Source organism: Paramisgurnus dabryanus, chromosome 1 (assembly GCF_030506205.2).
Source record: "Paramisgurnus dabryanus chromosome 1, PD_genome_1.1, whole genome shotgun sequence".
Classification (NCBI taxonomy): domain Eukaryota; kingdom Metazoa; phylum Chordata; class Actinopteri; order Cypriniformes; family Cobitidae; genus Paramisgurnus; species Paramisgurnus dabryanus.
The window spans coordinates 47,113,417-47,185,505 of NC_133337.1; the positions used below are offsets into that span (position 1 = coordinate 47,113,417).

The 72,089-nt window shown below is 36.0% G+C and overlaps 2 protein-coding genes and 1 long non-coding RNA gene across 3 annotated transcripts; 1 reads left to right on the top strand and 2 right to left on the bottom strand.

Moving 5' to 3' along the window:
- Positions 1-4,968: 4,968 nt before the first annotated feature.
- On the bottom strand, positions 4,969-14,806 carry LOC135744533 (uncharacterized). Its single transcript, XM_065262726.2, has 7 exons — positions 14,454-14,806; positions 11,701-11,784; positions 10,082-10,170; positions 9,712-9,897; positions 8,336-8,473; positions 6,807-6,999; positions 4,969-6,690 (listed from the first exon to the last, which is right to left on the bottom strand). The coding sequence occupies exons 1-7, from the start codon at positions 14,698-14,700 to the stop codon at positions 6,374-6,376; spliced, it is 1,254 nt and encodes a 417-aa protein (XP_065118798.2). The 5' UTR covers positions 14,701-14,806; the 3' UTR covers positions 4,969-6,373.
- Positions 14,807-17,856: 3,050 nt separating this feature from the next.
- Positions 17,857-32,783, bottom strand: LOC135744532 (uncharacterized). The gene is made up of 7 exons (XM_065262725.2): positions 32,199-32,783; positions 25,219-25,302; positions 24,896-24,984; positions 24,632-24,817; positions 24,010-24,147; positions 19,355-19,547; positions 17,857-19,036 (listed from the first exon to the last, which is right to left on the bottom strand). The coding sequence occupies exons 1-7, from the start codon at positions 32,443-32,445 to the stop codon at positions 18,729-18,731; spliced, it is 1,245 nt and encodes a 414-aa protein (XP_065118797.2). The 5' UTR covers positions 32,446-32,783; the 3' UTR covers positions 17,857-18,728.
- Positions 32,784-53,158: 20,375 nt separating this feature from the next.
- LOC141282997 (uncharacterized) lies at positions 53,159-54,590 on the top strand. The gene is made up of 3 exons (XR_012337944.1): positions 53,159-53,317; positions 53,461-53,572; positions 53,714-54,590. It is a non-coding gene; the product is annotated as an uncharacterized lncRNA (long non-coding RNA).
- Positions 54,591-72,089: the final 17,499 nt, after the last annotated feature.

Genomic DNA, 72,089 nt, shown 5'->3' on the forward strand with positions numbered 1-72,089 from the left:
TAATTACGTAAATGCTTTGTTAAAGAGAAAAGTCTTAAGTTTAGATTTAAAGTTATGTTGAAAACTTATGTTATGTTTCATGATAATGTCTCCTAGAGGTAACATATATAACAAGAACAAGATAGGACCTAAAACTGATCCCTGCGGTACGCCGTTTTTAACCGGGGAGTGATATGACTCTTCCTCATTTACATACATAAAATGATAGCGATTTGTTCAAGGCTTTGAACCGGTTCACAGAACAAAAATGGAAACCAGAAACTTTTGATGTTTTGCAAGGAACAGAAACGAAATCAACAACCAGCTTAATCATAAGAGGTAAATATCTACCAGAGGTGGAAAGTAACGAATTACATTTACTCACGTTACTGTAATTGAGTAGTTTTTTTGTGTACTTTTACTTTTTTGAGTAGTTTTTAAAATCTGTACTTTTACTTTTACTTAAGTATGTTTTGTTTAAAGTATTGTACTTCGCTACATTTTAAATCATATCCGTTACGGAGTATTTAAAAAAAAAAAAGCAAGGTGATAAAGACGCGCAACGGATGATTGATGGGCGGGGGAACGCGCAAAAAGAACCATGGAGACGGACGAGACAGGCGCGTGCTAATGCAGACCCGCCTCAGTTCAAATCGTATGAAAGAAACCCCAGGCCATATTTAAGCGACCACTTTCCACTGACGCAAAGCGAGTGTTTCTTTCATATGAAAGGTAGGATTCATGCTCTTGAGTGTTTGAAACGACCGGGTTTTTACCGCTCATTTGCACGCGTTTTTAATATCAACTTCAGAACGCCCTCGAGAATGCGCAGGTCATAGACATTGCAGAGAGAGAGAGAGAGAAAGAGAGAGAGAGAGAGAGAGAGAGAGAGAGAGAGAGAGAGAGAGAGAGAGAGAGAGAGAGAGAAGAATAAAGGTCTGACACCAGGTACCCAGGTCAGGGAAGCTAGAAGACAATAAATGTGTCAAAAGTATATAGCCATGGCACTCATATAAGCTCATTTAAACTATAGTTTAATGAAATAATGTATGTTACCAGCAATAAATCAATTACAAACTTACTATAGTGATTGTATTTACTAGCTGCTGACCACCTTCAAAAGTGCATAACTCAAATCTAAATTAATTAAACAATTCCATAAACGTTTCTTAGTTTAAAAAAGCTTTTTGTTATTGCACTTTAATTGTAAAGATGTTCCTACAATTAAAAACAACTAGTTTGAGATTTATATTTCCCTGTCGTTTTTGAACTATACTAGAATCCTCCACCTCTCCCCGCTTTAAAAAAAGTAACTTTTACTCTGAGTAAAGTTAAAATGATTTACTTTTTACTTTTACTTGAGTAGATTTTTAGACCAGTAACTTTACTTTTACTTAAGTAAAATATTATAAAAGTAACTTTACTTTTACTTGAGTACAATATTTTATTACTTTTTTCACCTGTGATATCTACTCAAGATGTTTGTTTTTTAAATACTAATTAGTGGTGTAACGAATTGCAGTTGATCCGTAGTAGTTATATGGGACCACCACTTGTCAAAAAGTGATTTATGACCCTGTCAATCACATTTGACAGGTAGTACACTCTAAAAACAAACGGTGCTATATAGCACCAAAAACGGTTCTTTGCTCGTAATCATAGAAGAACCTTTTTTAGTGCCATATAGCACCGGTGAAGCACCTGTGAAGCACCTGTGTAGAACCATTTAGTGCTATGTAGAACCATATGTGGTGCTATATGGCCCCTATCTGGTTCTACACAGGTGCTTCACTGGTGCTTCATCGGTGCTATATGGCACTAAAAACGGTTCTTCTATGATTACGAGCAAAGAACCACTTTTGGTGCTATATAGCACCGTTTGTTTTTAGAGTGTACCCAACCAGCTGTACAGGCTGTCCAGTTTTGAGTGTTGTATTTTATGGGTTTTTATCGGCTGTCCGGAGCTGTGTGTTTTTACGACTTGTCAATCAGCGCATTGTTTTTCCTGTGTGTGTGTTTTTTGTCACGCAAATGTTTCTCATATTTATTGATGTGAAAAAAAAAACTTTGTTGTTTTGGCTGTCTGGTTTCTTGGCTGTCAGTTTTTATGACCGGTGTTTCTCTCTCTCTCACTCCCTTCTCAAACCCTCAGACCCCAGCACGACTCACAGCGGGGGCCGGTGTTCAGCGGTCCTGTCTGCTTCTTTAGACGAAAACCTGTTTGTTTAAAACCTGGGAGGAGCAACCACTGACCCTCTTGCGTATTTGTAGTAATACTGTGGCTGTACAAATGTTAACTTTATTAGTCCAACGAAAGAAACATGGTTAATACACTTTTACTATAGTAAAAGCATGGTTCATTTTCATCGGGGTATTTTTGAGTTACATGTTTATACATAAGTATAAAATTTAGTATAAAATACAATAGTTAAACAATAGTTATACCATAAACTTTAAATATTTTGACTTTAAAATAAGTAGCTTTCGTTATTGACATGAACGTCAGAACCACCCGCCTCCCAAACGACCTGCGTTTGGGTCTAATGACGCTCTGCTCACTCCTCAACTTGGTAGAACACATTGTAAAATGTATTGTGAAACAAAACGATGAGAAAAAAAGATGGTAATAGTAAATAAAATTATATTGGACATAAGTTATAAGAATGAATGAAATATTGTTAACAGTTGTGGTGTGCGTAACTAGGCAACCACGTTTTCGTTCACGTTGCATGACGTCATCGAACTATGCGCAGAACGTGCATACTCTTTTGCTACACACTCAAAAGTATGTAGGTTTTCCTTACAAAAACAGCACATACTTTTAGGTCGTAGTATAAGTAGGCAAATTGGGACTCAGCAAGTGTTTCCCAATCCTGGTCCTCGAGGCCCCCTGACAGAAAGTTTTAGATGTCTCCTTATTTAAAACACCTGATTCAACTAATCAGCCTACTTCAAAAATGGTAAACATGTCTCCCTAACAAGCTGATGAGTTAAATCAGGTGTGTTAAATAAGGAGACATCTAAAACTTTTTGGGAGGGGGGCCTCAAGGACCAGGATTGGGAAACACTGTCGTAAAAAACATAACAGCTTTTAATTTTTCAATCTGGAACTAAAGGGGTCATGTATGTTTTATTACAGTCATATTTAGAATCAGTGCATAACGAAAAGTACAGTCTGACTCCTATAAATATAAATTATCATATAAATTGTTAGTATTTAGTATACTTTAAATATAGTATACATCAAGATACACAATAATAAGTAATAGTAATAAATAACTTTTATACCTTTATATCTGTTCAAGAATTTTTTTTATTAGGTTAAATCAAAAATCATAAGGGCTTGGAACTATAGAAAAGTAATGTACGAGCCTACATGAATTTATTAATATAATAATACTGGTCCCAATTTGCAAAAAGCCATCACAATGCTCTCTTCACATCATCACTGAGGGCTTGGGAGGGTTAAGCCCCCCTAAGAATGAAATCCTAGAAGCGCCCCTGAAGTAAACTATAACTCATTTTCATTGGTTGTATTTAACAGCCCCAGAGTAATTTTTTAAAGTTCCTAATTGATTAAACCTTTTTTGTTATCAAGTTATCAAACTGATTTAAAGTCTTTTAATTAAAATCGACAAACCCATACTGACTACAAATTTGCAGCCAAGATGTATTAATGTTGTTGTTATTGTTATATCAATACAACAACAATAATAATAATAATAATAATAACCATTAGGCTACAATAATATTATACAAACAATAATATACACTTTTATTAGACAGTAAAAATAACAAGAAAGGGCTATTAGATTTGTGTGATTTTATTTGGGTTATCTAGTTCACCAAAAGGTCAATACTACATCTGCACATGCTGGATGCATTGTATGGTCTTAATGCAGTAGTCACAAATGATTTGAATGATGAATTAAAAATTAATAGAATTTTTCCTGATGATGAAAAAATACTAACTTTCTCTCAACAGGTACTGTTTTGGAATAGTGAAAGCATAAGCACTTGCCTCTCTATGACAAAACACTATATTGTTTCATACCCTTTGTAGGTTGCTTTGAATAAAAGTGTCTGCTAAATGCCCAAATGTAAATGTGATTTTCTGTAGACCTCATCGTTGCACCGGGGTGGGATCAATTTCCAGCTAAAATTACTCCTTAAACCTTCATGTATAGCAGTAATTTTCTGTTCCTGGAGACCCACTGACTCTCCAGTACAAAACTCCCACAATGTCTTAGATTAGATGTTGCTGGTTAAGTGAATGCTGTATATGTTCTTGTTAATAAGATTTTTTCTTTGAAGTCATTTTCTCCATTTTCAAGTCCAAAGTACTTTTTGAATCTTGACTGCACTTCACGTCAACTTGATTCTGTTGTCATCTATTTGCTAAGCACTCTTGAAAAATAAAGTGTTCATGGAAATCATGAAACATTATTCACAGTCAGAGTCTCTTAGATATCGCTTTACATAATTGTGGATGTGACCTTTTGAAGGTGGCCTTGAAGTATTTTACAAAAAAACGTTAGTATATGTTTATATCAAATGACTGGATTTCCTTAGATAAAGACAACGGTTTTTACAATTTATTAATTTTAGTTAATGCTAAGTTCAGCCTTTAATATTAGGCTACATTTTTAAGATCAAAAGTTGTCGTCAATATTTCATCTTTTTGATGTTGACTTGTTTGTTTTTTTACCTTCTTGCATGTAAGCAGTGATCTACAGTAAACCAATAGGGGATTTAAATGGCGAATGTGCAAATTTTAAATGTACTTTTCACTTGAAAGAACCCTAAAATCCCTTTATTGGCTGTAAATCCATATGGTCCAAATCAAAATATTACTTTTGTTGTTGTTGGGTTTACTTTATGCATGGTGTAAGAACATGCTTTCTTTCTTTGTAATCAATCAACACATAAACATCTCTGACACAGTATGATACTGTTTATTAAAAGTGCATATTAATGATAATTGGACTTGAAAGATACAGTAAATGAGTAATTATCCACCCAAATATGTTTAAAAGATACAGTCAAACCAGAATTTATTTAAACACCTTCAACATTTCTCACATTATCAAAGTTTATTCACTAATAAAATATCATAAGAACTCAAGAGTTAAACTATTTGATTTAATATTTCACTTTAGCCATCCTTCTAGTAGACTGTTTTATTAATTAACTGAATAGCTGTCAGCTGTTATATATAAGCACACAATTAGAATACCAATTTAGGTCAACCAATAACCAAGCAATGCTTAATTTTGTTCAGTCTGTGGTGTAAAAGGTTGCATTAGCAATTAAAGAAAATAAGTTTGACTGTATATTGACTAGACAGTGGCCTGATCCCCTTTTGATGTCTATTGTATTGAACGCAATCGCCTCTTTGTCATCATGAAGATGTCTCTCTGCACTGTCTCATCATTATGGGAAGCTCTTATATAACACTTGATGAAAATAACAAACCTAGAAAAATGTCACAGGTTGTTTGCTTTTCTTTTTTTTACCACTATAAACTACTTCTGGTGCTCATTGTATGGAATTAAACGGAAGTCAAATCATCACACAAATTATTGTAAAAACATTTCAAAACGCTGAATTGTCATTAAGGTTGAAGTATAGAAAACTGCTCATTGTAAATAAACACACAGGCATAATTATTGCAACACCCCTTTAATAGTATAATATAATAGTGCAAGTCTTGGCTTGATTTTCAAACCTGGTACAAGATGGTACATTGCACTCTTAAAGGTGCTAAAAGTGGTTCTTTCCAGTGATGCCACTAATAAACCATTTTCCTTTACAAAGAAACTTTTGTGCAACATTGTGCAACATTAAATTTTAACACTTTTTTGTGGGGTGTAAAAAAGGGACACTCCACTTTTGAAAATATGCTCATTTTCCAGCTCATCTAGAGTTCAACATTTTGCAATCCATTCAGCTGACCACTTTTAGCATAGCTTAGCATAATCCATTGAATCTGATTGGACCATTAGCATTGCGCTAAAAATAACCAAATAGTTTCGATATTTTACCTATTTAAAACTTGACTCTTCTGTAGTTACATCATGTACAAAGACAGATGAAAAATGTAAAGTTGTGATTTTCTAGGCAGATATGGCTAGGAACTATATTCTCATTCTGGCGTAATAATCAAGGACTTTGATGCCGTAACATGGCTGCAGGAGGCGCAATGATATTACGCAGTGCCTGAAAATAGTCCCCTGCTATTAAAAGTTACCAAGTGAAGTGATGTTTAACTCTAGGGGAGCTGGAAAATGAGCATATTTCCAAAAAAGTGGAGCGTCCCTTTTAAGTTAAGCTGGAGTATTTTTGAGATAAACTGAGATGGACTGTTGTAAAAACATTTGGTCTTGGATGAGAATTATTGGTTTCCTGCTGTCCTGACAGACTTGTATCTATGCTGTTGGGCCACAAACCGAGCCTTCTCTATAGCCAGTTCAGTATCTTCCTCACTGATACCCAGATGCCACACAGCCCTGACTGCATTTCCAACATGAGAGAACATCAGCACCCGGACCCCCTGACCCAGAGCCTTCACCTCCTGCTCATCAACCCTTGCCATACGCTCACAGAACTCATGTAGGCTCATCCGCTGGTCCTGAAGCCAAAACCTTACAATGTTTGTTTCCACAGTGGCCAGGTCCAGCTGGTACAAAGCAGGTTGGCACTGTATAAGCGCTACAAGGAAAATAACAAGAAAGATTTATTCAGATTCTTAATCAAGATGTAGTGCATCAAATTGACAATTTTTATGCAATGTTGAAGGTTTAAGGAACTCAGTGGGGTTCGATCACCTTCAGCAAAGTGTCTGGCGTTCCTGTGGTCCTCTTCCAATCTGCCAATCATGTCTGACAGGGCGATCCTACCAGCTGCTGCTAAAATACCCGCTTGGCGCATTCCTCCTCCAAGTGCCTTGCGAGCACGAACTGCTCTCTCTATGAAATATTTTGACCCACAAAGCATGGTTCCTACAGGTGCTCCCAGCCCCTGCCAAACAGCAAATTAGATCAAATAAGCTTTTACGTTGCTGTATTGGGTTTTTGCTTGTTTTCTCCATTTCCAATATCTAAATAATTGTGTGTGTGCGTCGTATGCGCAGGGACATTATTGATTAAAATAGGGATCACAAAGACGGTAGGTGAAAACACCACACAGGGATTTAATAAGCGGATAAACCCTCCAGACAACAATCGACAATAAATACAAAACATTAGTATAAATAAATAAAGACATAAACACTGAGAAACAGCCAATAAGAGCAGATCTCAACATTAGTATTCATGACCCTTCACTGTCAGAAAAAAGGTACAAAACTGTACCTTTTTTGTCACTTGGGGTGGTACCCTAAGGTACCGTTTTTTTACAGTTATATAAACATTATACCATGTTGTACCATTTGGGGTACATTACTGTTCCTTAAGGATCTATTTTGTACCTTTAAATGTACAGTTAACTGTTTTGTACCCCTAAAATTTAACTGGTACAAAATTGTTCCTTAAGGTTCACAATTGGTCCTTACGGCAGTGGTTCTCAAACATTTTCCAAGTGCGGCCCCCCTTGTGTACGGTGCATTCCTTTGCGGCCCCCCCAAAGAAAATTTATGACAAAACTGTTCTAAAATTTAACATTTTAATTAAACAAAACATATTAAGTTATACAAAGTAGTGCTGTTGGTTAGTAGCCTTATGTTTTTAGGTTTAATTACACAGAATTCATGATAAATGAATATATTTTATAAAATGTCATAAAACCTGGGCCCCATGGCACCATCTCGCGGCTCCCCTGGGGGCCCCGGACCCCAGTTTGAGAACCACTGCCTTACGGTATAATATTGTACCCCATAAGGTACAATGTGTTTTATAAAGGCATAAAAGGTACCTTTTAGGGTACCACCCCAGCGACAGAGAAAGGAACAACTTTGTACCTTTTTTTCTGACAGTGTTTGAAATAATGTAATAATAGACCATTTCATTCTAAGGGTAAATCCAAGGGTTGTAAATGATCATGTAAAACTGTTTCTGGATCATTTATGCACTTAATAAAGCCACACAACTTATATGTAGATATCAGAGAACAATTGAACATATTATTTCAGTGGATTCTTTTATAATTAATTACATTTCTTACTCTATTTCTTACTGTATTTTGGTTGTTTTTAATGTTATGAAGGATATAACCACTGACTTTGTTCTTTAATATTGCGCAGAGGGCTTGCCTTAAACACAATATATAAACTCAAAATTATACTTAAATTTGCACAGAAAGTGTACGTATCTGAAGCAGAACAGCTGAGCTACACAACTACATATAAAGAAGCACTTACCTTGGACAGACACACACTGACTGAGTGGCAATGTTGTAGTATAACAGAGGGATGAACACCCTGAGCAACGGCTGCATTCATTAACCTCGCTCCATCCATATGCACTGCCAGATCAAACTTATCAGCCACAGAGCGAAGCTTTCCGTAAGAGAAACATACACTTACAGTCAGTTAGGTCGCTAGTCTTTTTTTAAAGACTAAACATTTGATTTTAGTTATAATTATTCATGTTTATTTATTATAAGTTATTTTGTGGTTTGAATAAGTTATGGTTAGGATTTGACATTACAGACATCACTTGAATTGACAAGAACTGCACACAGAAAGACCTACTGACCCAGCACAGGCTCCAACCGGGGACCTACTTGCTGGGCAACTATTTGAATATGGCAATGTTGGCAATGTTTACATTTTTAAACCCTTTTTTACTCTGGCAACACTTTTAGCTTTATTTTAATATGGCAACGTTTTCGTTTGAAAATCTTTATTTTTGAATATGGAAACACATTCATTTAAAAATCTTAATTTGTATATTTAAAAAAGAAATAAAAAATCTTACCTAGGAAAACTTTACTGCTGTTCATGAGAACTTACTAGTAAGATAAAATGTTTAATGAATATGGCCACAGGTTGAAGCGCTTCATTTCATTTCATTCCTTTTTTTATATATTTCCAAACTTTACTGGACATAAAGGAAGACAACGTTTTTTTTTTCATCAAATACAATCACTCATAGCTCCACCCAATGAATTTTATTATAGCTGTGCATTTTATTTTGAGTGCTAAAGTTTTTGCATTCATTCATTTAATCGCTGTCATGTAATGACTTAATTCAAACGTCAGATCAAGGCTATCTCACATCAGCTTTGGAGCAACAAACAATCCTGGAAAATCTTAATGTTAGGCTGTTACACACAGCAACACTCTTGCACGCGTCCATGGCACTGCCATCGGGTCCATAACACATAAGGGGACGTGATATGTGATATGAATTAATTCAAAATAATAAAAAAATGTAAACATTTATTCTCACAGACAACACAAGTTCCATGATTGGCTCTTCCTCAGATAAACGTGTTGTATGACCACAAAGCACCACAAAAGCGATTCAAGAGCAGACTGCCCCGTATGCTGTCGAATTGATTTTTTACCATCAATCTTATCCCTCTTAGAACATAAAGATGAGGAGTCATTTTACCACCAATCTTTTTCCTTCTATCACCCAATAATCTTTTTCAGTCGGCATTGGCCACTATAAAAAAACAATATCGGTCGACCATGCACTTGCACATACTAACCAGACATGATCATATCACACAACACAGAACTTTTTCTCTCGCAAACAATTAATGAACATATATGTTCTGGTCACTAACCTCTTGCAGGAATGAAAGTGGAAGGACTCGCCCTCCCTGAATATTGTGTGTGTTTTCAATGCAGACCAGTCGAGAGCGTGGGTAGTGCGGGTTAGGGTAACCATGACGGATCTTGGAGATCAGCTGGTCTAGATCAAAGGTGCCATCGGCTAGTGTAGTCACTGCTACAGAATGGATACCTGCCAGCTATAAAGATAAGAGAAGACAAGAACACATTTTAACTCATCAACTATAGGACCTTTTGCCCTCTATGGACTTCTTAGATGTATTAATGATACCAAGATTTTTTCAAAAGAACAAGTGAAATTAGATTTGTCATTTAAAAGAAAATGGATGTTAAAGAAGAAATGTATCACTCCGTTATTCATACCTGTGCACTTCCACCCTGCTCATAGATATAAATATGAGAGAGGTCACCAACTATCATCTCATCTCCCCTTTCTCTACAGTGGACCATAACTAAGAGAGAGGGACAGAGAGATGTGGCTGTGAGATCACACTGTGTGTTGGAAAGATATATAATTAGTATACATTTTGGCCTCTTGCCATAACGAAAAAATTTTATGGTTAATTTTTGTTAAACCATGAATACTGTAGTAAAATGCACAATGAAACTGTAATAAAACCAATTTGCCAATAGAAAACAGTATGTCAAAAAACATGGTTAATTTCGTTAAGGTAGTTATTATGCCATTTTTGTTACTAGGGTTACAAACTAGCGTTAACTGCCACTAGCAAGTAAATAGGTGACAAATGAGAGCTGCCCCTCCTCTCATACCTTTGGCAGTGCGCACTCCCTCAAGAGTGGTAGGTAAAAAGTACCAGTTATACATATTATTTTGCATTTATGTTAATAGATCCTCCTGAAAATGACACTAAGTTGTAATTGTTTACAGAATCGATGTTAACACACTAATGAAAGTGTCAATGTGCCAACACCAGTCACTCTGTTGGAAGTGCACCCAACTTTGAAAGTGTTTTTTTGTGTTTCCTTGTTTTGCAGTGTATACATCAATCAAAGCCGGCAATACATAGGCAGAGTAGGCAATAGGCTTTATGCCCAGCTGCATTTCTTCCTGAACTTCAGCCAGCTCCTTGTTTCCTGTCTGCCATTATTGGACAAACTGATTAATCCAGGTGTGCCTGACCTCAGTAGTCACAAACAAACTGATTAATCCAGGTGTGCCTGACCTCAGTAGTGACAACAACAATAATCAGACACACCTGGATTAATCAGTTTGTCCATTAATGGCAGACAGGAAACAAGGAGCTGGCTGAAGTTCAATTTTTTTTAAATATAAACATTAACCAAGCGACCACCATTACAACTGGTTTGTAAACCTGAGCTACATGATTTTTGTTGGCGTTTGATGAAAATTAAACCCCTGAAATTATATTATATGACACATGACATGCTGGAAGGCACACTTTGTGACCTAAAGAGTTGTCTTCTTTTCCTTTTCGACAGTGCTGCGGCGCTTGTGGCCTCTAGGGGCGCTAGACGTGAAAAATACATGTCTAACACCCCCTAGTGGCCAAAAAGTTCCATGGTGTGCCTTTAACATAAATTTAATCAATTTGATAACTTGATAAAACAAAAATGTAATGGGGAAAACATGTTTAATCACTGATTTTTTTACAGGGTAGAAAAAACACTTTCTCTGATTATTCTGAAAATGAGAGGGGTGTGAAGGGCGTTCAACATAAATTTTGCCTAGGGCCTCCAAATATCTTGAACCGGCCCTGACATTAATTTAACCTGAACCAACTAAATTGTGGTGAACATGACCCAACTAAACTGATTTAATTTGAAGGATATATATATTCTATTTTCAATTAAAACAAGTAAGCGTAATTTTTAGCGTAATGCTGCTCAAGACAAAGACCACAAAGCACTGAAGCTTTTACCAAGTTACAATTAAAAACGTTTCAAGTTTTAAATTAAACAAGTTATATTAATAACTCTCGGGCATCGTGCTTCAAACCTACCTGCAATTAGATTACCCATCGTTACTGTAGGGACAAATAAAGCAGCCTCCATACCAAACATATCAGCAGCTTCTTTTTGTAATTCTGTAGAAAAAGAATGTTGTTCAGTTGTTAAAGCATAAACATCAAGTTTCTGTAGCTCAGCTTGTAAAGCATTGTATTAAAAGCACAAAGGTTTCATTCCCAGGAAGCACACACCAAATGCAAATAGCATTTAGTATTTACACTATACACTCACCTAAAGGATTATTAGGAACACCATACTAATACTGTGTTTGACCCCTTTCACCTTCAGAACTGCCTTAATTCTATGTGGCATTGATTCAACAAGGTGCTAAAGCATTCTTTAGAAATGTTGGCCCATATTGATAGGATAGCATCTTGCAGTTGATGGAGATTTGTGGGATGCACATCCAGGGCACGAAGCTCCCGTTCCACCACATCCAAAAGAAGCTCTATTGGGTTGAGATCTGGTGACTGTGGGTGCCATTTTAGTGAACAGTGAACTTATTGTCATGTTCAAGAAACCAATTTGAAATTATTCGAGCTTTGTGACATGGTGCATTATCCTGTTGGAAGTAACCATCAGAGGATGGTTACATTGTGGTCATAAAGGGATGGACATGGTCAGAAACAATGCTTAGGTAGGCCGTGGCATTTAAACAATGCCCAATTGGCCCCACTTAGGGGCCTAAAGTGTGCCAAGAAAACATCCACACCATTACACCATTGCATTAATGAGAAATTGAACAGGTGTTCCTAAAAATCCTTACAGCTCCTGTTCTTTATGTGTTTTTGAAGCTTTGATTGTGTTTACAGTGTGCAATATAACATGTTTTCATGTTTCACGTGTAAAAAACGCGGTATTTTTCACACAATTTACTGTATAGCGCTGTTTTCACTGTCCTCAAGACGTGCTGATGTCTTCCTTGTTCTATGAAGTCCCTCCTTCAGAAATACGTATCGAGTTCTGATTGTGTATCGAGTTCTGATTGTGTAGTCTGTTTCGTGTCTTGTGATTCGATAGCAGCTTAGCTATTAAAGCAGGAAATTGTTACCCCCTAAATCAGGGGTGGGCAGTCGTGGTCCTGGAGGACCACTGTCCTGCAAAGTTTAGCTTCAACCCTCATCAAACACACCTGAAAAATCAATTGAATGGCTGCAGGATGACTTGGAAATGACTTCCAGGTGTGTTTGATTAGGGTTGGAGCTAAACTTTGCAGGACAGTGGCCCTTAACGTTTAATTTTGGTCAGAATCTGATTTTGGAATAATGTGGATTTTGGTTGGAATCTGACATTGGAATAAAGTTGGATTTTGGTCAGAATCCGATGTGGATTAACTTTGGATTTTGGTTGAAATTTGACGTTGGAGTAATGTTGGATTTTGGTCACAATCTGACATTGGATTAACGTTGGATTTTGGTCGGAATCTGATGTTGGATTTTGGTCCGAATCCGACATTGGATTAACGTTGGATTTTAGTGGGAATCCGACGTTGGATTAACGTTGTATTTTGGTAGGAATCCGACGTTGGAATATCGTTGGATTTTGGTCGGAATCTGACGTTGGAATAACCTTGGATTTTGGTTGGAATCTGACGTTGGAATAACGTTGGATTTTGGTCGGAATTTGACGTTGGATTAACGTTGTATTTTGGTCGGAATCCAACGTTGGAATAACGTTGGATTTTGGTCCGAATCTGACGTTGGAATAACGTTGGATTTTGGTTGAAATCCGACGTTGGATTAACGTTGGATTTTGGTCAGAATCGGAATCCGACGGTGGATTAACGTTAGATTTCAGTCAGAATCCGACGTTGGATTAACGTTGGATTTTGGTCGGAATCTGACGTTGGAATAACGTTGGATTTGGGTCGGAATCTGACGTTGGATTAACCTTGGATTTTGGGATTTTAAAGAGAGAGCACATTAAGACCGTATTGACTCGTATGATGGGCGTCTTAAGCACAAACACACACTCATGTTAACATATTGAATTCAGCTGTATACTAGGTTGTTTTAACTCATGGTTGGGTAAATATAGACAAACCGAACCGTCAACCTATAACATTTCCATATTCAGCCCAAACATGGGTTGAAACAACCTAGCACACTGCCAGTGGGGTAAGCAAATTTTTCTTGAATTTTTCTTGAATTTAGTGTTTAAGAAAAAATTGTAAGATTTTTTGCTTACCCCATTGGCAGATTTTGTTTCTTTTGCTTGTTTTTTGTACAAAATCATTTAAATTTGATATTTTTGGTCTAAAAACACAACTTATTTTCTTGGGTCGTTTTGCTCATCAAGAAAAAGCATCTTAATTTAAACTTCGCAGGACAGTGGCCCTTAAGGAGTCATCAAATCCCCCTGCTGAAAATAACAATAAAAACCATCACTGAATTTTTTTTGGGATTTAGTGGTTATAATAGAAATTGTTTTCGTTTTAATGGAAACTATTCATGGATGTCTTTAATGCAATGGGTGTTATTGGTGGGATATTTTCTAGTAGATTTTAACCAACATAACACCATTGAAACCCAGTGAAATAAAACCCAAAACACACTACATAAAGAAATATTTTAATGGTTTTAATGGTCAACAGCTGATGGCTCATAACCTAATGAAAAGCATTAGATTTGTGTTTTTTCAGCTGTTCTATGGGTCACCTGCTTTTAAAAGTCTATATAAAAATAATGAATGAACAGAAATTTATAAAGAGTGGCAAAACATTAGATTAAGTAAAGTCATCTCTAACCATTAACTGCTGGGTCCTCTGCAAACACATCATCCCCGAGCTCTGCCTCCGCCATAGTTTTGCGCATGGCAGCTCCAGGTTTGGTTCCCGCATCGCTCCGGAGGTCCACGGTGCGCACACCTGATCCCTGGGTCACCCGAGATAGTCCCCTAAACATCTGCGCAGGATTCATGTGGAAAACACGCCTATGTTTGGGTAAGCAGTGTTGGAATAAACGAGCTGAACAAGTAAATGTTTTGGAGTTCATGTCTTCTTTTCAGCTATATCCCACAATAAAATTTTGCTTCACTGAAGTGAGGGCAAGTTGTGGTGCTGAAAAAAATGATTGCTGGCAAATTATAACTACTCTCATACTTCCCTATGGTTAGAGTTATAAGTAATTCAAACATGAGAGGTGACAGGGGCATTTATAAGCAATTTAAACCCCCTGCCGCGATTTTAACCGGTATCACTGGGTTTGTCACACATTGATTTATGATGGGAAAATGCCCTCACATCCCTCATAAATGGAGACCGGTCTTGCCAGTCAACCTTGGAAGAACCAACTCGGAAGAATTCAGAATTCGAAAGATTTTGAAAAACACCCAGGGCCGGTGATTGCTATAGGCGAACTAGTCGGTTGCCTAGGGGGACAAATGTGTTTGGGGCGCCGGCGCCCTCTGGTGTCACAGGGGGAAGGGGAGTTGCGTTAGGCAGGTGCTCATCTGCTGGCGCGTTGATCTAAAATGAAGCGGCCTACTAAACCCTCTGGCCCACACGGACGAAAATGGAAAAAAGGAAGAAGATAAGAAGAAAGCCCAGTATAGAGGTAAGTCTTATCATCAGTGCTGTGACAGATTGCAGTTGATCCGTATGGATCACGACCCACGTTTCGGCTCGCTTGCGATTCAACGGATTAATACGCAAATTTATATAGGGGAAAGTTTATCATTTGCACATGTTTCAAAGGCTTGCAAATGTTAACATTCATTTTACACAATTTAACCATAAAAATGCGGTTTTCTGTACGCACAGACACACATGCGGTTGAATGTGATTGATTGGTCCAGCTCCAGTCAGACGTGATCATCCCTGTGCATGGGCGTTTTTCCACTAGAGACGAGGGGGACACGTCCCTCCACTTTTCAAAATCACAATCGTGTCCGCCCACTTTCAAAGTCGTTTCTTTTGATTTTTTTCCTACTGCACGTTGTCTTAACCAAGGATGAACAGGACCGAAAAACAAGGAGAGTCTGCCTCTGTTGATGCTTAGGACGAATCTAATGGCCCATAAACATTTCAAGTACCCAGCCATTGACTGTGCCGCATGCACAACACCCTTATCTGGGCCCACTCTCCCACGCTGTGCCCTGTTTTTAGTTTTTAGCGATGAGTGAGATGTGAACTACAGAAGAGAAAGGTGTAAATACAACAAATAAGTGTTGATTCTGGGACAACACACTAAATGCGTTGTTACAGAATCCACCCATCTCTGTGTTATTATTGAACAACACATGTTGTGTTAACAACTTGTGTTTTATTTTAACACAAAATCAACACAAAATGACACAATGTGTTAAAATTACACATAATGTGTTAAAAGCTTAACACATCATTTCTAAGAGTGCATAAAACAACATATTTTAACTTGTATGCTCGTGTTCATGAAAGTTCATGATTAAAACTAAACATGTGAACGAAAACGATTATTATCATTAAAACATGAAATGACGGATAATAAATTGATGGCAGAATTTTTACAAGTGAAAACAGCTTACGCAACCTCTGGTGTGTGTGTGTGTGTGTGTGTGTGTTTCTTCAACAGTAACATTTTCAGCATTTTAGCTAAGCAGTAATGATTATTCATCACATGATTAATGTCTGTTTACTGTCCTGCATTACAACAGTAAGTGTTTGATTTTATGTAAAAAATTTTAGCACAAGCCGCCCGCCACTCATAGCTCAAAGGGACACTCCACTTTTTTAAAAATACACCGGGTTCCAAATTATTATGCACATGCCATTTTTGTTTATTTTTCCAATAGGGTCAGTAAGTTTAGAGATTTAATTTTACCCTCAACACTTATATCAGTGGTGATGTAATTTGATTTAAATGAAATTAAAATGTTAAAAGATACTTTAAAACTTTGAAAAATATGCAAAATATTCTGTTCCAAATTATTAAGCAAGATGTAGTTCTCCTACAATATGGGTATAAAAAGATCTTAAAGACAAAAAAGTGTGCATTATTTAAAAAAAAGCAATTAACGTCCTATAACAATTTATATTTAATGGATCTAAACAGAAATTATTGAACTGTTATAAGATTTATGAGTGATTTACAGTACAGAAAGATTTGACTATATAAAGGCTTATTAAAATATTTTCTTAGGAAAATATTAGGGAAATGCAGCAATAAAAAACCACTGTTAAGAAGCAAAAATGTATTTAAACCGGCTGGTTTTTTTCTGGAATTCCAAGAAACCCTTTAACCCGGGATCATTAAGTGCATAAAACTGTATTTCTACCCCTCCCCCAAAACAAAACTTGCAAAAATGAAACATTTGCTGTGAGATCAGAATAGTGTCCCCGTCACTATACTGGGATGTTAGGACCCACACAGACCAATTGTGAGCACCCCCTGCTGGTCTTACTAACACCTCTACCAGCAGCAACCTGGTTTTCCCAGGTGGTCTCCCATCCAAGTACTGGCCAGGCTCAACCCTGCTTAGCTTCAGTGGGCAAGCTGTCTTGGGCTACGGGGTTAAATATGTTTAAAAGATACAGTCAAACCAGAATTTATTTAAACACCTTCAACATTTCTCACATTATCATAGTTTATTCACTAATGGTAATAAAATATCATAAGAACTAAGAGTTAAATTATTTAATTTGATATTTCACTTTGGCCATCCTTCTAGTAGACTGTCTCATTTATAGCTGTCAGCTGTTAAATATAAGCACACAATTACAATACCAATGTAGGTCAACCAATAACCAAGCAATGCTTAATTTAGTTCAGTCTGTGGTGTAAAAGGTTGCATTAGTAATTAAAGAAAATAAGTTTGACTGTATATTGACTAGACAGTGGCCTGATCCCCTTTTGATGTCTATTGCTGTGAACGCAATCACTGCTTTGTCATCATGACGATGTCTCTCTGCACTGTCTCATCATTATGGGAAGCTCTTATATAACACTTGATGAAAATAACAAACCTAGAAAAATGTCACAGGTTGTTTGCTTTTCTTTTTTTACCAAACTTCTTCTGGTGCTCAGTGTATGAAATACAACGGAAGTCAAATCATCACACAATTTATTGTAAAAACATTTAAAAAACATTTTAAAAAACATTTTAAAACACTGAATTGTCATTAAGGTTGAAGTATAGAAAACTGCTCATTGTAAAAAAACACACAGGCATAATTATTGCAACACCCCTTTAATAGTATAATATAATAGTGGAAGTCTTGGCTTGATTTTCAAACCGGGTAAAAGATGGTACATTGCACTCTTAAAGGTGCTAAAAGTGGTTCTTCCCAGTGATGCCACTAATAAACCATTTTTCTCTACAAAGAACCCTTTTGTGCAACATAAGGTCCTTATAAAGCCATACTGTTATATTCATGTCAAAGAACCTTTAAGAATCTTTTTCTTTAAGAATGTACACATCTTTTTTCTTTAAGAAGTGTAATTTTTACACTTTTTGTGGAGTGTAAAAAAATGGCACTTTTTTGAAAATATGCTCATTTTTCAGCTCCCATAGAGAATATTTGTACCATTTTGTAATCCATTCAGCTGATCTCTGGGTCTGGCTGTACCACTTTTAGCATAGCTTAGCATAATCCAGTGAATCTGATTAGACCATTAGCATCACGCTAAAAATAACCAAAGAGTTTGGATATTTTTCCTATTTAAAACTTCATTTTTCTGTAGTTACATCGTGTACCAAGACAGACGGAAAATTAAAAGTTGTGATTTTCTAGGCAGATATGGCTAGGAACTATACTCTCATACTGGCGTAATAATCAAGGACTTTGCTGCCGTAACATGGCTGCAGGAGGCGCAATGATATTATGCACTGCCCGAAAATAGTCCCCTGCTATTAAAAGTTGTCAAATGTCGTACCGCCAGACCCAATGATCAGCTGAATGGATTCCAAAACGGAGGAGCTCTAGAGGAGCTGAAAATTAGCATATTTCCAAAAAAGTGTCCCTTTAAGTTCCGCTGGAGTTTTTTTTTTTTAGATAAAATGAGACTGTTGTGAAAACCGTTGTCTTGGATGAAAAGTATTGTTTTCATGCTGTTTTGACGAACTTGTATCTGTGCTGTTGAGCCACAAACCGAGCCTTCTCTATAGCCAGTTCAGTATCTTCCTCACTGATACCCAGATGCCACACAGCCCTGACTGCATTTCCAACATGAGGAAACATCAGCACGTGGACCCCCTGACCCAAAGCCTTCACCTCCTGCTCATCAACCCTTGCCATACGCTCACAGAACTCATTTGGGCTCATCTGCTGGTCCTGAAGACAAAACTTTAAAATGTTTGTTTCCACAGTGGCCAGGTCCAGCTGGTACAGAGGAGGGTCACACTGTATAAGTGCTACAAGGAAAAAAAACAAAAGATAGTGAGTCCTTAAGATCACTTTCCTTTCAAGTGCAGAGTTGCTGTGTGCAGGAAAGTCTCTAAAAGCATCATACAAACCAATCCAAGTCACTTATATTATAGAATTGGTAATTAAATAATTTGCAGCAACTGTCAAAAGATTCTTTAATATGGCTAATATTGTCCATATTATTATTATAATCTAAGAATATAAAAAAAGCTCTCCATATGCAGTTTAACTAATGGAGCATTGCATCACATTGACCGTGTTTGTGCAATGTTGAAGGTTTAAAGAACTTTGTGGGTTTCTGTCACCTTCAGCAAAGCGTCTGGCGTTCCTGTGGTCCTCTTCCAGTCTGCCAATCATGTCCGACAGGGCGATCCTACCAGCTGCTGCTAAAATACCCGCTTGGCGCATTCCTCCACCAAGTGCCTTGCGGGCACGAGCTGCTCTCTCTATGAAATCTTTGGACCCACCAAGCATGGATCCTACAGGTGCCCCCAGTCCCTGCCAAACAGCAATTCAGTCTCTGTATTTGTGGTTTTCCAGCTCTTTGAATGACATGGTAGTGAAATAGTAAAAACTAAATCTGAAAGGAAACATACAGTTCAGTCTGTATACATTTACATTTGTATTGCGAAAACATCTTATGAGGCACTCAAGGTATGAATTTTATCATTATGTGTGAACCTTCGAATCCACAAGCTTTGTGCTGCTGTCATAAACATTTTTCCTGCATTGCATTGAATGAATGGAATTTTTTTTACAGAAGCCACATAATGCATTTCATACACAAACCATTCGACAACTTACATGTACTTCATGCTTATTTTAAATTCCTAAATTCTGTACATACAAACTGAAATTCAAATAAATGAGCTTTACATTGTGTTTTTAAAGATATTTTAAAGTTTTTTTTTTCATTCTAATTTGGTGCAATTTTAGGAGGATCTTTTATATGTATTTATATGTCATATGTATTCAGTGATGTACAGTACTGTGCAAAAGTCTTTGGCCACCATGCTACCATTAGATGTGTTTTTTGCAATTGTATAGCGATCATATATAATTATTTCTCAGTCTCTCTATTAAAATACAACCATAAAATACAGGAAATGTTTATATAGTATAAAAACAGGGTAAACTCCCCTTCCATGTGCGCAGTAGGCAGCTGCAGGATCTCTTAAACATAAATGAAATTAAATCCTAATTTTAATTTAATGACTTTAGGACTTCAATCTCCTCAAAAAAGCTCAAGATGTGTTTTGTGCAAAGAGAGGTCACACTAAATACTGACTGATGCATGAAGAAGACATTTAGTTCTAAAAATTGTTTTGTTTTTAATTTTATGTACAAACTTCCTGTATTTTCTGTTTTCATCTAAAAAAAAGAGTGAAAATAAAAAAAACTTTGCTAAAACAACAAAGCTGGGGATGGTGGCTTAAAACTTTTGCACAGTACCTAATGAACCATTGTGTTTTATTACCTTATAATGCGCCTTTTTTATCTACATACACCGCGGGCCCCATTAAATGAAAAGTCGCGATTTTGCACCGCTATGTTTTTACCGTAGCCCTAAACAGACAAACTACTTTACAGAATGCATTTTGTCTCTATATTGTCGCAGACGAGGAAATCTTTGAACTGTGTTGGCCACCGTAGCTTCTCTATGTGCTTCGAATGAAGTTTGTTGCAATTCACAACCTCACCAATAGATGTCACTAAAATTTACACATAGCACCTGTACACAAGTCCATAATTTATTTGTAAATATGTAATAAAACAATTTTATTTGTATGCCCACAGATGCCCTAATATGTGTACATAGACCAGCATTTACAAACAGCAAGGATTAAGGCAAGAAAACATCCCAAACATACATTTATACACTTAAGTATTAAGCACAACACAAATGCAAACTTCCTTACACATACAAACTATAATATCACTATAACTTAATATATAATATAGCACCTGTTCAAATGTTTAAGTATACAAGCATCTATGAATAACTGGAATAGTGATGGACTGAGAGAGTCTTTCCCATAGCATCTATAATAACAGATTTATTATTCATATTCATATTTATAAGGCCCGAAATACATTTAATGGCTGTCAGCGAGAGGGAAAGATAAATACTCTGTGAGAGAAAAAGCTCGCTTCCTGAGCAATGCAAACAAGAAGCATAATTAAAATGCAAATGTTGACATCTTCTCTAAGGATTGAGGGTTGGGAATGATTCGTATTTTTCCTTAAGGTTTAGTTAAATTGTTTGTGTATGTGGTGATGATCTCAGATATAATAAGGGTGTCATTTCAAATTCCAGGTATGATTACACGCATGTCATCAGAGAAAAAGATTACACGTTTGATCCTATGAATAAAAATAAGGCTTAATTGTATGGATGTGTGAGATTTCACACCTTTAGTGTTCAGGCTATGAAGTATTTGAACACCGACTTCAACAAGGTCATTTATCATTGACTCCATCACTTAAACTACTCTCCGGTGGGAAACTTACACAATGTCTTTCGACACTGAGATGAGGAACTGAGATTGTTCGGAATGACGGAAGAAACCTAAAAAGCACTGTTCTTAGAAATGAAATTACATTAGAAAAAACTCACTATACTCTTAAAGGAATATTCCATTTTCTTAAAAGAAAAATCCAGATAATTTACTCACCACCATGTCATCCAAAATGTTGATGTCTTTCTTTGATCAGTCGAGAAGAAATTATGTTTTTTGAGGAAAACATTGCAGGATTTTTCTCATTTTAATGGACTTTAATGGACACCACCACTTAACACTTAACTCAACACTTAACAGTTTTTTCAACTGAGTTTCAAAGGACTCTAAACGATCACAAACGAGGCATAAGGGTCTTATCTAGCAAAACGATTGTCATTTTTGACAATAAAAAAAACAAATATCCACTTTTAAAGCACAACTTCTCGTTTAGATCCGGTCGTCATGAGCTAGCGTGACCTGACGCAATACGTCATGACGTCAAGAGGTCACAGAGGACGAACGCAAAACTCCGCCCCAGTGTTTACAAATGTGGTGAAAGAGGACCGTTCCTACATTGTTGTGTCAACTGATACTAATTAATGTCTTTGTGTCAGTTTATTGTTTAAAATGGTCCGCAAATGTGCGTTTTATATATGTAACACGTGACCTCCCTACGTCACTACGCATTTACGTTAGGTCGCGCTGGACCGGACCTAAACGAAAAGTTGTGCTTTAAAAGTGTATATTTGTTATTTTTCTTGTCAAAAATGACAATCGTTTTGCTAGATAAGACCCTTATGCCTCGTTTGGGATCGTTTATAGTCCTTTGAAACTCCATTGAAAAAAACTGTTAAGTGTTGAATTAAGTGTTAATTGTTGGTGTCTATTAAAGTCCATTAAAATGAGAAAAATCCTGCAATGTTTTCCTCAAAAAACATAATTTCATCTCGACTGAACAAAGAAAGACATCAACATTTTAGATGACATTGTGGTGAGTAAATTATCTAGATTTTTCTTTAAAGAAAATGGAATATTCCTTTAACTTGAGTGTGACATTTTATTACAATTGCAATTTTGTAGCTTTTAACATACTTTACTGTAACATAAAATAGCGAGAATAATGTTTATTACACTATTGTTCAATTCATGTTATATACGTTTTTAAATTATTTTTCGGTAAAGAGCTTTAGTAAATTACTCAGCGTATTGTGGCCCTATTATTTACTATAGTTTGGTTGTTGGACCAGGCCACACCCCTAAATGCATTGAAGCAACTGCCATAAGATTGGTTGATTAGATAATTACATTAATTTGAAATTGAACAGGTGTTCCTAATAATCCTTTAGGTGAGTGTATAGTATATCTACTATAGGATCAGCTATATCTGGCTCTCTTTTAAGGGTTTTATCCCCAACAGGTTTTTCTCCTAGGAGTATTTTCCCTTGGGAGTCAAATTAACCCTTTCGCCGCCATTGACAAGATATCTCATCAATTAAGAGAAAACCGCTTCCCTGCCAAAAGCTGATCACAAAAGAACTACTGAAGGTAGGATGAAAGGTTTTTTTTTTTTTTGAAAGCAGAGGGTCTGTTTTTTTGAAAGCAGAGGGTCTGTTCTTTCATTTGGTATATTGTATGTTTATATATTTAAAGAAGAACATTTTCTGGAAGGCATTAAACCTTCATGAAAACGCTGGCAACTCTTTTTAAAAACGCTGGTGGCGAAAGAGTTAACTTAAAGGGGACATTTCATGAAATTTGACTTTTTTATGTTTAAGTGCCACAATTGGGTCCCCAGTGCCTCCTTCAACCTAGAAAATGTGAAAAAGATCAACCCAGTTACTAAGTTTTGGTAAACCATTCTCTGCAAGCATGTGAAAAAATAGGTAATTGTAATTTGGCTCCCTCTTGTGATGTCTAAAGGGAATCATACCACCCCCTAATTTTGCATTATCCAACCATGGCACTGCCATTTAGTGCAGAGATCAACTTTTTTGCACTTTAAAGGACACACCCAAAAAACAGCACATTTTTGCTCACACCTACAAAGTGGCAATTTTAACATGCTATAGTAAATTATCTATGGGGTATTTTAGGCTAAAAATTGACATACGGTTCTGGCGACACCATCGATTTATTTGAAATCTTAAAAAAGTCTTATGAAATGTCCCCTTTAAGTTACATTACTATTCTGCTCATTGGTACAGTTTTATCTTAGCAGCTGACTTTACTACTTTAATTTTTATTTGTTCTTTGATTTTTCTGTTTTCTCTTGTTTTTATTAATGTACAGCTGCTTTGGAACTTTTGTGAAAAGTGCTATATAAATGAAATAAAATAAAATTGAATATTTTAAGCAATAATAGCAATTTTTTTCCTACTATGGAAGTCAATGGTGCTTCTGGTTTCTACTTATTATAGGAAGTGTGCGTATCTGAAGATTTTATATAAAATATCACTTACCTTGGATAGACACACACTGGCGGAGTGGCAATGTTGTAGTATAACAGAGGGATGAACACCCTGAGCAACGGCTGCATTCATTAACCTCGCTCCATCCATATGCACTGCCAGACCAAACTTATCAGCCACAGAGCGAAGCTTTCAGCAAGAGAAACATACACTTACAGTTACATTTACATTCAAAATGCTTTATAGTAAATTGTACACTGTATGGTCAGAAGTATGTGGCCATTGCTGTGATTTTTCAATTCATTGGCATTATTAGCAACTACTGTTGTTCGAGGAGGGTTTTCCACTAGATGTCTGAACATAGGTGCTAGTATTTGTTCTCACTCAAATACATGCTTTTGGCCATATTGTGTATTTTCTCTTTTGTCAAAAACACTAAACACATATGTCTTGAATGTGTAGGATGTGGCAAAATCAAACCTAGAGCAGTAATCTTGCAATGCATAAAACTGTTTCTGCAGCAGTGCTATGTTTATCCACTTATTTACTACATGAATGTTCCCAGACATGGTGCAAATTGAAGGACTTTGCCGCTCACGGTTCAGCTCGAGGTGTCTGGTAGCCCCAGGATTATCTCACACACATTTCACAAACTAATGTTCTGGTCACTAACCTCTTGCAGGAATGAGAGTGGAAGGACTCGCCCTCCCTGAATATTGTGGGTGTTTTCCACACACACCAGGCGAGAGCGTGGGTAGTGTGGGTCAGGGTAACCGTGACGGATCTTGAACAGTAGCTGGTCTAGATCAAAGGTGCCATCGGTTAGTGTGGTTACTGTTACAGAATGGACACCTGCAAGCTGCCAAGACAAGAGAAGACAATTTACAGATAATGAGATGATGACCGTGGAGGACTTTTAGAAAATAATTATTCATACCTGCGCACATCCACCCTGCTCATAGATGTGAATATGAGAGAGGTCACCTACTATCATCTCATCTCCCCGTTCTCTGCAGTGCACCATAACTGAGAAAGAGAGAGAGAGAGAGAGAGAGAGAGAGAGAGAGAGAGAGAGAGAGAGAGAGAGAGAGAGAGAGAGAGAGAGAGAGAGAGAGATGCATGGAAATACAAATGAAGAATAAAAACGAATTTAGCTGGGTTTTCACAGACTGGGTCACATATGTGTCCATTTTACCCGTAAGCTTTAACCAAGTTACTATTGTAAACAAGTTTTATTAATAGCTCTGGGCATCAACATACCTGAAATCAGATTACCCATCGTTCCTGTGGGGACAAATAAAGCAGCCTCCATACCAAACATATCAGCAGCTTCTTTTTGTAATTCTGCAAAATGGCAAAAAGTATCATGTATATTATGTTTGCACTGTATGTGCATGTGTGTAAATATATTATACACTACCAGTCCAATTTTTTGGACAGACCTAATTTTTTATAAGTAAATAAATTACAAAATGTAGTTAATTATTAAAATAAATATTTAGTCTAACATTTAAACAAAAAATTATTACGAAAATATGGGACCTTTAAGTAGCACAACTGACGTGTGGGAATCATGTAGCGACCACAAATATTTATATATCTAGCATTACAGTATTTCAGTAATTCCGAAATATGGTGTTATACCTTAAATTTGTGAGAAAAACATGATATAGGGCCAATGTTGTTGTAAATATAATAAGTAGGTACAGAAAAGGTGTCTGTGGGCGTTTCTCTATATGACGGCTGCATCCTCCGGAGGTCGCATATGCAGGCTGCATACGTCATCAAACCTGGTTTATTTAAATTAACTGAGCCTTACATTTGCAAGTCATAAGCGTATTACAACAATTTATGATAAACTAAGAATAATTGTCAACTTTATAATTGTTAATATTCTGAAATATATTCTGAAAATATAGCTGTAGACAGCGATACGGGGCCAAGCAACAATGGTCCTGCAACACGCAACGAAGCTGAAAGGACATGCAATTGAAGAATGCAATGTAGCAGATATGTATGGGAACTATCAGCACACAGGACTCAGAGATGAGAATGAACATAATGAAAAAAAAAAATTTTGAAGTATAATATTTATGTGCATGTTGAAAGAAGGACCGATTAGTCCAATGCTGACCTAGAAAACAATTGAACCACTAAAGCATCATACATGTTACACATGAGACTTAAACCAAAAGAGCACAAACGAAATAATACCTCTTAAAATAATAAAGTAAAATACAAATAATGAATTGAAGCTTTTGACTCTAAAGTAAGAGACTTCAATTGCTGCCCTAGCCAGGATTTGAACCCATGATCTCCAGGTGTCATGCCTGTCACTCATCTGGTTGAGCTACAGGGGAGACATACATACAGACAGCTGCTTAAGTTAGATTGCTGAAGTGACAATGTGTATGTTCAAGTTTGGAGAGATTTTTCTCAAGAAGAGAATATTTTTTAAAACCCCTGTAGGTAGTCAAAACTGTTCGAACATTTGACTCTACATGACACAAATTTGTCAACCATTTTGATTGCCGCCGTATGGTGGATTTGAACCCGCAACCTCTGGATTTCATGCCCATCACGCATTTGGTTGAGCTACTGGGAAGGCATAGATTACCCCATCAAATATTCTCCATAGAAGTTTAGTTGATTAAATGGTTTAAAAGTTATTCCTGTTGACAAATGTATTACTTTTGAACAAAGATAAATATCAAAATTATGTTTGGTCATTTCTATGTGGCTCGGTCCAAAGATAATCTGAGCCAAATTGTGTAACAATTCAACAAACACTGCAAAAGTAGTAGCAAAAAAACTGAATACTGTACTTTTCAAAATGGCCGCTACTGCATATTTGAACTGGTGATGATGCTTGGCCACCAAATTACTGCAAGCCGTGCAGAACATGGAAAACAGACTGGTTGAGAATAATAGGTGAGAATAAACTCAAAACAAATATTAATAGAAAAACATAACACATGCATCAGACGGGATTCGAACCCTCAACCTCTGAGTTTTGATGCATGCGTTTAATAGACTGCGCTACACAGGCAGTGTAGCCAGCCAAGGTTTTCAGAGCTGCAAACATTCAAATGGCCCAATCAAGGAAGGTGCAGACATGACATTGCAGAGCAGAAATAACAAAATTACAATTTATATGAGAATCAGATAGTTTAAGTGAGAACAGTTAAAGTTAAAGTCAAGAAAAACATGTTGTATAGGAATGCACAACATGTTATAATACAGTCATAATAATTTTAATGAGACAATGTCACAGGGACAGTCAACTTTGGACAGGTATTTCTCGGGAATGGCAGAGAATATCAAAAATGTGTTTGGTCATTTCTGTGCGGATTGCTCCAAAGTTTATGTGAGCAGAGCCTGGCATAAAAAAGACTTAATTTGCAAAAGTAGTAGAGAAAAAACTACTTCACATATGCTATGAAATAAGACATGAACAGAATGTTGAAAACTGACAAATGAGATATCGTTGCAATCGACATAAACCAGTGAATAAAAATTCACAAAGAAAATGAATATCAGACAAAGTTTTCAGAAGTTATGGGCTGTTTTATATAGTTTATGAACCCTAGGTGGCGCTGTCTTCAGATTTCCCAGGTACCTTTAGGACATCATACCAATGCTTCCTACCGATTTTTGTGCCGATACATTATATAGAATAATAGTTATCCCAATTTAAAACAAAATTCAAAATAGTGTACAGGCGGTTTGGTAATTTCTGGCATAATATATATCGACAGATTTGTCATGAGCCAAGGAATCCATAGACACCAAGATCATAATTTTCTATCAAACATTTCAATAGTTATGGGCAAAAATAGCCATTTTTCATATCTCATGACCCATAGGTGGCGCTGTCCTCAAATTTGGCATGGTACCCCCAGTTCATGGTCCTTATGAAGGGTACCAAGTTTCATTTCAATTGATCAAAGAATGACCGAGATAATGACTCAGAACGAATTTTGGGTCGACATCGATAAATGTACGCATTTATAACTTTTGAACAAAGATAAAAATCAAAATTCTGTTCGGTCATTTCTCTGCGGCTCCGTCCAAAGAAAATTTGAGCCAAATTGTGTAACAATTCAAGAAACACTGCAAAAGTAGTAGCAAAAAAACTGAATACTGTACTTTTCAAAATGGCTGCTACTGCATTTTTGAAATGGTGGTGGCGATTGGCAACCAAATTATGACAAGCAGTGCAGAACATGGAAAACAGACTGGTTAAGAATAATAGGTGAGAATAAACTCAAAACAAAATCTTATTAGTAAAACATAACACATGCATCAGGTGGGATTCGAACCCTCAACCTCTGAGTTTTGATGCATGCGTTTAGTAGACTGCGCTACACAGGCAGTGTAGCTAGCCAAGGTTTTCAGAGCTGCAAACATTCAAATGGCACAATCAAGGAAGATGCAGACATGACATTGCAGAGCAGAAATAACAAAATTACAATTTATATGATAATCAGATAGTTTAAGTGAGAACAGTTAAAGTTTAAGTCAAGAAAAACATGTTGTATAGGAATGTACAACATGTTATAATACAGTCATAATAATTTAATATGACAAAGAGACAATGTCACAGGGACAGTCAACTTTGGAGAGGTATTTCTCGGGAATGGCAGAGAATATAAAAAATGTGTTTGGTCATTTTTATGCGGATTGCTCTAAAGTTTATGTGAGCAGAGCCTGGCATAAAATAGACTTAATTTGCAAAAGTAGTAGCGAAAAAACTACTTCACATATGCTATGTAATAAAATATTAACAGAATGTTGGAAACTGACAAATGAGATATCGTTGCAATCGACAGAAACCAGTGAATAAAAATTCACACAGAAAATGAATATCGGACAAAGTTTTTAGAAGTTATAGGCTGTTTTATATAGTTTATAAACCCTAGGTGGCGCTGTTTTCAGATTTCCCAGGTACCTTCAGGACATCATACCGATGCTCCCTACCGATTTTTGTGCCGATACATTATATCGAATAATAGTTATCACAATATATGACAAAATTCAAAATGGTGGACAGGCGGTTTGGTAATTTCTGGCATAATATATATCGACAGATTTGTCATGAGCCAAGGAATCCATAGACACCAAGAGCATAATTTTCTATCAAACATTTCAAAGGTTATGGGCAAAAATAGCCATTTTTCATATCTCATGACCCATAGGTGGCGCTGTCCTCAAATTTGACATGGTACCCCAGTTCATGGTCCTTATGAAGGGTACCAAGTTTTATTTCAATTGATCAAAGAATGACCGAGATAATGACTCAGAACGAATTTTGGGTCGACCTCGATAAATGTACGCATTTATAACTTTTGAACAAAGATAAAAATCAAAATTCTGTTCGGTCATTTCTATGCACCTCGGTCCAAAGATTATCTGTGCCAAATTGCGTAACAATGCAATGAACGCTGCAAAAGTAGTAGCGAAAAAACAAAATACTGTACTTTTCAAAATGGCCGCTACTGTAATGGGTGGAGTCTTAATGTAAGGTGTTCATTGTAATGAGCGTGAGGAGAGCAATCAGATGTACTAAGTAGAATTTTTGTTGATCAAATTATTCTAGAGTTATAACCATTTGAATATTGAATTTTTGAAGTGTTGGTGGCGCTATAGAGTTAATGCTAGAGACCCCATATTTGGTCACATAACTATTTAGGACCACCACTACAAGTGTGGCAAATTTTTTTCATTTTCCTATGTACGGTTCATAGGGCTGCCATAGACTCCCATTGGGGAAGAAGAAATATAATAATAATAATAAATATAGCTGCAAGCAGCAATTGCGGGGTCAAGCACCTTCAGCGCAATGAGCACCCAAAGCACAGCAAAAACCACACGACGCAGCAAATGCGCAAAGCGCAGAAAGCGCGCAATACAGAGCCCGAACCCGAAGCAAAGCAAATGCAGAGCAGAACCACTGCAGTGCGGAGCAACAACAGTAAAGATGGCAAAAATATAACACGTGTGGAAAACCAGACAGGTCGAGAAGAACGTGTTAAAGGGAACACAAAAGGAAATCTCAATAAGTGAAAGTAAGAGCTGGGATTCGAACCCATGACCTCAGGTTCCCAAAGCAACGCACTAACCGCATGCGCCACTGAGTAAACGATTAAACCACTGAGTTGGTGTGTCCAAGCTATAGAATAGAGATTTAGAGCTGTAAACATTGATATCCAGCAATTACCAAACGTGCAGAAATAACAACAGAGAGCACAAATAACTGAAATACAATGTATTGTATGAAAATCACAAAACTTAAGTGAGAAAAAAGTTAAGACAAAATATCACTGCACATGGGGTTTGAACCCATGACCTCAGAATCTCATGGCATGTGGTTAACCAGATGCGCAACTCAGCTAACACAGCTCAAAGGGCAGCAAAAAACAGCTTAGGTGCTTCAAGGATTGACGTGTGCCAATCAACACAGATGCAGAACTGACAGTGCAAAGCAGAACTATCAGAAATACAATGTATATGGGAATCAAAAAGCTCAAATGAGATTGAAGACAAGAACATCATTCTGTATAGTAATGCTATACAATGTAATATACAGTCACATTAATTTACTATGACAAATAGACAACGTCACAGGCACGGTCAACTTTGGAGTGGTATTTCTAAGAAAGAGAACAGAATATCAAAAATCTGTTCGGTCATTTCTGTGCGGATTGGTCCAAACATTATACGAGCAGTACCTGGCATAAAATAAACAACATTTGTAAAAGGAGTAGCGAAAAAATAATCTACCATATGCTTTACAATAACACATGAACAGAATGTTGGAAAATGACAAACGAGGCATCGTTGCAATCGGCATAAACCAGTGAATACAATTTCACAAAGAAATTAATATCAGACAAAGTATTCAGAAGTTATAAGCAGTTCCATGAGAACTGTTATAGTTTATAACCCCTAGGTGGCGCTGTACTCTGACTTCCCAGGTACCTTCAGGACATCATGTCGAAGCTCCTTACTAATTTTTGCGCGGATATGTCCAATAGTTCAAAAAATATAACAAATTATGTGAAATTTCAAAATGGCGGACAGGCGGTTCGGTCAAACCCGGCATAATACACATCGACAGATGCGGCATGAGGTAAGCAATCCATAGACATCAAGATCATAATTTTCTGACAAACAGTTCAGAAGTTATGGACAAAAATAGCCTATTTTATTATCTCATGACCCATAGGTGGCGCTGTCACCAAATTTGGCATGGACCCCAAGTTCATGGTCCACATGAAGTGTACCAAATTTCATTTCAATTGATCAAAGAATGACTGAGCTACAGCTTCAGAACCATTTTTGCGTCAACCTCGTTAAGTTTGCGCATTTATTACTTTTGAACAAAGATAAATATCAAAATTCTGTTCAGTCATTTCTATGCGGCTTACTCCAAAGATCATCTGTGCCAAATCTCATAAGAATTGAACAACATTTGAAGGAGGAGTAGCGAAAAAATGGAATACTGTACATTTCAAAATGGCCGCTACTGTAATGGGTGGAGTTTTACTGTAAGGTATTAAAATCAACAAGCATGAGGAGAGCAATCACGTGTACTAAGTAGAATTTTCATAGATCAAGCGGATCAGAAGTTATAACCCTTTGAACATTGAATTTTTGAACTGCTGGTGGCGCTATAGAGTTAGTACTAGAGACCCCATTTTTGGTCACATGACTTTTTAAGACCACCACTACAACTGTGCCAAATTTCATCATTTTCCTATGTACGGTTCATAGGGCTGCCATAGACGCCTATGGCTAAGAAGAAGAAGAAGAAGCAGAATAATAATAATAATAATACTAACAATTACAATAGGTGTCTCAGCACCTTCGGTGCTTGACCCCTAATAATAATAATAATAATAATAATAATAATAAGAAGAAGAAAACCATCAATTGCAATAGTGGCCTGCCGCCCTGTGGGCTTGGCCCCTAATAAGTCTTGAGGACAGCCTACATGCGATTAAGCAACGGCCAGTAAGATGTACATGGTAACGACCACCTCTAGTGGCCATTACAGGAACAGCACGTAAAAATAAAAACAAAACAAGAAGTAACGGGACATCTATCTAATCTGTTATAATGTTAGTAGCATGACCTTTCTCTTTCAACGAATGGAACCGCTTACATAATGATCACTATTATGGGTCGAATTATTTGTTTTGTAAAAATAACAAACTATGCAAGCACACAACACTAACCATTAACAGTTGGATCCTCTCCAAACACATCATCTCCGACCTCTGCCTCCGCTATGGCTCGGCGCATGGCAGGTCCGGGTTTGGTGACCGTGTCGCTCCGGAGGTCCACTGTGCGGACTGCCGACCCTGATGTTACCGCCGGGGATCCGTGATACAGCCGCGCCAGATCCACGGGCAAAACACGAGGATATTTCTGTAAGCACTGACGGAGTAAACGAGCTGAAAACGTGAATGTTTTGGAGGCCATGTCTTCTCTTTTCACTTATGCTATATACCACAGTAAGGTATTCATGCACAGGACTTTACTGAACTTTGGGTTACAGTAGTCGCAAATCATTGATTCGGAGACCCTTGCTCTAAGACATGAATAATGGATTTCGTTGACATCGATCAGTTGAACGTTACATGACTTCTCAAAACCGCATTAGTCCAGGTATGCATATGCTCTAAAACACACAGGGACCACCAATAAACCCTTGTAATAAAACAGCTGATAAAACCCTTATGATAAAAAAGATTTTATTTGATGTGTGACTATTTCAGTATTCATGGTGTTTTATTGGTTCCCATCTGCCAGATCCAGCATCTCACCTTACCAGGGACCCACAGAGGCCATTATAGTTTCCATTAAAAACGATACGATTCCCATTATAATAGTCAAATGGTTTCTGGTGTTTTTTAGCAGGTATAAGCTTAATTTTTCTGGCAACACTTTATAATAAATTTGCATTAAAATATTTACAATCAGTACTCAGGCCAGTAACCTCATAACATCAGAGATTTTGTTTTACTTGCATTTGAGATTTCTTCCAGCTATTTGAGGTTAAGAAGAACCAATAAATATAACAACCTAATAGTTTCTTTGAACATAAAGCAGTGTGATTATCCACGTTTGTGCACAACAGGTTAGGCATTATGATGCAAAAAATAAATGTGATGTCCACGTATGGTCTTAGGAGGTTAAAGGGATAGTTCCCCCAAAAATTAAAATTCTGTCCTCATTTTCTCACTCTCATGTTGTTACAAACCTGTATACATTTCTTTTTTCTGATGATCACGAAGGAAGATATTTTGAGAAATCTTTGTAACCAAACCGTTCATGAGCCCCATTTACTTCAACAGGATTCTCTTTCCCTATGGAAGTAATTGGGCTCATGATCAGTTTGCATACAAACATTCCTCAAAATGTCTTCCTTCGTGTTAATCAGAACAAAGACATTTTTACAGGTTTGTAACAACATGAGAGGGAGTAAATGATGACAGAATTTTTATTTTTGGGTGAACTATCCCTTTAACTATGGTTTTACATTAAGGTTAGTGATCAGAGATGTGTTATTTTAAATGGGTATATTTTATGTTAACCACTAGTCCAACGAGGAAATAATAACTTTTACTAAAGGAAGACAAATAATATACAAACAATGTGCCTGTGCATGCTGACCTTTTAAAAGATTTAATTGTGGTGTCATACACTGTCCACACGTGGGCGCTCATGTTTAATATATATGGAGGCTTAGCAGCACGCACTGAGGTCTGGCCTGGACAATTGTGCTTCTGAATGGGACTGCCCTATAGAAAATATTTTTTAAATGCAATATTCATTAAATACCACCAATATTAATTATTTTACTGATACTCCCCAAAATCAAATAAATATGCAGATTTGAGGGATTTACTTGGATGCTGGCTTTAGAATGTATTGTGAGACTTAGAAATTGCATTGGTATGAATGGCATTGAATTGGAAATATAAATAAACCAATTTCGGAAAGCAAAATATATCAAAATATTATATTATTGAAAAATATAATATTTTTTATAAAATAATAGCAACATACAGTATCTACATCACACACATGCACATACACAAATATATATATATATATATATATATATATATATATATATATATATATATATTTTTTTTTTTTTTATCTGGGAAACTATATTTTTTTATGCATAATAATAAATGCTTAATGCATAATAATAAATAATAAAGTAAAACAGCCATGTTGACCCCAGAATAGATATAGCTCCTTAAATTCTCTTTAAAAATCAACTCAGGGTGACACCTCAAAAAGATGCTTAATAAAATGTTAAGAAGAGTTTATTTGTATCGATTCTAGACAAACAGTGACTATACTGACAATATGTAACATAATTTGAAATATTAATTTTTTCAGACACAACATAATTCCCAAAAATTATAAAATGGATAATTACAACATCATTACTTTGATATATTATACAAATTTAAGGGTGGGGAAACAAGTTTAGCAACCTTGACTCCTTCATTTAATGCCATGCTTAGTAATACACAGTAGGCCTGCTTTATTTTTGTGCCATTTTGTAAACAGCACTGCGCATATACAGATTTAGCAACCTGAAGCATCTAGACATGCTTAACATGTTTGCCGAATTCATCTGCATGTCTCTGATTGGTTTTTGAAGACACTCCCTTTTTTGAATCTTGTAACCATGCCCTATTATTACCTTTTAATTGCAAAAATAACATCACAACATATGTCAACATCTTTATTTAGAAGAGAGTAACTCAGCAAATATGTTCAGAATGTCTAGATGCTAGCTACAAATGAAGTGTCGCCCTCACATACTTAGTATGTGTGGAGTAACGTGATCTTATTTACACTCAGGACTCAAACCCGTAAGGCCCATCCTCCAGTGATGTCATACGGTTAGGAGCGGAGGTTTCCTGGCCTTTACGGGCTCTGTTTCAAGCGACTGATCTTGCCAGGCTGACTCTAATAAAATCCTGCGGGAGGTGTCAGGAGAGGTTGTGAAAGTGAGTCCAGCAGCTGTCTGGGTTTCCAGTAAGATGCGAGGGGGGTAGATGGGGGCCAGGGTGTGCCAGTTGGCACTCGATTCTTACATTATATTCAAATGAGAGCATTTGTCATTGATGTCATTGGTATGCTGGACTCTGGTTGGCATTACCATATTGAGATTGCATGACTCCCAATATGTTATTCATTTTTTGGTATCCATTCTGAACGATTATCCATTATATTTTGCTTTGGAGGGTTCAAACTAAGTTAATGCTGAACTATTGTTATTTCATGGTGTTTTAAAAATGGCCCTCATACATCACTAGAACATCCAGTCGAGAATATGAAATAAAACAGATTGTCCTAGATTGATTTTAGGCATGGTTTATTCCTCCTCTATCAGTTTGTGTACTTATATATTAGTTTTTACTGCAGCTGCTGGCTCGGTGCCTGAAAAATGTGCTACACATGATTTTTTCTGCCCTTGTATAAAAATGACTTTTTCCTGACTGAAGAAACAGCTCCCTGTTGTGAGAGAGTAATTGCAATAAGAGGAGGGTTTACTGGAAGTCAGTTTGAATAAGTTCCCTTCATTCTTCTGTTTTTTTTCCTCGCTAAGATTCTCATGCTGATTTCATTGCATATTTCTCTGACCAAAACTATGCATGAACGGACTGTATGTTATTGTAAATGCTGCATATTTTCACTGGAGTGGGATGGGAAAAGGGGTTTTCGGTAAAACTCAGCAAGTGCAGACGTTTGCGTGTGTTATGCATGTTCTGAATAAGGATTATTGTGTTCAGATCTGTGCCGATAAGCCGTGAATTGTGGCATTTGCTTTTTTTGTAAATATTGTAAAAATGGTTTCCTTTTGGGGCAGAGGCTTCACGCCGTGGTTGCTTTGCTTTTCTGGATCCTTAATAACAATGCCAGGAAACCATCTGAATAGCATGTATGTTATTTATTTAAAATGCAGATTGTAAGGTTAGTTGTAACGTGTGTGAGTGACAAAACAAGGTCCTAAAACTTATTTTCTTTTAAATGGATGTAATGCATATTTTTGAGACAGGAACAGTAAAAAGTTTTATTTATTGAACAACATTTTAGTACATTTTAATGATTTTTTCAAATTGTTTGAAAACCACATTCAAACAAATGTCAGGTGGGTCAACCAATCGTTGTATAATATCAAGTGTAAAAACAATTATATACAACCTTATTAGGTAAAACTATTAGCTAATAAATCAGCTTATTAAAATTATTTACTTTAATGTTTTTAATTTCTTACTTAAAGCATTCATAGCAGCACCCTTTGACTTTCTGGTTGCACCACCTGACCTCTGCAATTAATTTACATTTAACAAACATAAGCATAACCTGGTATAAGTTTTGCATGTGATATAAATTCAAAAACATACTTTTTTAATAAATTAAAATAAAAAATAAAATTTTTACATTAGTTGTACCACGTGACACCAGGGTACCCATTACATTAAAATAATCTTTTTAGTATTTGACAGAAATTATATTTTGAGAGAATCTTTTTTTATCAGCCATAAAGACCACCTGGGGTTCACGGGATGATATTTATCACTTCTCAATAAAAGGCCAATGATTGCTACCTTGACATTTGAGAACACCCAAATTAAATTAAAAGTTAAAAGTTATCCTAACAATTATATTTGCAAAATTTTTTATAGGAAAGGTTTTTAACAAAAAATCATGCAAATCTTATTTTGAATTTTTAATCATTAAAACTGCATTTTTAAAAGTTGCCTTAAAGACTTTAAAATAAAATTCTGTCATTTACTCATCCTCATGTTGTTCTAAACATGTATGAATTTCTTTTTTCTGATGAACACAAAAGAAGATATTTTGAGAAATGATGGTAAACACACAGCAGATAGTGACCAATGACTTCGATAGTAGGATAAAAATATGTTTGTAGTATTTTGATAAATGATGAAGAAAATATTTTGATAAATAATGGGAAGCACACAGTTTACGGTTCCGTGTACTTTTTCGTAGAATAATTCATATATTAAAAATATATATAAAAAATTAATATATCACTTATTTTTCGTTTCCCATGTGACCTCCAAAATAGAATAATGAATGAACGAAAAAGTACACGGACCTTGACGGTACCCATTAAATTCCATCATATTTTTTATTCCAACTATGGAAGTCAATGGTCACTATCTGCTGTGTGTTTACCATTATTTCTCAAAGTATCTTATTTTGGGGTTATCAGAAAAAAGAAATTCATACAGGTTTAGAACAACACGAGGATGAGTAAATGATGACAGAATTTTTATTTTAAAGTGAACTATCCCTTTAAACAGTCTGAATGGACCGTTGCCCTATATCTGCCATTTTTTCAAGTTTGTGATACCAAAAAAAGAAAATGTATTTAAACTATATAAAGTGACCCATGTCATAAATGTATCAAGTTATTTTTTTAAAGCACATCATGCCCCTGTACACAGAACTATGCATGTCATGTCATTGACCCACATTCTGTACCAACAGCAATGACAGCAAGCTTTTATCATGTGCCATTAAACCCAAAATGGACAGATACAGCCTAAGGCTCATTGTTTCCCGGTTAGAGTAATTGAATGCACTTGCTAAACATAGTCAGTAGTGCAGGATTGAACGGTGATATCACAGAGCCTGGAATCCGTACATTCTATTCTTGTGATGTTTACGGCAACAGTACATAAACACCCATGGGATACTGTAACCCAATGTAAACGGTCTGGGTCGGATTTAACTTCGGATTAAAAATTGACACCATTTTTCTAATTGTGGGTGTTGAGTCCATCCAGGTGGATGCAAGGTCCAAAAATAACCTTTTGCCACATCTATAAATAGAACAAAAGAGTGAATATAAAATTATTTTGCCTAATATTATTGTTTCATTATGGGGCAGTTTCTCGGACAGGGTTTAGATTAGTCCAGGACTAGGCCTTTGTTACATTTGGACATTTAACAAAAAACCTTACACAAAACAATACTGGTATGCATTTTGAGACAAAACAATAACCCTGAAATATGCCAGTACAAGATGTTTTGAAATGAAAGCAGCTCAAACATTTTAGGATAAGCCCAGTCCGGGAAACCCCCGTCTTTAAAGATGTATACATTTAACATCCTTATTGTCATATGTTACTAGGTACAATGAAAATCTTAATTAGTTTTCCACACGAGAACAGGATGGGTAATACAAATAAATCAAATAAAGGATACAAGAAAGTGACAGTATTGAGTTGAGGTGACAGATGGTGGTAATAAAGTGTTGTCAGTGTATGTGGTATTGTTTTTAAGGTCTCAATACTAGTATAGTATAAGGTTTAGGTAAGCTAGCCATGTACAATGTCAAAAAAAAAAAAATGGTCCCTGGGGCCATACCCTTTCAGAAAAAGTGTGCATATAAGTACCTCAGAGGTACATACTGGTACCAAATGTATATATATCTTTTTAAAGGGTATTGCCCAAATTTGACCATTTTCTCTGACATTGTCTGATTTGGGCTCCCTGCTGAAAAACAAAACAAAAAAAAATTACAGAAAATTCTAATGGGTTCCATTAAAATACCAATTTTTACCATTAAAACCACTACACTGTAGTGTGTTTTTGGCCATATTCCATTAGAACCAATACATAGAACCAATACATACCATTAGAGACCAACAAAAACCAATACACTGTAGTGTGTTTGGGCCATATTCCATTAGAACCAATACAATTCCCAATAAAACCATTGGAATTTTCTGTAATGGTTTTATTTTGTTTTTTTCAGCAGGGCTGTCATTATATATGATAAGGGCCACTATAAAGTGCATATATATATATATGTGTGTGTGCTTGTGTATGTATGTATGTATGTATTAAGGTGTCTGCCAGTAAAACAAACACACTCCCATAATTAAGGATTTTACAAACTGTTCTTACATTGCTTATATATTTTTTAAAGCCTTTACTTCCTTCCCGTTAGAATGCAGAATCCTACGACAGGTAAGCTATTCCAGTAAACACTGGAAGTATCACATGTCACAAGTCTGCTTTGTGAGAATACACTGAGAGTCTCACGTGTACATGTGACTGTAATTCAGAGTCATGCCTAAGTCAATCATCACTAATCTGACTATTATTACAAGAACAATAAGAAGGAAAATGCGCGCTCTTCTAGTTTTACTGGAATGCCTGTGCGCAAGCGCGCGTGAGTATGTGTGTGTGTGTGTGTGTGTGTGTGTGTGTGTGTGTGTGTGTGTGTGTGTGTGTGTGTGTGTGTGTGTGTGTGTGTGTGTGTATGATGATATGTTTGTTTGTTGGTTTGTTTGTTTGTTTGATTTGCGTGTTTGTACAGGCAGGCAGACAGAGAGAGAAAGAGAGCACGTCTGTCATATGATCCAGTGTTACACTGTCTATGATAAGGAATCCTGCCGGCATTACAGATGGGCAACTATAGTTCTCTATTTCATCCAAGATCTTGTCTCATCTGCATATTGCATTGTTACAAGAGCCTGTTACGAATGCTTCCGGCTTGTGAGGCTATACCATGCACGCAAGACCGGATGACAAAACTGCAGCGAAAGACAATAGGACGAACGTTTAAGATGAATTGCCTGTCAACCCGCATTTGCACTCAGCTGAGGAGATGCGGTCGCTGCGCGCACGTATGTGCGTGCGCACGCGCCGGGCCCGTGCGTTTTACAAATATGCCGCTCCGCTCTCAGCTGGGCCGTTTTTCTGACATTAAATTGGATTAGCTGTGAATGGAGGCAGAGACAGAGAAATATTGACTCCTTCTCGGAAAGGAGAGAGAGAGGGCAACGCCTTTCCAATAACCATAAACCCTGGGGCTGAAAATAGACCATACAAATGTGTACATCACAAACGAGCTGCTGTTGTTTGCGGACGGAGGGTGGTATCCTCCACGTACTGTTTCAATGGTGCAATCTATCTCTCTTAAGTCAACACACTCTTAGGAAGAATACGGTAAATGAGGTGTTACTCGGATGGTTTGCCATCAGGGCAAAGTTTGCTGATTGCACAACTAATAAAATTCAATTCCGTCTTGGAATTGCTAGAATTAAAACGGTGGCCTGAGGTCTTTATTGATAAGTCATTGAGCAATTTTGAAGCAAGTCATATAAGCATTTCCTAATTAGTAGGAAGGCATTGTGTAATGATGCATGTGAGAGGTCAGGCCTTCCTGTTACATTCATACGATTCAAATGATGTTGTAAATGAAAGCTGTTTGAAGTTCAAAAGTCAAATCTAGCAGCCTCATCCTAGATAGCAATGGGGCAGATAAACACTCATAAAATCGGCACCTTTGGTGTGAATCCGCTCCGGACTCTCGCATGCATGCATCTGCTTTAAAAGTCTTTGATTTTCTTAGACAAGATAGCTGTATGAAATCTTCACAGTGTATGTACTTGGTTTGTGCACATGCCCATTCAAAATCCAATTAAATTGCTCTTCGGATAACTTTTTATAAAACGTCAACTGTGTTCTCAAATGTTTTCAACTAAAACACCCACATAAGTGTTGCAACATTAAGGTGACTTTGTTTATACTGCGTATGTTTTTTCACTTTTTTGAAAAGTAAACCACCCAGGGTCAAATATTTAAGGAGACCTGACAGCCTACAAGGCCACCATGAAGCTTTTTTGGTAATTTTGTCATCAGCTCTCAAGGATTGTGCTAGTGCCTTTGAATGCCTTTGTTTTTCTCACACTTTTACGGTTAGAAGACTCTGTCGAGAAACTGCGGCTGTTGCCCGCCTACAGTCATGTGACTTCTTGGCTAATAAATGTTTGTTGCACTGAGAACAATTTGATGCAACAGACCTGAGACTATGGCATGAAGATTTTATATCTTTCCATTAGTGACTGTATATGCTAAGGTTTAAAGCAACTGCTAAATCTCTTATTTCTGTCAGAAATGTTTAATGATAAATCTTGGTGTGCAAAAATATTGGTTGCTTCATCAAAAAATATAAACAAAGTTATAGTTACCATAATAATGTTCAGTACAATAAATCTTTTAGTATTCTAGTATTTATTGGTTTGTTTTTATACATCACAAAAACAAAGAGCATTAACTTGAGATGCATAAAACATAAATCTAACCAATGGGGTAAGCAAACTGATTACATAAGTCTTGCTTCAAGGATGTTTAGACATTTTGTTAAACAAGACTAAAACTCTAAACGTAGTGTCCTTTTATTTTTTCATTTTTTTATTTTATCATGTTATTAATAAATCTTTACACATTTATTACTAACATGAGATTGCAATTTCATTTATGCCATTTCTTTGTTTTCGCAAGCATATTTTCTCTAGGTCACGCTTACAGAGTTAATTTTACTTCCCCAGAAATTCTCGGAAACTCAAGTTTGCCAATACAATGATTGGCGTCTCCCCAGAGTCTGACTGGCAGTGCTAAAACAGATTTTATGGATTACTGCATTGTCAATGTTTATGTGATAGTCACTGATTGTAATGTTAATAGTAAAAAATCGTCCTGACTTGGGAAAATTTAATAACCTTAAAAACGTTGTAAAACTATAATATGCTTGGCGAGCCATATGGATGATAAATGCATGTTTTTATTTGTTTTCCTTTTTTGTTTTTCAAAACAGAGTTCAAACTTCTTTGACCCGTTCAAAGGTTTATTTAGCCAAACCTAGAACAGTTCAGCTACTGTAGAAAGTGTATAAACATCCACTTGATTTCCTCTTTGTCTAAATTTCAGCGATTTGTGTCCTTTTTCTCATCTATACATTTCATTATCGTCAGACTCTTTCTTGTGAATTGGGAAGTGGATAAAGCGCACTTCTGTGTACGAATTCTTGTATCAGCATGTGAAAATTCTTTTCCCAATGCCTTTCATTTAACAAAACCCAAGACTTGCAAAATCCAAACAGATTTAATGAAAAGCAGGTGAGCACAAAATAGGTAAGTTAGGTCATCTGCTACAAGTGGTACCACTGGAGGTTTTTGCTTATTTTAGTTGTAAGCTGCAGCCTGGTCTCACTGTTAATACGTAGTATTTAAAAACAAAATATTTTTGTACGTTTAAATAGATGATAAACGTACAATGTAGACGTATTTACAACATTTAAACGTAGCATTATTACATTTTTACAGCTAAAAAACGTAAAACATTTACGTATCTTTCATACCATAAAGATTGCTGTATAATTTCCCTTAACCATTTTAGCGATTTGTAACCACCTTAACCCTACCCCAAACCTTACCCTAAACCCAAACCTTACCCTAAACCCAAACGCTACCCTAAACCCAAACCTTTTTTATACAAAATGTTTAAGTAATGTTTCCTTTTTATATTATGCAACGTAACGGACAGATATGTTTGGGAACATTTTAGTTACAATAGTAACAATATCATTCAAAAGATATTTTAAGCCACTACAGTCCTACACAAAACAGTTTATTAAAATCATTTAATGTTACTGTAACAAAAATCATAACAGACAGACAAGTGTAATCACAACAAATTATTTATTGCAAATATTAACTCTTTCACCGCCAGCGTTTTTAAAAAAAGTTGCCAGCCAGCGCCAGCGTTTTTCATGATTTTCACCAAAGTTTAATGCCTTCCAGAAAATGTTCTTCTTTAAATATATAAACATACAATATAACAAATGAAAAAACAGACCCTCTGCTTTCAAACAAAAAAAAAAACGTTTCATCCTACCTTCAGTAGTTCTTTTGTAATCAGCTTTTGAATATGGGTAGGTTTCTGCAAAAACACCACATTTTGAGCAAAAAGCATCCATTTTTGTGACGGACTTTTCATAGAGATCCCATTCAGAGCGATCTTTAAAACAGACACGGACATGCAGCCGCTTGCCATAGGGCAATACTTCCGGGTTTAAAAAGTTGCGGAAGGGCGCCACCTGGTGGATAATAGCGGTATTGCGGAAAGACAGAAAATCTCGTCATTGGCAGGGAAGCGTTTTCTCTTGATTGACGAGATATCTCGTCAATGGCGGCGAAAGAGTTAAAATCAGCACCATACAAAGAGCCAATGAGCTTTTGTTATCACTGCCGTAAAGCAATGTGTCATAAAGCTTCTTGAGGCGCGATATTTGAATTAAAAATTACATTACAAATGCGCAATCTGACTTTACGGTTGCTGATGAGAACTCGGATCAAGATCGCTGGATAAAGGGCTGAATTTGGGTCTGTTCCTCGCAATCATATGAATTTTAAAGTTGTAGATGCAACTGAATAAAAGTAACATCTTTTGTGAATTTATGTTGTATTTTGTTGTAATTATTGCTAAGTAGTAATAATAACGTATTGCAGAAGACAGCATAGGAGAAAACATGTTTTTGTGTGTTGTGACAAACAAACTAAATATTTTTTTTTTTTAATAAATAAAGAAATGTTATTCATTTTAAAGTAAAAAAATTTTCAATATTGTGAAATTCTCTGAATATTATAATCATTTAATTAGGGAAATGGGTAAACTGTTTTAAATAAATAAGTCAGAAAATATGACTGTAAACATGTCATTAATATGAGTAAGAAATGCCAATGCCCGAGATTTTAATATTTATGAATAGGAATAACTTACGTACAAATTTGTACGTTTGTAAAGCTGTAAATACGTAAATAATTTATGTATTATTCCTGTCAAAACGTTGATATTATACGTTCCAATGTGTTTTAAACGTAAGTAAATGTACGTATGTTACAACCACACTGAAACGTAAAAATACACATGTATTCTCATGAGATCATGTTGTTAGGTGTCATTATGTCTTGTAGTTTCACAGTAATATTGCAGTGTAATATTTTTATGTGTCCCTTTTAATAAAAACCCATGCTGTAAAGGCCACACAAAATTTTCATGGCAGGCCAACCTGGTATTAGCTACACTGTAAAAAAATTCCGTAGAAATTGCAGCTGGGTTGACGGTAATTTACCGTAGATTTACATTTATGTTATTTACTGGCAAGAGTTTGTTCAAAGTTAAATGAACATTAAACATTTACGGTAGCCGCCACAAGACAAACATGTCATAGTCTGAGACAACATAGTGATAAAACGTGCTCTGTAAAACAGCTTTTATCCATTTAGGGCTACTGTAAAAACATGACGTGCGAAATGGCGACTTCCATGTATGTATGTATGTAAATAAAAACAGCTCATTCCAAGGTAATAAAAAACAATACAGTTTATTTTGTAAGGTCTTTATACATCACTGATAATAAAGTTATGTATATTACATTGCATTTCTGTCAAGAGACCCTTCTAAAAGTTACACAATGCACCTTTAACTGAAAAAGCCTGTTGGAAAACAACATCCAGAGTACAACATGTGCTTTGTCATTTACAAGCCACTATACAAATGCATATTGTCTCTAGGTTGTTGTTGCACACCTGAACCTTGACAAAACTTACAATGTGAAACCGTATCCACATCTGTTGTACTGTCTCACAGATTAGAGTTACTCTATTGTTACTCCCATTTTTATACTGTACTCTCCTTTATACAGCATTCTCACCTTTCTCTCCTCATCCATTCTTTGCCAAGAAATCCATCTTCAAATGTCCCTCTTTGACCTTATTCCTATTGACCTCCCCTATTTCTTTCTCCCTCCCCCATTTCTCGCTCTCCCCCGTCTGGAAAGTCACATGGTTTCCCTGAAGTGGAGCACCATAAAGCGTGGAGCGCAGGGGGCTTACTGCCCTCATTTATTTTCATGCTCTGCTTAAGGAGTCTGTTCATTGGTCGGGATAGTGTCATGTGACATTTTGTGCCGGCCTGAGGTAATATTGCCAGGTGCATTTATGCAGCATATAGCAAAACCTTTTCACGAATGTCGGTAATTCTGCATCTCAGCGCAAATTATTTGGCATTAAATGGTTTTTCTGAAGGGTATTGCTGGTAACTTAACAATAGGATGGAAATTCACAATCTCAGTTGTTTCTTCTAGACGGCAATTAAATTAAATGAAGAGCTTTTGAAAGCTTTCCTGCTTTTGAGACTTGACTCAAAACAATGTATCATGCTTTGCTAAGATTTCCCCTTTGTTTATGTGTGCAGGCCGAGGTCTGAGGTTTGAATATGAACTCAAATATTAAAATATTATTACTGTACTGTATATAAACTATTGTCTTGTTTCTGGGTTTTCTTCTCTGTTTTCTTTAAAAGTTTAAAAACTTTTTAAAGTCCTGATAAAAACTACACAACCAATAATTTTGCATTTACCTCATTTGATTACACATTTTAAACGCTTCTTGATATTGTAGTTTATTTCCCATTATGTCTTACTTATTTTTTGCTTCAAATCAAAATGTGTCCCGATTTACATTTGAGCCGATTAGATTCGTTTAAAGGGGACATGTCACAAGACTTTTTTAAGATGTAAAATAAATCTTTTGTGTCCCCAGAGCACATATGTGAAGTTTTAGCTCAAAATAGCCACTTAGTAGGTGTGTGCAAAAATGTGCCGTTTTGGGTGTTCTTTAAAATGCAAATGAGCTGATGAAATGCAAACACTGATCACAATGATGGTGGTTTGTTGCAATTCAAACTCCATTGTGCTGTCAATTATTTTTCTTTCTTTCTCTCTGCACTTAATGGCTGTGCCGTGGTTGGATAGTGCCGATTAAAGGGTGGTATTAATATAATAAGAGCTCCTTATGACATCATAAGGAGAGCCAAATTTTAAAGACCAAATTGTTCACGTGCTTGCAGAGAATGGTTTACCAAAACTAAGTTACTGGGTTGATCTTTTGCACATTTTCTAGGTTGATAGAAGCACTGGGAACCCAATTATAGCACTTAAACATGGAAAAAGTCCCTTTAAAGTCCTATTGAAAAAATACTTCTGGAGCTAATCCAACTTAATATAACCAAGTCAATCTTGTAAGTATTTTGATTTGTAATGTATTAATTTGGACAATCTCATTCTTACCTTTCATCTGCTTTCACCCCATTAATGAGGTGTCGGGCTTAATTTTTTTTTTACAATCATACATTTTTGTACGATTTACATAATGCTATGAATTCATACAATTTGCCTGCACCAGTTACCAATTTTCATTGGCTCAGGCTAGTTATAACACAAAAGACATACACATTCAAAAGACTTATTGTCATTAGTTATACACAGAACTGCCCATCTTGTCCATACAACAGGTAGCCTTTATTCAGGGAATGAAAAGATGCCACTACAAAGGCAAATAAATGCTAAAAATATTTTCCAGGAATTGTATGTCTTTTCAAAAAGCAGTAATCTGGCCACAAAATACACAGACGTCCAAAACCTGTTTTATCTTTTGTTCAGCCTGTAATGGTCATCATTACGTGAACAATGCCATTGAATGTTGCCTGAATCACTCCTATTATCGGTTCTCAGAAATATAGGACTATTAGCTTTTCATGCGGTTACGTTGAATCTTTATAATTAGCAGTACTCTTTTCTTTCAACCTTGGAAATCCATGTTACACAAGTTAAATTAATAAACTGGAAAAATCCAGTGTAGACCGACTTGAAAATATGAACCATGTAAACACAGTGGCAGGCTTCTGTTGCCTTTAGTGTATCCTGTTGATAAGTATTGACAGGCCATAGGCTGTGGTTTTGTGATGAGGTATCATTTGACCAACATGGAAGTCTTGGTTTTGGCTTATCCCTACGTTTACGAATCTTCCGGCCAGTCGCTCCTCAGATTGAACTACATTTTGTCCAGCAAACCAACATGCTTAAGTGGCTTTTTTCCATCACACACATTTTCTTTCCTCTCAGCCCCGGTCTGGGGTTTGAGAGAGGTATTCCACTTTTATTCCAGAAATATGCTGTGTTGGGTAATGTGCTTTATCACATCAACTATCAATCTTTATATATCATAGTCACACTGACTTGTATAGAAAGTCACGAGTTTGTTTTGTTTTGCCTTGCAAAGGAATTTTGTTTAATGTGTCTTATCTAATGTATTATCTAGTAGATGATGACCTAGTCTGTGTGATAAGTGGAATTTATTATAAGACAAGAATGTTAAAACGTGTCATTGAGAATGACATAAAACCATCTCCGTCTGGGAAGTAAATTGATGCTGGTCACACATGATATGTTTCTCTTAATTGGTTACCCGTTTGGTGACACCATTCCAATAGCAAGTTGTCAAACAAGTTGAATCATTTACTGGCAGGTCTTACTGTTTTGAAAAACAAGATCTTTAGGAATGTTGCAATACTGTAGTCTAGCGTAAGAATGTGAGCGCATTTACTGTAAGTCTAATTATGTGTTCATACTTTCATTGGCAGTCTTATTATAGCTATAATATAAAGTTATGTAAAATCATTTTTTCTAAATCATTCTAAGTTCTCTACTTTGTAAAAAACTGTCAAATTACCGTATCACTGGGTATTACTGGCAACTAGCTGCCAGTAACTTACCGTAGATTTTACATTTATGTTATTTAATGGCAACAGTTTGTTCAAAGTTAGATGAACATGAAACATTTACAGTCTTTATCTTCTACAGTAAGTTACTGGCAACCAGCTGCATAATTACAGCAATTTTTACAGTGAATATAGACTGTTTAGAGTGACAAAAAATATATAAGTCATCGCTTTATGATTATAAACAGCAATGCAGTATAATTTCCCACAAAACTGTCACTGGGGTGGTACCCTTTAAACAGTACACCTTTGTACCCAAAGATGCATATTAGTACCTCAAACCCAGACAGCAGACTCCAGGCCGAATCCGCACCAGATATGCGCCGGACTCAGCAGCTCTGGAGTCATCTGCTGTCTGGGAAGGTAAATATTGGTACCAAGTGAATACATATCTGTACCTAAATGGTACATATTAGGACCTTTTCAAAGGGGGTACCGTCCCAGTGAGTGCTTTTGTACCTTTTTGAAGCTTTTGTGAGTGAAGCAAGACTCATCATTCTGCCTTTAGTATAAACCTAAAACTGACCCCTTTTAAAGTACAGTAAAATACTACAGTAAATATTAAAGCGCTCAGATAAAGCTAACAGGCGTACATTAAAGGTTCTCTAAGCGAATTGACGCGTTTTAGACCATAAAACATTTTTTGTTACATACCGGAAACATCTCCTCACTATCTGCTGTAAAACGCAATCTCTGTAGACAGCCCAGGCTTCACAAACGGCAATATCAACATAGTGGCCAAACCTAGCAGCACAAAACAAAACAAAGTATTCCAGCCAATAAACGACAAAAAGGATTTGGGGGTACAGCGTACAGCTCAGCAGACATTTGCACCTTAAAGGGATACTTCAGCCAAATATCAAAATTACCTCATGATGAACTCACCCACAAGCAATCTGGGCCCGTATTCATGAAAAATCGTAGCGCAAAGCATGGGCGAGGCTGACCCATTTTAAGGGGTGCTTCAGTAGGCCTACCCCTAAAAAGGGGCTCAGCACCCCTAAAACTTGGAGTAAGAAATTTTGTTATTCTAAAGTTTTTGTTAGTCTTTGACAAGGTTAAATAATGCCCAAAACATACTCTGTAGTTTGTGGTTTACAATGTATATGTTAAGGATGAAAATGAAAACCTCCCGCTTAGCAAATGGTGTCATCCTTTTCTTCTACTTTTCTGTACCTGCATCGCTTAGCCTGACCGTCATCCAGAGCGAAAAACATGCAGAGTGAGAATCCGTTATGTAGTGTTTTGATGCAACTTTATTTGTTCAAATCTTACAAAATGTTTACGTTTATAATAAGCGAGTACATTAGGAGTCAATCTATCAAGCCGTGTTTTGGTCTTATCCTGAATCACCATGGTACACCTACAATAAGTGTTTATTTTCTGACTATTTTAGTTCGGTGGGTCGCCACCGCTGCGGAGTAGCACAGTACCTGGGTGACTCATCCATAGACTTAAACGGGGAGAAGTAGCACCGGTTACAATGTTCTTCGGCAAAACTCATGCAGTTCTGTTTATTAAAGGGACAGTAAGTAGGGTTTTAAGTGTTTACTTAATCAAAATCAATGTCTTTATTCATAAATATGTCCTCGTTGGTGTCAAATGACCTCTGCCAGTGATCCGTCTTTTCTTTGTAAGCTTAGAATTTCTTCTCTTTACTTAACCCTGCTGAAAAAACCAGCATCAAACCAGCATGGACCAGCATGGGAATTATGCTGGTCTATGCTGGTTTAGCTGGTGGTCATAGCATACCAGCACCAAAACACAACATATGCTGGTATGACCAGCATAGGATGCTGGTGCTAATGCTGGTTTAGCTGGTGCTAATGCTGGTTTGTTGCTGGTTTAGCTGGTGCTAATGCTGGTGCTGATGCTGGTTTGATGCTGGTTTAGCTGGTGTTCACTAGCAAACCAGCACCAAAACACAACATATGCTGGTCTTGCTGGTATGCTGGTTTTTTCAGCAGGGTACATTGAACGGGTAAGTCAAAGGAGGCTTCCATGTCGTTCCCCCCATACTGATAAACTATATTAGCAGGGAGAGTCGAAAAGCACCAGCCTACCAATTCGTTTCCACAATGCGTTATCATTCACGCGAGCACGCGATAGTTTCACGCGAGCACGCAATAGTTTCACGCGAGCACGCGATAGTTTCACGCGGGCACGCGAAGCTAAACTTTTTTTAAAAATTCTACATATGAAGGTTTCGTTTGAGCACATGAAAGTTTCACATGAGCACATGAAAGTTTCACATGAGCACATGTAACTAAACGTTATTTAATTTTGCTCCATGTCCCCTTAGGGGCTCCGTAATTCCTAGATTTATTTCTGTTATTTCTCAGTTGTGTCTGACTATCAAACTAGACAATCATTTTTTTTTTTTTGTCACACGTAGATTAATATGAAGGGGATAATGTTTTAACCCTTAGTGCAGGAGTCACAAGTGGTTTGTTTTAGATATAGTAAAGGTAATGGTTCAATTAAAGGACTGTTAAAAGAAAAGCTGTAAATTAACAAACTATTAATAAACCTACCATATGTTGTAGGCATAAAAGTTATAAATTCTGAGGTTTTTGATTTTGACAAATGGCTTAAAACAATACACTGTATATTCACATAAAACCATACCCGCACTACTGCTGTAGCCCACCTTTTGTCCTGTATTTTATAGTGACAGTTGGCAACCTAAGGAGACTTCAATATGGCATTAATGGCAAAAAAGTGCTTGCACGCCATTAATCAGAAGTAAAAAGATTGGCAAAAAAATGCATCTCAAAATTCATCAGATTGATACGGAGCCCCTAAGGGGACATGGAGCAAAAAGTAAATAAAATTTAGTTTTGCTTGCGCACGTGAAACTAAACAATAATAAAAAAAAATCTGCACATGAAGGTTTTACGTGAGCACATGAAACTAAACTTAAGATTTTTTTTAATCCAATGTCACCTTAGGGGCTCGGTATATTGATGCTTTAAAATATGTAATTTTCTTACGGGGGACCATGCCCCCGGACCCCCTAGAGGGGTAATATCCTTCTCACTTTTTTCACACCTGACCCTTTTTCATGCCTGAAAAAAATCTAGATTTTGGAGTAAGTTGAACCAATGTTAAAATGATAAAGTTATTTTACTATAGACATATTTTTTGTTTTTGTGTGAAAAAAGTGTGGGTGGAGGCAGCCGAGCTCATTGGGTGCTCAGCATCCCTAAAGCTCTAACCCTCGAATCGCCTCTCGTGCAAAGAGTTTCTCCCAGTGACAAAATTCTAAGAAAATTCTTAGAAATGTGGGCGTTTCCCCTTTAAATTACAGAGAAGATCCTCTAAAGAAAGAAGTAATTCAGAAAGCATCTTAACCCATAAAAGAGGTCTAAAGGTCCAAGTATTGATGAGGACTTTTAAGAGTTTCTTTAGCATCAGGGAAAGTGGACAAAACACAAAAAGGGAAAACAAAGTTTTGCACACAATGCATGACAGTAAGTTAATTGCACGCAAAATATTAGATCGGGCAACTGGAAAGAAATGTATTTATCAGAGATGATTTGGGTTTGTTACAGACTTCTTTAAAACAATGTGATCACCCGAACTTCCAAGATGCCGGAAGCTAGTTATTAAAGTTTAAAATATGTATATTTTTCTTACAAAATTGCATCGATTACCTGCAGAAAACCGTTATTAATCTATCAGAACCTTGTGGATTACCTCGGTGAAGGATGAATTCACTTTTTTGGGGGTTTAAAGTCAATAGTTGTATCTAGTTTTCCACCATTATAAAGCTTGGAAGAGCAAGGACATTTATTCAAATAACTCCAAATGTGCTCGTCTGAAAGATGATGGACATATGTATTTCAGATTGCTTGAGGGTAAATCTGGTTGGGGTAATTTAGATATTTGGCTAGAGTATCCCTTTAAGGAGCAAACGTGTGCTGAGCTATACGCTTATTACTGTACGCCTGTTAGCTTCATCTGATCCACAAGATACCACAGAACAAGAGATAACACATAATTCATGTTGACAAGAGGCAACATTCAATCTGACAAACAATATCAGATGCTTCTTTACGAGAATTAGGCAACGTTTGAAAGGATTTCTTGTTTAGTACGATAGCGATTTGAAGCTGCAGAGCAGAGCCAGTCAGGCAGACGCAGGCGTTCAGAGGAGGAATGTGGCTGAAAAGCCTCTAGTTCCTGGAATGCCCCTGGCTTTATCAGGCTATAATGGAATTACCTCAGATCGGGCCCACAAAGAGAGGTTACTGGAACTGCTGAGGGCCCTTTTGTTTTGACAGCACTCACACGGATATGATATTCATGCTTGTGGTGGTTGGACACGTGTATACGCGGTGGATGATGTTTTCGCATATACTCGGAGTCGATATTACGAGCACATTTCTTTGCTGTAAGCATCTGTCTGGATGTCTCTATAGTGAATTCGATTGTAGTGGTAAGCCAGGACGTAGTGTGTAAATGAGCCAACCGCAAACATTAACAGATCATTCTTTTTTTAGGTTTTTAAAGGAGGCTGAGGAGATAAGAATTGGTCATCATTTTTTCTCTGTGTGTACCCTTGTGAAAAATTAGCGTACTTAAGTGTATTGAAAGCATACTTTTTGTGTGCTTAAAATAATAAAAGTATACTTTTTGAGAAGTGCACTTGCTGATAATATAATATAATATAATTTAAAGACCACTTAAGCGTACTTAAATGGAATACACTTTAATGACACTATTTATTAACACACTTAAGTGCACTTTTTACAACTGCACTTTGTAAGAATATGTATTTAATTTTAACTTATATTAAGTACACTTTCATCATAATATTTATAAACACACTTAAGTGCACTTTTAAAAATGCACTTTAAAATAATGTCTAATTAAGCTTAACTTAAAGAAAGTACACTTTCATCATAATATTTATAAACACACTTAAGTGCACTTTTAAAAATGCACTTTGTTATAATATCTAATTAATTTGAACTTATAGTAAGTACACTTTCATCATAATATTTCACTAACACACTTAAGTGCACTTTTAAAAATGCACTTTGTATTAATGTCTAATTAAGCTTAACTTAAAGAAAGTACACTTTCAACATTATGGGGCGGTTTCCCGGACAGGGATTAGACTAGTCCTAGACTTAAACACTTTTAAGAGCTCTCCAAACGGAAAACAACTTGCACTTACATATCTTAAAATACATCAGTGCCCTTTGTTTTACCTCAAAATGCACACATGTAATGTTTATAGTAAGGCATGTTTGTTAAAACTAGTTATATTTCCTAATTCAACTAAGGCCTAGTCCTGGATTAAGCTAATCCTGATCCGCGAAACCGCCCCAATATGTATAAACACACTTAAGTGCACTTTTAAAAATGCACTTTTTAATACTGTCTAATTAAGCTTAACTTATAGTAAGTACACTTTCATCACAATATTTCTTAACATACTTAATTACACTTTTTAAAAATGCACTTTGTCTAATTTAGTTTTACTTAAATGTAACCCTATAATTAAATATTATTATTTTAAAAGTGTGCTTAAATATAATAGAGATTATTCATACATCTACATTTATTTTATAAATGAGGAAATACATGTGAATAGTTCAATCTGAATTATAAATCTGAAATGAGTAAACCAATCAGAGTGTTTAATTGTAAGCTCCGCCCCTTTTTTGCTTTCGGATCGGGTCTCAGTTCATAGGAGAGATGCAGAGCGACAGAGACACACGATCTAACGCGAGAGTTTTTAATTTGATTAAATATGACTCCTAAGTTCATATAAACTGAAGAAATCAGAATTTAACTTGCATATATTCAATGATACAGCGTGATTGTGTGGATTGAGCACTTTTTGAGCTTTCATTTTGACCTGGTGAGTTATAATTACCAATGTTATAATTAGCCATAAAAACGAATGTCAACACTTTAAATGTCATATCATTTTATTTGTTTAATCCATACGAGACAAAATGGCGTTATATTGTGATGTTATATGGGTTGGATTGTTCATTGCAGTGTGATTATGTAAAACCACATGGTGCATTGTGTTCACTGCTGTTCGCTGACGCCATTTTGGTTGCACGTGCCTGTGAAAGACAAAAAGAGAGAGAAACACGTGAATGGACAGGTATTTATTATAAATTGTCATTTATTATGATGATGGCACTTATGTATGTATTTTATTTGTTTCCTGTATTATGTACAATTGTTAATCATTATTGATACACAATATTGAATGTTTTTTCCTTTCGTATGAACATTCCTTGAGCTGGATTTTCCTAATTGATGGCGAGCCTCCCATTTCGACCTGATTGGATCACGAATCTAGAGGAAAGGACAATTTTCTATTTTAAATATTTTTCTTCAGACAAGTAAGAGGATACATTTCAGAAACTGTTTCCTTATTTTGTTTGTTTACTTTATTGAACTGAAACATTTCAGAAGCACAATTCTGATAATTTTAGACTGATCAATACTCCAATTGATAAGAACTTTGAACTTGAATACTGATTTCAGTGTGTTACATATATAATTTGTACCATCTTTGTACATTGATTGTGACTGCGATTTCTGTAAATGAGAAGTAATTTAGAGGGTGCACCCATAGTATATATAGTTAATTGTATTTTCATTGTTGTTTACTATTTTTTGTGATTTAAGGAAAGAAAAAGAAAGGGTTCTCAATACTCAAAGTAAAATAATTTATTAATCAACTTACCTTCTGTCTTTGCTTGTTGCTCACTATCACTGCTACCTCCTCCTTCGTACCGTGCACCCTTCTGATCTTATTATTATGCCTGGTCCATAAGTAAGTGAGTTAATACCCGCTACATAAAGAGTACACTTTCATGGCAATATTTCTAAACACATTTAATAAAAGATCATTAGACTGATGTGACCTACCAAAGACTTGTTAATTTAAAGTTCATGCAGTTCTTTTTTAGTTGTCTGTTAAAATGTTAAAAAATAATAACTTTGAGTTTATTTTTTTCTAAGGAATGTAATTATTCAATATTGATAGTTGCTTGTTTGATTCCAATTTAACAATATTAAAATGAGTTTTTTTTGTTTGGACATATACAACTCATAATTAATTTATTAAATGTACTTTTGCAAAACAAAAAATCTGATTCATAATTTGACTACCAAACTGTTTTATTGTCAGTGTAAGCATTGTGGTTTTTGTTTGTTTGCAATGCATTAAACTGAAATGAATACATATTTAATTAACTAGATTTGTTTTTCAGTATTTTGAAAAGTACATAACCATATTTCACATACAATAGAAGTAGTTAAAGTACATACTGTAGAAAGATGCAATGAAACAGGGGCGGAGTGGGACCCAAAAATCTACCGGGAAATTTCATAGACCACCAGCCCTCCATGGTAAAAAAAATAAGCAAATGCTGAAATCTAAAATTACAATAAAATGACTGTACAACAACATGAAATACCAAGTGTAATAACTATTATTTAAAAGATCTTAAAGTCAACAACAGTTCCCTAGTTTTAAGTAAGATTAAGCTTACTATGGTTGTAAAGCAGTTGCTTATAAAATTATTAAGCCTGTTTGGAGAGATGTTTTATGTGACAAAATGTCAGTCATCGTGTGATAACGAAAATGTAACGCAACTTGCGTGTTCTGAGCAGGTGTTGTCAGTGAACAGGCTGTAAACTGTTGGCTAAGTTACATACACTCGTGAAAAACTGATGCTGATTATCTGGGAAACATTCTCTAACAGCAGTCAAGTTGTCATTGTTTGTGTCAAAGATCTGCATTTGTTGTAACATTAAAACAGGAGATCAGACTTACTCTGTGCTGCTCAAAGTGATGCTCGGAGCTCCATTCCTCGATGGATGTGCGAGGCTATGCTTTTTATTGGTTGTTGCGTTAAATCTTACCCAGATACAACAGTCCTATTTTCTGATTGGCTATTGTGTAGCCTCTTTCTTTATTTTTTTGATTGGCTGATAGAACTCCAGGGGAGACGGGCTTGATAGAGAGAGCGGTGCGGCCAGATACATTTTGAGCGCTGAAGCATATTAAATATATGATAAATAGGTTTTAGTGTGGCCGGAGTGCACGACTAAAGACTGAAAGCACGGCTATTACCAGACCCGCCTTCGCGGCCTTAAAACACTACCGGCCCACCGGGAAAAGTCCCGACTTTCCCGATTGCCACTCCGCCCCTGCAATGAAATCACTTCACTGCACTGAAATCACAGTTCAACTGATTGCATTTAATTTTATATATTGGAATTTATTTGGCAAACTTGTATTTGAAACATTACATTTAATGAGTAATTAAATGTACTGTTAATATACATTAACTTATTTTTAATTTCACATTAATTGCTTGACAGTAGATTGAACAGTGCAATTTAAGTATATTGTAAAAACACTAGAAGCAATTATGAAAGTAGATATAAAGTTGTAATAAAGTACCAATTAAGTTGTTCCAAAAAATCACTCTTAATGGCAACTTATTACACTTTATTTCAACTTAATATATGATATATGTTAAATTAATTACACTTAATGTGCATTCAGTGCACCGAAAAGATTGCATTTAATTCACACTTAAGAGTATTGTTAACAGACATTAAATTGCATTTTAAATCACATTAATTTCATGTCATTATATTGTGTAGTGCACTTTAAGTATATTTTAAAAACACTAGAAGCAATTATGAAAGTAGATATAAAGTTGTAATAAAGTACCAATTAAGTTGTTCCAAAAAATCACTCTTAATGGCAACTTATTACACTTTATTTCAACTTAATATATGATATATGTTAAATTAATTACACTTAATGTGCATTCAGTGTGCCGAAAAGATTGCATTTAATTCACACTTAAGTGTATATACTTAAAGTGTATTATTTATGTAATAAGTACACTTTATAAAAGTACACTTAAGCACACTTTTTTTTCACAAGGGTAAATCTGGGAGTTTTACCTAAAAAATGTAAATTCAATAATCCCTCATGTTTTGCTATTACTAAGTTTAATTTTAAATAAAAATATCAGCATTTTTAAAATATAAATACAAATAATATAGTGTGGCTTGAAAGTCTGTACATGAAACAAAGTGTATGTACACTAATGACTATGGCTCATGCCTGTTTTGTAACTTTAGCTAGTGTTGTACACTGTCAGAATAAAGGTACAAAGGCTGTCACTGCATGGTACCCTTAACAGGGTCCAAATATGTACAATTTAGGTAAAGATGTGTACCTTTGATGTGTACATTTGCCAAAACAGTGCATACATCCTTCATAGAAGTAATACACTAGGCTCAAAGCGGTAATAAAGGTCTTTGCGGGTAATCAATGCAATATTGTCAGTAAAATATCCATATTTTAAACTTGATGGGGTGGTTTCCCGGACAGGGATTAGACTAGTCCTAGACAAAAATAAATTTAAGAGTTCAAACTTAAAACACCTCGCACTGACATATCTTAAAAAACATCAGTGCCCTTAGTTTTGCTTCAAAATGCAGACAAGTAGTGTTTTTAGTAAGGCATGTTTGTTAAAACTAGTTATATTTTCTAATTAAACTAAGGCCTAGTCCTGTCTTAAACCAATCCATGTCCGGGAAACCATCCCTATAAGTTATAATACTAGCTTCCGATAACAACGCCATCTTGGACTCACACGATTCACCAGAGTCACTGTGCAACGTACTCATTGCAACAAATGCTCACTACGCTAAAACCAAGATGGCGTCATTACCGGACGCTAGTTATTACAGTTTTTAAAGGAAAACACCACAGTTTTTCAATATTTTTACTATGTTCTAACCTCAGCTTAGAAGAATTAATACATACCTATCTTTTTTCAATGTGTGCACTTTTAATCTTTGTACAGCACGTTGTGAATGTGTTAGCATTTAGCCTAGCCCCATTCATTCCTTAGGATCCAAACAGGGATGAATTTAGAAGCCACCAAACACTTGCATGTTTTCCCTATTTAAAGACTGTTACATGAGTAGTTACACGAGTAAGTATGGTGGGACAAAATAAAATGTTTCTTTGGATCCTAAGGAATGAATGGGGCTTGGCTAAATCCTAACACATTTACGTGGCGCTGTACAAAGATTAAAAGTGCACGCTTTCAAAAAAGAGGTGTGTATTAATTTCTCTAAGTTGAGGTAAGAACATAGTAAAATATTGGAAATGGTGGTGTTTTCCTTTAAAGTTTGAAATCTGGATATTTTTCTTACAAAATGGCCTGCAGAAGACAATTAATAACCCATGGAGCCATGTGGATTAGCCAAGGATGAATGCACTTCTTTGATGTTTAAAGTCAGAAGTTGTTCCCTGTTTTTTACTTTTATAAAGCTTGGAAGAGCATAGAAATTTACTAAAATAATGCCAAATGATGGACATATGTATCTAGGATTGCTTGCAGGTGAGCAAATCAGGGTAATTTTGGTATTTGGCTGGAGTATCCATTGAAGGAGGAAATGTCTGCTGAGCTGTTTGCTTATTCCCTTACGAAAATTAAAAATTATGGATTTTTGGTGTATTGATTACTATTAGCAAAACTATGGTTTTACTACACTAACCATGGTTTAACTATAATTTTGAAAACCATAGTTGTCAAAACCATGATTATTTTGTGGTTACCATGGTTTTACTACAGTAATCATGTTTTTTTTAACTGTAGTAAAGCCATGGTTAATTTTGTAAGGGTTACTATATGCCTGTTGGCTTCATCTGATCCTGAGGTCCAAATACCATTTAGGTAAAGATGTGTACCTTCACTTTGCTCACCAATGATCCTAAGCCCAGATTCCAGCCTTAGTCATCGTCTGAGGAAAAAAATGAGCTCTTCCATGCACTGAAGTGACCCTGTTGCTGTTTGCAGTCCAGCTGAACGTTGTGTATAGTAATAATGTGTCTGCATGCCCCCTTTGTTAAAAAAAAAACTTTTCAATATTAATTCAACACAACATCCATCTACTGTAGTACTTATACGCCTGTTGGCTTCATCTGATCCTGAGGTCCCAATACCATTTAGGTAAAGATGTGTACGGTATCGATATGTAGCTTTGAGGTATTAATAATGCTCGCTTTAAGTACAAATGTGTAATTTTTGAAAAGGTACCAGACCAGCGACAGCATTTATACCTTATTTTCTGAGAATGTAGAGAAGACTAAGACCAAAGTGTGTCTTTATTTCGATTGCATTTGAAGCAAAAAGTTTAATATTCAGTCACATTAATGATTTTAACAAATGAATCATTCAATGGCACCAGTAGGTTAGAAATAAAATTGTAAGTCCTCATAGTCTAAGACTAAGACAAGACTGAGTACAAATACAGTTGTGACCGAGGCAAGACCAAGATCTTCAATGAATACCTCAAAACCAGTCTATAAATCAAGACTTGGTCTTGAGTACTATAACACTGCAACTAGATGTTATTAAATGATCTCTAGTTACAGTAAAAGCACTGAGCAGGGACACAAGGGATACTTTTATTATTTGTGGATCCAATTTTTATTCTGCCTGTTAATGCAAAAATTATTTACAACCACAGTGTTGAACCAAGGATTTATCACTAGTGTAGGGATATGAAGAGCTTTGGGATGGAGCTGTTGTTTGTGTACACAAGCTCATTTACTGGAAATGTCACATTGTCCCTGATACTCTTCCCATACTACACATTTGCCTATTCTTTGATCACATAAATAACAAAAAATGGAACAGTTGTTGAGTAATTCATCGCTGTTATTTCCAAATCTTACTCACTTTTATAGTCCATGTTGTCAGAGACAGTAAAATTTTGGCCAAATGTCCCCCAGCTGCCGCAATCATTCACAGAGATATTACAAATGATGGGACGGTTTGCCAAAACTGTGCAGTGCAGGGAAGTCATGAGTCATGATTCTTGGTCGACTATTTGGTGCGAGCCCGAAGTAGTGAAGGCTTTCCCCGACCATCAGAGATCTCCATGCACCTCGGTCAATGTGAAAGCAGTAATGTTGCTGTGGTGATTTTATTTGTATTGATTGCCGCTAATTCAAACTGTGAACATCACTTAGGTCCAAGAACCAGCAGAATAAACACTGACTATCAAGGATGCGTCATGGTCGGCCCAGAGGGAAGTGGGAAATCTTCACTTTGCTCACCAATGATCCTAAGCCCAGATTCCAGCCTTAGTCATCGTTTGAGGAAAAAAATAAGCTCTTTCATGCACTGAAGTGACCTTGTTGCTGTTTGCAGTCCAGCTGAACGTTGTGTATAGTAATAATGTGTCTGCATGCCCTCGTTGTTAAAAAATACATTCCAATAATAATGCAACACAACATCCATCTACTGTAGTATTAAACAAAAAACAAAGATTTGATAAAAGCAGACACATCATTTGCCCACACAAGTTGCGTTTCCTCTTTTGTGCGGTGATTGTGTTGAACAGTTATTGGCTGCTTAGGTCATCTTAAAACAAAAAATTGGGAAACGTTAGTAATAGAATTCTTAGTCATACTTCCATTAACATGAATAAGGAGAGATATTGAAGAAGTGTGAAGGTCTGAGAGAGGTTCCTCTATGGGATGATGAATCAATGATGGGTGTCAGGCTATGTGGAGCATTTCTTGTTTGAAGCACATTTTGTGGTCAGAGGAAGGAGGTCTTACTAATGGGATGTATGCGTCACTTCTGTCATTGACGGAAAAATATTCTTCTTGTTTGAACATCTCGTAACGTCTCTGTGTATTAACTTACGCATGCAGCTGTTTGACATATGACATTTGAGATCAGACACAACATAAACATTTAAACTGCTGCTTAATTATACAGGCCAGACTAAACAACACAACGTCTGGAGACTAAGTTCATTATTAACTAGGATCTATAAGTCAAGGGAATCAAGGGAACCAGTCCGTTTTTATTTTTTTGGTAAATGCTTGGTAAATATTGGACAGAACATGGGTTAATACATAAACATATGCTAGGTTGTTCCAGTGCAATTCTGAGTCGTTTCAACTCATGGTTGGGTTAACAATAACCTAGCATTTGGTTAAAAATAACACAGCAGAATTTAGAACTAGTAAGAGTCTAATGCCACACTGTCATAAAAAATGGTCCCAAGCTGTCACTGTGGCAGTACCCTATAAAAAGGACTTACTATGTACCATTTAGATACAGATATGTATACATATGGTACCAATATGGGCATTTTAGGTACTTATATGGACTCTTGGGTACCATTATGTACCTCTGAGGAACAAATATTAATGGTAACACTTTACTAGTCATTAAGTGTCATTTGTTTAATTATGTCATTTTTAATTACATTTGAGATGCCTTTAGATGAAACTTTTTGACAGAGTATTAACACTTAATGTCATTTAAATAACAAATTATATTTGTACCACTGTAGTTGAGGTCAAGAAAAATATTCATGACACTGTTATAAAACTATATGACAGAGTATTAACACTTAATGTCATTTAAATAACAAATTATATTTGTACCACTGTAGTTGAGGTCAAGAATATTCATGCTGTTATTATGCTGTTATAAAACTATTTTACAGAGTATTAACATTTAATGACATTTTAATGACAAATTATATTTGTACCACCGTAGCTGAGGTCAAGAAAAATATTCATGACAGTTTTATAAAACTATTTTACAGAGTATTAACATTTAATGACATTTTAATGACAAATTATATTTGTACCACTATAGTTGAGGTCAAGAAAAATATTCATTATGCTGTTATAAAACTATATGACAGAGTATTAACACTTAATGACATTTTAATGACACATTATATTTGTACCACTGTAGTTGAGGTCAAGAAAAATATTCATGATGCTGTTATAAAACTATTTGACAGAATATTAACACTTAATGATATTTTAATGACAAATTATATTTGTACCACTGTAGTTGAGGTCAAGAAAAATATTCATGACGCTGTTATAAAACTATTTGACAGAATATTAACACCTAATGACATTTTAATGACAAATTAAATTTGTACCACTGTTGAGGTCAAGAAAAATATTCATAACGCTGTTATAAAATTATTTGACAGAATATTAAAGGGCAATTTATAGTTGTGCGTAGGTCCTACGCCGTAGCTCTGCGTAGCCTGAAAACTATTCCTGATGCTGTTATAAAGCTATTTGACAGAATATTAACACTTAATGACATTTTAATGACAAATTATATTTGTACCACTGTAGTTGAGGTCAAGAAAAATATTCATGACGCTGTTATAAAACTATTTTACAGAGTATTAACATTTAATGACATTTTAATGACAAATTATATTTGTACCACTATAGTTGAGGTCAAGAAAAATATTCATTATGCTGTTATAAAACTATATGACAGAGTATTATCACTTAATGACATTTTAATGACACATTATATTTGTACCACTGTAGTTGAGGTCAAGAAAAATATTCATGACGCTGTTATAAAACTATTTGACAGAATATTAACACTTAATGATATTTTAATGACAAATTATATTTGTACCACTGTAGTTGAGGTCAAGAAAAATATTCATGACGCTGTTATAAAACTATTTGACAGAATATTAACACTTAATGACATTTTAATGACAAATTAAATTTGTACCACTGTTGAGGTCAAGAAAAATATTCATAACGCTGTTATAAAATTATTTGACAGAATATTAAAGGGCAATTTATAGTCGTGCGTAGGTCCTACGCCGTAGCTCTGCGTAGCCTGAAAACTATTCCTGATGCTGTTATAAAGCTATTTGACAGAATATTAACACTTAATGACATTTTAATGACAAATTATATTTGTACCACTGTAGTTGAGGTCAAGAAAAATATTCATGACGCTGTTATAAAACTATTTTACAGAGTATTAACATTTAATGACATTTTAATGACAAATTCAATTTGTATCACTTGTAAAAGTGGTCAGTTATGTTGTCTTGGTAATTGTCATGACAAGTTTTAATGTATTGGTTGATGTCAAGTTGTCATAACAAAGACATCTCAAACAATGTTATCTTTACATTAAAAATGACATAATTGAACAAATGACACTTAATGACGGTTGTCATAAACGTGCATAAAATCTTCTTTATGTTCATGACACATGTCATGTCATGATTATGAAGCTGTCATGTCAGTCTTATGAACACCCCTTCAAGTAAGGTATTACCTTATAAACTCTTTGTATGCAAAAGTGTACTTTTTGAAAAGATACCGCTTCCCACTTTACATTTATTCATTTAGCAGACACTTTTAACCAAAGCAATTTTTAAATGAGGAGGCATTCACCTTTTATTCTACGAACCAACAATAAGCAAATTTGACTCGGTACCACAAAACCAGTATTAACGGTCAAATCATATACATCATCTGAAAGTTGTATATATTGGCTTTCCATTGATGTCGGATTGCTAGGATAGGACAATATTTGGCCACGATCCAACTATTTGAAAATTTTAAATATTGAGAAAATGGCCTATAAAGTTGTCCAAATGAAGTCCTCAGCAATAAACTCCCTATCTATCTCCAATGTCCTTATTTTTTTATTTAACTTTACTGAGAAATGTATTAGTAATATTTCAACAGTATAGGTGGGGAAGTGTGTATAAGTTAGTCATTGACTGTCGTCTATGTTAGAGGAATAAGTAGCTGTTTTTTTATCGACAGAGCATCTGTTCTTTATTTGTGCAGATCAGTCAAAGTCAGATTCAGTTATTGTTATCTACTGCCGAGACACATTGCTGAAAACGAGAAGTGCCTGTTTTTTGTCCCAGATGGTTTCCTGCATGTTGCTTTTGTGTGATAAAATACAAAGCATATTTTACCAACCCTTCACCCCTTGGGTAAACATGTAGTCTGATTCCGGACAGCAGTGAGGGGATTCTGTGGGCAGCCATGACCCCAGACCCAATTTCAACAGACTGAAGATAAAGTAACCACCTCACGTGACTGTGTGTTACAGTAAATGAGGGATATGTCAGTGGACAGAAGAATGGGTGATAATTAATAAGCTAGAAGGACAAGGAAGACGGGTTAACAGAAACACATTTGTGATACAGATGAAGAAACATAAACATGCATAAACAGAGAATTTATATTTACCGAAGGTAATAAAGTGGAGACCATGAGACACCTTGTGGATATGCTTGCCTTTTCAATAGAATACAACATTTTTATTACAAGTTATGTATGTTATGAAATCTCAAATATTTTGTATGTATGATACATCAGAATTTTTAAAAGTCCTTAAGAGTCCTAAATCAACATCCTAAAAAATGCCGGGTTATTTAAAGGAACAGTATGTAGGATTGTGGCCAAAACCGGTACTGCAATCACAAGAGGATTTGTGGTCAGAGGATTGGTACATGGTGGTCATAAAGGGATGGACATGGTCAGAAACAATGCTCAGGTAGGCCGTGGCATTTAAACAATGCCCAATTGGTACTAAGGGGCCTAAAGTGTGCCAAGATAACATCCCCCACACCATTACACCACCACCAGCAGCCTGCACAGTGGTAACAAGGCATAAAGGATCCATGTTCGCATTCTGTTCACACCTAATTCTGACTCTACCATCTGTATGTCTCAGCAGAAATCGAGACTCATCAGACCAGGCAACATTTTTCCAGTCTTCAACTGTCCATTTTTTGGTGAGCTTGTGCAAATTGTAGCCTCTTGTTCTTATTTGTAGTGGAGATGAGTGGTACCCGGTGGGGTCTTCTGCTGTTGTAGCCCATTCCCCTCAAAGTTGTGCATGTTGTGGCTTCACACATGCTTTGCTGCATACCTTGGTTGTAACGAGTGGTCATTTCAGTCAAAGTTGCTCTTCTATCAGCTTGAATCAGTCAGCCGATTCTCCTCTGACCTCTAGCATCAACAAGGCATTTTCGCCCACAGTACTGCCGCATACTAGATGTTTTTCCCTTTTCACACCATTCTTTGTAAACCCTAGATGTGGTTGTGCGTGAAAATCCCAGTAACTGGGCAGATTGTGAAATACTCAGACCGGCCCGTCTGGCACCAACAACCATGCCACGCTCAAAATTGCTTAAATCATCTTTCTTTCCCATTCTGACATTCAGTTTGGAGTTCAGGAGATTGTCTTGACCAGGACCACACCCCTAAATGCATTGAAGCAACTGCCATCTGATTGGTTGATTAGATAATTGCATTAATGAGAAATTGAACAGGTGTTCCTAATAATCCTTTAGGTGAGTGTATACATTTATTACATACTGTTCTGTTAAACCCAGCGTTTGGTCAAAAAAGGACGACCCAGGCCAATTTTTATATTTGACACAACAATGGGTTAAAACAACCCAGCATTTTGGGTTAAACAAATCATCATATTGGGTTAAACAACTCAGCATAGGTTAAAATAACAACCCAACCTGTTGGGTTTGTCTCTTTTTGACCCTATGCGGGGTGGAAAATAATCAAGGATTTTTAAGAGTAACTATATTGCTGTATAAACTCTTATTTCTTTGAAAACTACACTTATTATTGGTTCCTTGGACAAAAGGTTAAATGCTTTCTTATTTTAAAGTTGTTTCAGATTAAATTGAATAAATGTGGATGAAAGAGGAGTACAGTTTGCCATTACCATCTGTCGGTTAAATGAATAGCATGTCAGTGGCGGTTAAGGTGATCTGTGTGCAAACCTTTGTCTCATAGCCATATATATTTTCTATTTAGAAAAACTATGTATCTTTATGAAATAATATGCAGATTATATCCATATAGTAGTCAGCACCCAACCCCCCCAAAAGCTCGGAAGTGTGAAATCCTCTTTAAACCGCACCTTGTTTGGACCAGTTTACACATGCACACACTTACTGTAATAGACATGTTTCACAAATCATTAACTCACAGTAGGGCTGAAATTCCATAGTAGCCTAGTAGATGTTTGATGGGTTAAAAAGAGTAAGGCAGGGTGAGCGCTGGTGATGGAAATGAATATCGTGAGAGGACACATCTGGTCCCGAGAGTGACTCATTTCTTCAGCTCTCACTGCATGCAGTCTCATAGTCTTTTAAAGTCGACTGCGTGAGATGTGTCTATTCGGGCATTCAAATGTTCCTTTAAGTCTTCTTGAGGACAAAACACAAAGCTTAATCTGTTATTTTTCTTAGTGTGTGTAACAGTTATTGCAACACTCCAACTTTGAAACTTTTATCAATAGAGAAGTCTAGGTCTTTGTGGGTGGTCTGGTAAAGATTACCACATTTACTGTAAGTGTCTGTAGTTGCTTTCTTTTTGGTGGTTTAGATATGGTCTTCACACACCAACGTCTCTTAATGAAACTCACTGAGTACAGTCCGGAACCTCTGGACCACATGTGTGAGAATGAGTCAGAGAAAAGCTTCACTTTGCCATTGTTAACATCAACACTATGAAGTCCCTCCCATTCCCCTTCTCCTCTCTTATTTTCTTTATCTTTTCAATTCTCTGTTTCAGTTAATCATTCAATCCTATTTTCCTGCTTTCCTCAAGGTTTTTCAGCTCACCTCTAATCTGGGGTCAAAGAATAACATAATGCCAACCGTTGCAGAAATGACTCACATTTTACAATATTCGGTTTTGATGTATTTTAAAAGATCTTGAGGCTGAAAGATTCGTGCATTTTAAAAAAGGTGCAAAAAATAAATTTTTGGGCCCCAGAAAACCATTTAGGTTTTTAAAAGAAGAATTTCTTTATTGCTTTTTTATAGTCTAAAAAATAACTTGCATATGTTTAATAAACAACCTTTTGTGAAACAGAAAAGTACTGCAGATGTTTACTGTCAAACATTTGCTGTAGTTATGCAGCTGTTTGCCAGTAACTTACTGTAAATTTAAATGTATGTTACTTGCTGGCAACAATGAATAAACATTAAACATTAACAAGTCTTTAACAGCCTCATGCAAAGCATTCTGGGAACCACAAATCCTCATCAAGCTTTTTCTGTTTCTTTCCTTCAGATTTTGGTTCCCAGAATGCTTTGCATAAGGCTGTTATTTTAGTTTTATTCTGTAAAGATAAAGCTTGTTAATGTTTAATGTTTATTTAACTTTGAATAAACTGTTGCCAGTAAATAACCTAAATTTAAATCTACTGTAAGTTACTTGCAAACAGCTGCCAGTAATACTGTCATTTCTACAGAAATTTATAACAGTGTTTTTTTATGGAACCATACAGTCAAAAATGGTTCTTCTATGCCATCATGTAGGATCTTTTAAATAATTTTACCCTGAGGAAGGAAATTCTAATTATAACTGGTTATAACTAAAATGATAGGGGCTGTTTCCTGGAAAGGGCTTATCCTAGTCCCAGACTAAAATGCATGTTTGAGCTTCTTTAATTTAAAAACACCTTGTACTGACATATTTTAACATATATCAGTGCCATTGTTTTGTCTCACGATGCACACCAATATCGTTTTTTTATAAAGTTTGTTTGTAAAAACTTCTTAAATGTCCTAAAATAACTAAGGCCTAGTCCTGGATTAATCTAATCCCTGTCTGGGAATCCCCCCCCCCCCATAGACATTAAATGCCAATGCAACGAAAATTATTAAAGGTCAAGCATGTCATTGCGAAGTAAATATAACTAATCCATTGGTAGTTTCATTTCCTTGAAAATTGTAAACATTTTGGATATGAAAACATTGATCTGTTTGTTTAAGCAGCCTGACTGGCCACCTCTATAACAGCATTGGCACAACCAGTGAGAAGCACAGATGCAAAACCCACTAAACGCCATTAATATTGACTGAATGCTTTCAACACAAATTCATCATGTTCAACAAATACGTTCATCAAATACTCCATACACTTCAGATTAGCTTAATCCCGGCCTCAGTTAATTCAGATATGCTTTGCAGAATCTATTAAACACCACAATAATTTTTCAGCAAAGTCCTCTAAGTGCACAAATTGTATGAACAATGGCGCGCGTTCATCAAGGTGCAGAGTTTACTGTGTAAAATGAGGTTTACCGAATATATTGACCTAATTTTAAAGAGCAACAATTATCTGATTCACGATTTACATTTCCTTTGGTGTGTAAGTGTGTATTAGTAAATGTTAACGATATGCAAAAGGTACATAGCACAAAGTAAACGATGACGCGAGTTATCGTCTCCAACGTAAATCTTTTTTCTTGGACTACAACAAACACACGGATTGTAGGCAACTCACAACTTGTAAGTTAACTCCTGTTAGCAACCGAATCTTTCAAACATGGTAAGCAGCGTCACATTTCTGACGTCAGAGGTATTCAGACCAATCACAACGTACAGATTAGCTGGCCAATCATGGACAGTTTTTTACAAAATCCGTGCGTTTCAAGAAAACAGGGAAATCTGGAGCTACAAAAATATACGGTATAAATAATGTGTTTTGTTATAACCATAAACCACGCGAAAACATTGTACTACACCAAATACACAAAATAATGTTGTTTTTAGCAATAAAATTGGTGCACTTTAAGCATTTCACCTTTATTCAGAAAGGACAGTAGAGACTTTTTTTAGTGTGGAGAGGTTTTGCAGTTAAAGAAAGTACCAATGAAATGACCACAGTCACATTTGTGAAAATAAGGCATTTCACTTACTGACTAATAACCTTAGTCAGTAGGAATTACTGACAATTTCTAAACCTTTACATAAGATAAAAAAAGAAAACATGTCCTTAGAGGATGCACTTAGAGGATTTTGCATCTAAACTGTCATCTGTTTTTTTTTTTTTTTTGACAAATGCCATACAGGGTTGGTGGGTGGAGTGTTTGGCAAACATGTTTTAAAACATTATTATTTTTTGCATTTTTCAAAACTGCACACCTTACCTTTAAACACACTCAAATGCTCAAATGTAAATGAAGTGTCTTATCAGACACATCTGAAAACATTCCTTTAGGCAAATGTTTTTTTTAAATGCTGTCATGCATTCACTGCTTTGTGACATCTCTATTAACTCCAACAACTTAATGAGGAATTTAGAGATTGCTCTTAAACATCTAGATGTGATATGCTGCTAAGTGCCCATAAATGAACTGTAGAAGTGTTGCGACATACATCACAACATGCTGCAATGCAGTAATTTTCCAGCAGCAAGCTTTCAGGGAAAGTTGTGCCATTTGTGATTTTGAAATAAAATGTTAAGTAAACAAAGTAATTTGCCTGCTCATACTTCAACCATGTGTTAAGAAATTTCAGCCTGCATGAATACATAAAATATAACTCATTTGTTCCTGTTGGCCCAGTACTGCCGTTGCCATAGAAACATTGGTGTTGTTTTGGAGCGTTTGCATCTTTTCCTGGATAAATTGGACTCACTGCTGTAAGATCAATGTTTTTTAAGGAAAGGTACAGCTGTTGTTGGCTGTCCACACCACAGTGTCCCAGAGAACATGCCAGAGTTTTCCTCACCATTGTAGCTTTTTGAACTACTACAGCTTTCAGCTTACTACACTTATAAAAATAAAGGATCGTAAAAGGTTCTTTGTCAGGCTGTATGGTTTCATAAGGAAACTTGCAACATCCACAGACTAATAAACAGTAAGAAAGAAAAGGTTATTTGGCTGGAGGTTCTTTGGGGAACCAAAAACAATTCTTCTATGGCACTGCTGTGAAGAACCTTTTATAGCACTTTTATTTTTAGGAGTGTAGAGGCACCATCATTCCTTTCGAAAATTCCTGCTAGCATTTCATTAAACAAGCAGGTTCAGACACTTTTCTGAACTAAGTTTAAGAAAAGTATAGAAAATGCTAGCGCATGATGGCACCAGACTAACTAAATCAAAGTCCCTTTAGGAAAGTTGCGCCACTAGGCGGCAGACATGGGGACTTGTGATATGGTGACTTGGACTCGAGTCGACTTGAGTCGCTATTTTTGTGACTTGTGACTTGACTTGACAAAAAATAAAATACTTGAGACTTGGCTCGGACTTGGAAGTTAAAGACTCAGGACTTGACTTGACTTGAGACATGATGACTTGAATGACTTGAGTGTTAATCACATCATGTTTTCAGTTTGAATATAAAATATATAAACTATTTAAAAAAATAAAGTTGACCCAGCTGGAGCACAGGCTGAGAATGGCGTTGTCATGACTGAATCACGACACTATCATCAGTCATGCCCTCTCGTACCTTACGCACACCACGCCCACTTAGAACAGATATCAACATGTCAGCCGGAGGGGTAGCGGGCTTTCACTTCAACACGATGGCAAAAGACGAACAGTGCGTTGCAAGACATGCAACATTAAAATCACGGACAGCCAGACAACAACCTCCAATTTCGTTCGTCATTTGAAGGTTAGTTGGTAGTTAGCTAATGTAATAATAGCTAAAGTAGCCATTAACCCTCATCATACCGTGTTGGGGACAAATGTGGGCAAAATAATTTTGATTTATTTTTTAAAAAAATACTTCCCTTGATCTGAGCGGTATGAGACTTGTCTACTGTGTCTAAGTTTGCCACCTGAATACACACAAAGAAAAATTACTGGATTCTACAATGTTAGGGCCGGATCACATCTTTTGTGCGCTCAAGATCGTTATTTCAAATGTAGGCACGCGAACGGAAGAGATTACAATTTTGTTTGATTCCATGATGTATTTTACTGAACATGAGTATTTCTTTATAACTTTTTATTCTATATATCTTTATTAAGAAACAAACGTTATGGTATTATACTTGATGTGATGTTTAATTGTTGGTAAGAAGTATGTCTTTATTGTGATTTTAGCACATGATTTTAGAGATATCTGTATTTCCCTATTCAAGTAGATACTTTAGTCTTGCATGACTGAAATAAATGTCCAAAGGCATTGCAAACATGGCCGCCTAGCAGAGATGGGACCAAGTCACACATGTGCAAGTCTCAAGTAAGTCTCAAGTCTGAACCTTCAAGTCTCAAGTAAGTCTCAAGTCTGAACCTTCAAGTCTCAAGTAAGTCTCAAGTCTGAACCTTCAAGTCTCAAGTAAGTCTCAAGTCTGAACCTTCAAGTCTCAAGTAAGTCCCAAGTATTTTTTTCTTGGGCAAGTCAAGTCAAGTCGAGTCACAGGCTATGTCAAGTCAAGTCCTGTAGTAGGTCAAGTCAAGTCCAAGTCAAGTCAAGTCACCTTATTATTGTAATTTTACCTGTAGAATCTGATCTAAGCTCATTTGTGACCCGTGCTGGCAAAATGTTTCAGAATGTGCACTGTCTATTTTTTAAGCTGCAGGCACAAGAAACTTTATAAATGTCGATTTTGGTTACATAAATAAGTACATTAAGCCCCCATCTGGCAATCCTAATGCACTAAATAGTACACCGTAAAAAAACTATTATGTGCCATAGTAAATTATACTTAAAAAAATTGTAAATTCTACTTAAAAAAAAGTTATTTTTGTAAAAGTAAAAATAACACAAAATAAGTCTAAATTAACACATTATTGAGTAAGTTTTACTCAATTTTATCATGTTATATCCACTTAAATTTGTAAGAAGGAGATATATAACTAACTAGGCAGTGGACTTGTTGCATGTTTTGCCTGAATGCATTTGAAATTAAACTCTATTTTATGTGTTTTTACCTAAAAAGAAAGACTTGTTAGTGTGTAATGTGTTTAATATACATATATACATGGAATTACAGAATATAAAAAATGTTTGACAAGAATTCACGCATATATAATCTGTAATTTCTTGAATGTTTGGTTGGGAACTGTTGGGAACAGTTTACGGCCTGTTGAAGTGGACAAGACCGACATTATCATAATTCCTCCCGATTTGACCTACAGCCTGTAGGTTAAGTCCTGTTAGCATTTCATTGTGAGCGAATCTTTCAAACATGGTAAGGAGCGTCATATTTCCAGCTGACGTCAGAGGTATTCAGGCCAATCACAACGTACAAATGAACTGGCCAATTAGGAACACTGCGCTTTTTTGAACAAAATCAATGCATTTGAGGAAGGCAGGATATCTAAAGCTACAAAAATGTACGGTATGTGGAAAATGATGTTTTTTAACCATAAACCACGTGAATACATAAATACACAAAATAAAGTTTTTTTTGCAATGAAATAGGTGCACTTTGAGGTATAGATGCAGTGATTTGTTTTTGAACCTTTAAAAATCTTTAACTTGAGTTTTATTAAAATTGACTTTGCTGACTTTATCCATTTTAAACAGGTGTAGCTCTGTCATTTTTTTAAGTTTTTTATGGAGAATGTCAAAGGATAAAAATAACTCATTTTGGAATATTTGCTCATTCCGACTCATTTTGCAAATTTTGTCACATATTAAGCTAAAAATCGCATTTCTTCAAGGTCGTTTCAGCTACTGCCTATGTGCCCAGGTTGGCAAGCGTCTCACGTAACTGTATAGAGCCCCTCTCCCAGAGAATAGTCAGTCATTTTTAATTGATTGTTGGTTCTTTTAACTCAGGAGTGGGGAACCCTGGGTCCTGGAGGGCCACTGTCCTGCAGAGTTTAGTTCTAACCCTAATCAAACACACCTGAATTTCATTTCCAAGTAATCCTGAAGGGAAGGCTTTAATTAGATTTTTCAGGTGTGTTTAATTAGGGTTGGAACTAAACTCTGTAGGACAATGGCCCTCCAGGACCAGGGTTCCCCACCCCTGTTTTAACTGGAAGGCGGGCTTCTGTCACCATTTT

Excerpts from the sequence above, each read along its gene's own strand:
- LOC135744533 (XM_065262726.2), bottom strand. The coding sequence starts at position 14,700 with ATGAACTCCAAAACATTTACTTGTTCAGCTCGTTTATTCCAACACTGC. Across the intron at positions 11,785-14,453 it reads AGAGGACCCAGCAGTTAATG|AATTACAAAAAGAAGCTGCT; the intron begins GTTAGAGATGAC and ends CTTTTTCTACAG. Across the intron at positions 7,000-8,335 it reads TCAGTGTGTGTCTGTCCAAG|GGGCTGGGAGCACCTGTAGG; the intron begins GTAAGTGCTTCT and ends GCTGTTTGGCAG.
- LOC135744532 (XM_065262725.2), bottom strand. The coding sequence starts at position 32,445 with ATGGCCTCCAAAACATTCACGTTTTCAGCTCGTTTACTCCGTCAGTGC. Across the intron at positions 25,303-32,198 it reads AGAGGATCCAACTGTTAATG|AATTACAAAAAGAAGCTGCT; the intron begins GTTAGTGTTGTG and ends GCCATTTTGCAG. Across the intron at positions 19,037-19,354 it reads CGCCAGACGCTTTGCTGAAG|CACTTATACAGTGTGACCCT; the intron begins GTGACAGAAACC and ends TTTTCCTTGTAG.